General features: G+C 44.1%; 2 protein-coding genes, 1 long non-coding RNA gene and 1 other non-coding gene across 8 annotated transcripts; 1 reads left to right on the top strand and 3 right to left on the bottom strand.

The window, feature by feature from the left end:
- Window positions 1-8,655: 8,655 nt before the first annotated feature.
- On the bottom strand, window positions 8,656-8,756 carry LOC117851096 (U6 spliceosomal RNA). Its single transcript, XR_004639461.1, has one exon. It is a non-coding gene; the product is annotated as a U6 spliceosomal RNA (small nuclear RNA).
- A 17,139-nt stretch (window positions 8,757-25,895) lies between these two features.
- Window positions 25,896-30,468, bottom strand: LOC117850618 (uncharacterized). The gene is made up of 2 exons (XR_004639324.2): window positions 27,487-30,468; window positions 25,896-27,309 (listed from the first exon to the last, which is right to left on the bottom strand). It is a non-coding gene; the product is annotated as an uncharacterized lncRNA (long non-coding RNA).
- A 2,539-nt stretch (window positions 30,469-33,007) lies between these two features.
- On the top strand, window positions 33,008-45,250 carry LOC117848829 (uncharacterized). Of its 5 annotated transcripts, none has more exons than XM_034730387.2 (4): window positions 33,008-34,150; window positions 34,237-34,287; window positions 34,507-34,582; window positions 37,446-42,406. In XM_034730387.2, exons 1-4 carry the CDS (start codon window positions 33,402-33,404, stop codon window positions 37,458-37,460), a joined length of 891 nt encoding a protein of 296 aa, XP_034586278.1. In that variant the 5' UTR covers window positions 33,008-33,401; the 3' UTR covers window positions 37,461-42,406. The 5 variants fall into 5 exon arrangements, 4 of the variants coding, with proteins under 4 accessions (XP_034586278.1, XP_034586279.1, XP_034586276.1 ...); XR_004638938.2 differs by lacking the exon at window positions 37,446-42,406 and adding an exon at window positions 44,833-44,897 and having other exon boundaries at window positions 33,209-34,150; window positions 34,237-34,323; window positions 34,510-34,582; XM_034730388.2 differs by having other exon boundaries at window positions 33,214-34,150; window positions 34,510-34,582.
- Window positions 45,251-49,059: 3,809 nt separating this feature from the next.
- Window positions 49,060-50,318, bottom strand: LOC117848830 (uncharacterized). The gene has a single exon (XM_034730390.2). It carries the CDS (start codon window positions 50,008-50,010, stop codon window positions 49,393-49,395), a length of 618 nt encoding a protein of 205 aa, XP_034586281.1. The 5' UTR covers window positions 50,011-50,318; the 3' UTR covers window positions 49,060-49,392.
- Window positions 50,319-72,089: the final 21,771 nt, after the last annotated feature.

Genomic DNA, 72,089 nt, shown 5'->3' with positions numbered 1-72,089 from the left:
CGGTAGGTCCGACTGGCTCATCATTGATCGAACCATGTCTAACAAAGTTCGATTACGTCGTTCGGACACACCGTTTCTCTGAGGTGTTCCAGGCGGCGTAAGTTGTGGAACAATTCCGCAACTCTTTAGATGATTGCTAAACTCGTGGCTCAAATACTCGCCTCCACGATCAGGTCGTAAGGCCTTAATTTTCTTGCCACGCTGATTTTCAACTTCATTCTGAAATTCCTTGAACTTTTCAAAGGTTTCAGATTTGTGCCTCATCAAGTAGACATAGCCATATCTACTAAAATCATCAGTGAAAGTTATGAAGTATTGGAATCCTCCTCTAGCCGTCGTGCTCATTGGTCCGCATACATCACTATGTACGAGTTCCAACAAGTCTACTGCTCTCTCAGGAAATCCTGTGAAAGGCGTCTTGGTCATCTTGCCTAGCAAGCAAGCCTCACATGTCTCGTATGATTCAAAATCAAACGAAGTTAGAAGTCCATCAGAATGGAGCTTCTTCATGCGCTTTTCACTTATATGACCCAAACGACAATGCCACAAGTAGGTAGGACTCAAATCATTAGGCCGAGGCCTTTTAGCACTTACATTACAGACAGGTGAACCATCAAGATTTAAAACAAATAATCCATTCACAATGGGTGCAAAAGCCATAAACATATTATTCTTAGAGATCACACAACCATTGTTTTCACTCGCAAATGAATAACTATCCTCCATCAAGCATGAAGGAGATAAAATGTTTCGACTTAAACTAGGAACAAAATAACAATTATTCAACTCCATAATAAATCCTGACGGGAGGTGGAGTTGCATCGTCCCGATGGTCAAAGCAGCAACTCTTGCATTATTGCCCACGCGGAAATCAACTTCTCCTCTTTCCACACTTCTACTTCTTATCATTCCCTGCATCGAATTGCAAATATGAGCAACCGATCCGGTATCAAATACCCAAGAATTAATAATTGTATCACCGAGAAATATGTTGTCTATAACATTAACAACAAGCGTACCTGAGGTAGAAGTACTCTTACTTCCGCCATTCTTCAAGGAAGCTAGGTACTGCTTGCAGTTTCTCTTCTAGTGACCAAGTTCATGACAGTAAAAGCACTCTTTGTCTGGAGCAGGTCCAGGTCCAGCTTTAACCTTGGGCGGTGGGTTTGGCTTAGACGTTCCAGCCTTGCCCTTCTTCTTCCAAGAATTGCCCTTCTTCTTAAAGCTGGGCTTGTTCTGTATCGCCATCACATGGCTGGTACTAGCGCTTTTCTTGATGTCAGCCTCTGCTGTTTTAAGCATGCCACACAGCTCATTCAGACCCTTCTCCGCCCCATGCATATGGTAGTTCGAGATGAAGTTCCCATAGCTAGGCGGAAGAGACGAAAGAATGAAATCAGTGGCCAACTCTTGGCCCAGTGGGAAGCCTAGCTTCTCCAACCGTTGAGTGTAACCAACCATCTTGATTACGTGTGGTCCTACTGCTGCGCCTTCTGCTAGCTTGCTCTCAACAAAGGCCTTAGACACATTGAACCTTTCAGTCCTGGCCTGTGTTTGGAACATGTCTCTAAGCGCCACGATCATATCGTGCGCCTCATGGTTTGTTTCGAACTGCATCTGCAGCTCGGGTTCCATGCAAGCAAGCATAAGGCAGCTTACTTCGAGGTTAGCATCACATGCTTTCTTGTAAGCATTCTTAGCAGCAGCGGGTGCATCATCAGCAGGTTCTTCTGGTAGTGGGTTGTCTAGAACATCTTCCTTTTTCTCAGCCCTGAGAACAATTCTCAGGTTACGGATCCAATCCGAGTAGTTTGTTCCATTCAACTTGTCCTTCTCAAGGACCGAACGCAAAGCAAACGATGTGGTGGTGTTGCTAGGTGCCATTTAATCTACAACAAAAGTAATGCAAAATACACTAAGACAAACGTATCCAGGATAGAGCAAATTACATTAAACTATTTTAACAGAATCTACTCCCACTAAAATCAATATCCCTCTATTGAAACTTAGTGATTCAGGATCCACAACTAACAAGTCTACTAGTGAGCTTTAGCATCACCGCTAGCAAACTAGGTAGATCGGTAAGCAACTTTTGCTAATCATATCACATATGACTCCTGTTGTTGGGTGACATCTCTATGTCTCGGCGCCCAACCTTTATGCCCCAAGGTCCTTAACCGTTAAGATGACCTTGTTAAGCAAACCAACCATTATGCGTGTAAGTGTCCGACACAAACCCGTCTAGTCAAGGAAAACTAGTGGCACCCTAATTTCATAGACCCACCACTAATTGTACAAGACATGGGACGGTGCAAGTTTTAGTTGGGAGGGCATACTAACTTAAAATTTGCGAGGGATCGTTCTACTTCTAACATCACAGCATGCAGAAAGTAAAACATAAACAGAATAGCATTCACACAGCTTGTGACACAGTATGGCCCGTTTTCATATGGTGATCTCCATCTCCATAGAACCTGTTCACCATGGTGATCTCCATCTCCATGTTCCATGTGCGCCATCCTCCTAGTGATGAGTCCTCCAAGAACTAGAGCATGCTATTACGCCTAATAGCTAGTAAAGAATCTAGTAATGAAGATTACATAGTTGCTTGGATCATCACAGATTGGTACGCAGACCATTAAATACAATAAAGTGACAACACATATGGCTCCTGCCGTGTTGCCGTACGCGCGACACGCAGGTCACGAATGAGTTACACACATGCATCATATACACAAGGGGGGGCCATACTGATCACAAGATACATACATACATCCTGCAAAACAGAGTTAGGCGTCCTAACGTTCCAAACTTCGGAGGCCCGAAACTCCATCTTCCAAGCCAAATTTGGGAAATCTAATCTCGCCAAAAACGGCGAAGCGGTTGAATTTCATGTGTAACTTTTTCTGTAGATCAATTTTCATATAAAAATCGCCTCGATCCGAGATCGTACCGAAAAGTTACGGCTGATTTACCGAAGCATACGCATACGGCAAAAATCCCGACCCCGGCAGTAGATCACATCTACTATTGCACATCTAATGCGCCTGGCATATGACCCTGGATCTCGATTTGACCAATCATATTGATCTTCCCTCACTGCAACTGGGTTTACGTGTATCACTTAACTCCGATGGCGGAAACCGACCGGTAGGAGTATGTCGTTACACTACCATTGCAGCAAGGGCACGAGATCAGGACATAGATCAAACAGAGAACTCGCATATCTCCATATGCACACATCCCGAATCCAAAACTAAGCAGCTACGGCTCTGATACCACTGTCGGGATACGAGGTAGGCTACACTAGCGCAAATCAAAATTTCTACCGCGTATAACCAGGAAGAACTGCCGTATAAGGATCACGGGATTACCACTCGACGCACTACTGGTGCGGAAGATGTAGATATGCGTCGATGCAGTGAAGACGATCACGTAGTCGTACGTAGTCGATCACGTCCAGCAGCTCCTCAGCAGCTCGTCCACGTGCACAGCAAGATCGCCTCCGGTACCGCGGCTCGTCGTCGGCTCGTCGTGGCTCGTCGGCGGCTCGTCCAAGTGCTGCAGGCGCAACACCTCCAAGGTATCCACACGTGCAGGGAGGAAGCGTCGCAAGCCGGATTGCTAGATCCGCGAGTTGCAACAGGCGAGGGCGTGGGAGGCACGGCAGGTGTGTTTCGCCAAAAGGTGTAAACCCTAGGGCGCCCCCACCCCTCTATTTTATAGAGGTTCCTGATGGGCCTCTGGATCCGAGGCCCATTAGTACTCCTAAACCTAATCCAACTCGGATCAGATCCGAATTGGGCTTCCAGCCCCTTAAGTGTGTGACCCTATGGGTTCGGATACGTATAGACATGGCCCGAGTACTCCTACTCGGCCCAATAGTCGGTAGCGGCCTCTAGCAAGACGTGCCAACTCCTATACGCACACGAAGATCATATCAGACGAACCATCACAACATAATATACATGCTATTCCCTTTGCCTCACGATATTTGGTCTAGCTTAAAGCCGACCGCTCTTTCTCGATCCTGTGATTCGAAATCCCTTTGTAGGTTAACTCTTAACCGTACGTAGCATGGCCATGCATTTTCGGATCCGATCACTCGAGGGGACCAGAGATATCACTCTCAATCAGAGAGGGGCAAATCCCATCTTAATTGACCATGTCTCATAGCATGCTTCTTGACAAACCCGAAAGCTACCTTTATAACTACCCTGTTACGGCGTAGCGTTTGATAGCCCCTAAGTAGGTCGATCCACATCTAGAATACATGCGACAATCTCAGGTCTAAGGACAAAGCGTATATGTTGTTTAAAGAGAGAACTACTTCTCGTGTTGGGTCAGTCCTAACACATGTCTCCACATGTGTCCACATTATTAGTTCAACATCTCCATGTCCATGACTTGTGAAACACAGTTATCAACTAATACATGTGCTAGTCTAATATTCATGTGTGTCCTCACATGAACTCCGACTAGGGACAACTTTAGAATAACCATACAAGTAAAGAGTTTCACATACAATTCACATAATTGCAAATCAATTCAAGTAGCCTTTAATGGATATTCAATGAACACAATATACAAATCATGGATACAAATGGAATATCATCATCTCTATGATTGCCTCTAGGGCATACCTCCAACACGACTCTCATGCCTTAACCAAGTAAACACGTAGTGCCGTCGGATTTCATCCGATTTAACCACTTGAACAGGACCGAATAGCAAACTCACACGAAGGTGAGCGGTTCCAGAGAAAACAACAGGTCCACTGAGTTAACAATTTAACCATTTGGTTTGGCCATAAAACAACATCAGAGTTTACAAGGTTCAGAAGAAAAACAACAGAAGGTAAAACAACTAGCGGAAGCTAACTCGTCGGGGTCGGACATCCCTGGTGAGGCCAACCGGGACGTCAGCGATCCCTCTCCTTGCCGTCCGAGGAGGGATCCCACTCAACCGTCCAACCCGGAGGGAGTTGGGGCGGCCAAGTGCCAACAGAGGAGGGCTCAGTGGCAGCAACTTCACCTGAAAAAGAAGAGCCACAACAAGGCTGAGCTACTAAGCTCAACAAGACTTAACTGACAGGGAGTACGCTACTCCACCACTTCTAAACATGCAAGGCCTTTTGGCTGAGGGGTTTGTTTGCCAAAAGCGCTAGGTGTATCCCTACTTTCAAGTTTTAGCTCCGGTTCTGAGTTCTTTATCCGGTCTAAGTTTGCAACCTATTCTAGGCAACCATAGAACCAACCAAAAGGTATATATATATCATCATCAAGACCATATCATCATCAGATTCCTTTATTACTCAGGGTGACATAGCGATCAAGCAATCTCAAATTGTGAGAGGCAGACGAATCGATTCGAGTTTCTTAACCATGCATGGCGAACCTAATCTCACGACATCCACGCACCACAAGGGTCGCTTCCTGTGTCGGCCGTCCCCATCAATTCCCAGGCGCGTGTCAGGTTCAAACTTCCCTTGGCATGCAATGCTCCACAGTCCCGGTCTCTACCGTACTGTGACCGCACTTGCACCCACATGATGCACCATGGAAACCTCGTTCCAGGGATAACAGGGGTATAAGCCACGCCCAAGTTCAATCAGGTACTAGGCTTCCCCATCCCATACTAGGTATGAGATTAGTACTTTCAAACACTTGATCACGAACACCACCACTGTCGGGCCTTAGCAAGTTTCATAGACAGACGGGGCGATCAACCGACCACCAAAGAGTTACCCAAAAACCCTGCCCCGTCCATCGTCCTTATAGTTGCAACAGAAGAGGAAACAACCAACTCCTACAACTCGCGAGTGACAGGAAATCACTCGGCTTTTACCGTTTCCTATTTGAGCAAAGCATCTACTCGGTCCAACAGCTAGTGTTCAGATCAAGGGAGCTAAGTTATGTATATATGGTTCCAAACAACTCCTATACGTAAATGCACAAGCATGTTAAAGAAGGCATGCGTAAGTTTGGTAAAACACAGGGGATTCATGCATCCGGGGCTTGCCTTCGAACAAGGAGGACGGAAGCTGCTCTTTTGCTCTGGCGGCTTCGGCTTCTGGAGGCAGGAGCTCGGCTACACCTTCGTCTTCTGGCGCCGGGTGCAGCTCGTAGAAGCCGTCGGCGAGACACAGCTCTACACGAATGCAATGCATTGGTTATCATTTAGACGGTTATTTCAACAGCAACACTTGCAAGTTTGAGCCCAGAAACTTGCGGCAAGTTACAGGAGGGTGGGAAGGTTCGCTTGAGTTGGTGGAGATCAAGATATAAGGGTCGGATGGGAAGGAACTTATGATCTGACCCTTAATCTAGAGGAATAGATGTGCTAGGGGTCCTCAGACTTAACACTGAAAAGTTCTCAAGTTTTACACATACACCCTCGGTTCAAGGAAAAAGATACAGCCGAGCCCTCGGGCGAGGCGGAGAAAGGTCGGCGGAACAGACAGGTCGGGCGAGATGGAACCGGGGTCGGGCAGATAGGAGGGGTCGAACGAGACGAACAAAGGGTCGGTAGCTTACCTTCGTCTTACAGATGAAGCTTGGGGTCGGGAAAGAGCAGACTCGACGGAGAGACCAAGGCTTGGGACAGCGGCGAGGATGTCCGGTGGTACTCCGGCGGCGGCGGTGCTTCTTGTGGACCACAAGCAAGCTCTTGTGCAGCACGGGGAGCAGTGGCTGGTGGATTGGGGAAGGTGGTGTTTGAGCGGAGAGGAGAGTTCCTCAGACTTAGGCGGTGGCGCTGTGAGCACGAACAGGGAGCAAGCGGGAGGGAAGCGATGGCGAAGGGGGACTCCGGCGGGGCTCCGGCATTCCCTTTTATAGCTGCGCGGAAGAGAGAAGGGGGGAGCGGAGTGAAGGCCGGGGAAGAAGCGATGGAGTGCGCTGCCGGGGCGGCAATTGAGCGATGAGGGCGGTGGAGCAGGACTTTGGGGATGACACCGGCGGTCATTGGGCACCGATGACAGGGCGGCACAGGCGCGGGTTTGCCGGTGGTTGAGATTTGGCGGAGGCGGGCGTCATTGTGCGGTGGATCTGATGGAAGTGACCGGGGAAACGGCGCTAGAAACGAGGGCGCACAGGTGAGAAGACAGGCGGCTGCGGTCGCGCGGGCAAGCTTTGAGCAACAGATTGTCGGGGCGGAGCTCTGACAGGGCGGGAAAAGGAGCTATCGCTGCCGTGGTCTGGGTTGGCGGAGGAGGAATCGTCGCGTAGCGAGGACCGGGGCGGCGCGACTGTGGAGGGGCAACGGAAAAGACAGGCGGCATCGGGCTCTTCAGCCGGGATCTGGCGATGTGATGATGGGCGCGGGCGGCGAGTGCTGCAGAAAGGGTAGCAGAGGAGCTTCCTCTGCGATTGGGGAAGGGGGCGCGAGAATCCATCCGGTCGTGGCCGGCGATGAGGCGGAGCGGCGGGCGTCGGAGGAGTTGAGCCACGCGGCTAGGGAAGTCTGAAGCGGGCATGCAACTCGAGTGCACCTGTCGCGGGAGATCTGGGAGAAAGATCTCGTGGGTCCACCGGTCAGTCTCGGTGGTCCACGGCTCAGATTGAAGGGAGGCGTTGTGGGAGGACTTAGAAAGATCCGGCGGTAGGTTGGGGGTCGGCGGGGTCGGAACTGGGGGAAAACGGCGAGGGGTCGGATCACAGGGGGTCGAGACCGAGCTGGAGGTTGAGCACTTAGACTTGGTAAACTGAGATAGGGAATCAGGGACTCGGAGTAAGATTAACGCGAAGGATTTTAACCGAGGTCGTTACAATATGCTCAGATCCTTTCAATACAAGAGTATAAGAAGAAAAGAACACAGATTGGATTCTACGATTTCAACACTCACTTGGGGTGTAAATTGTATAAAGTAACCCCTAATCTTCATGGAAATTGCCCACCTACACCATTATAAAAATAATCCAAATTAATCGAGCTGTCATTACAAAGAAATATCCTAAAGTACATGAGTATGTGATTCTCAATTACATATTTCTGCCATTGTTAATGTGAAAATATACTAACATAAGTTATGTACATATGATGTGTGTTACCATACGAACCGTATATACATGATATGCATGCAAGAAAATAAGAAATGATGAGAATACCGATTTTCATTAATAAACATGTAATCCAAACACATATGACAGTGCAATGCAAAAGTAAAAAAATTATGAATGTGGATGAAAAAGTGTATAGAGTAATTGCTAATAATTAAAGTCTACCACAACTGGATAAAGACAAATGCGTATCTATATGAGTATTGTGTTATAATATGTAATGAATGCATATTATCGTGTTATAATATTTAACAAATAGAGAGAGCAATGTAAGCAATTTTGATTATTATCCATGAGCCCCTATTTTTTCATACTTTTGTAATACTTAATTATGTTCTTTGTGCAAGCACGGGTTGATGTACTTGTAAGAGTGATCAAAATGCCATAAAATTTCCATAGAAGCTTATGAAAATCTACATCTTAAGGCTAGATATGTTCCTTCTATGCATTCATGACGCATTGATGCAGTCATGGACTTAAGTATCAAATGAAGGTCTTAGGAACTTATTTGGAAAGATTAGTAATCTTTAAAAAGGAGATCATGCATAGGCATATGGGAAATGTATGGATATAATAGTCTATATTGAAATCTTAAAAAAAAATTGGACCATTTTTTGATTTGTGTATCATCCTTGCGCAAGGCTATGCTAATTATCTTTGTATCTTTTCAATTTTATCGGATATCTCCAAAGAGACATTAGATTATTTCGCCTCTCGGCTTATAAGTACGTATTCACGCTTCTTGCTTGGAGATGTGGTACTAAACTAGTAACCGGCTCTTCTAGGCAATATAGGTACTTGCTATGAGCTCTATTTCTTCTTATACCATGACTCTGTGCACTAATGGTTAGCAACTGAGCATCATGAATTCTAGTTAACTCTTAATAATACAACGATTAGAATGTCATTAGTATTTTTAATTGAAGCGGCATGATCTGAACATCAGTATCGTTATAACAGCAGGGCCGCCTGTTTAGTGTAGCCCAGTTTTTTTGTGGGCCGCCTGTTTTGAAGTGCGTCAAGCAGTGACATCAACCTGGCCCAATTTGAGCATGATTTTGTTACTAGCCGGCGCTTAAAAAACATTCAGCACCCCGATGTTTCAAGTTATAACTTGTTGTAATTTTCTGTCTTGTTTCCAGTCGAAAATCAACGGCACTGATCGCTTTCTATTTGTATTTTTTGTTTTGAGTTCTTGTCATTTCTGTTGTGTCTACAAATGTGTATGCTGGTCCCCACTGCGTTATTATCTGGAGTAGTAATACGGTCAGGGAGAAGGTAAATGCAAAGGATATTAGAAACCTTGATGTGAATATATATTGGCCCAACACACAAGTGGCAGAAATACATTGCTAATAAACAACATCCTGCTTGCAATACACTAGGCATGTGTTTGATTTCTGGACAAGGTGTTATGGGTTTTGTGCAAAGCTATCTGTCCCCTTGTATTGAAATCTTAAGTGGCCAAACTTTAGTGCTTGATAGGCTATTATATATAGGGGAAAACTGATTCTTTGGGAGATGTTTAATCCAGCTGTGTAAAACAAGAGAATGCAAAGGGTATCAAATGCTTTGATAAATAAGCTAGGAAGTGACAATAAACATGAAACGGGGATCTCTACTCCATCCGACCCAAATTACTATTCATTTTAGCTTTTCTAGGTGCATAGCAGTTACTACGTATCTAAATATACCGTATAACTAAATGCATAGTAACTAGAAAAGTTAAAATGAACAGTAATTTGTGACGGAGGGAGTAGTGTGAACAGATCTAAAAAATGTATAATTACATCACACTACGTAATCAGCTAGGTTTTCTAATCTAGCATGGAATAATCAAGCAAATATAATCGCACAGTTTTTGTTCGCATTACTGTATACCATCAAATTCCATGAAAGTATAATTACAGCACACTACGTATTACATTCTGTTTTATATGACAAACAAGACTACATTTAGGCCCCCTTTAAGAAGGCTCTCATAGCGGCTTCTAGAGCGGCTTCAGAATGACCTTGGTTAATCAGCCGAGTAAATCTTAAAACGAGTCCCTAATCCAGCTGACTCAGCCTTTCCTGAGCTTGAGCACCTAAGGTCCGGTTCTCAACCCCGACCCCTGGAACCCAACCCAAAAACCACCGGTTCTCTCTAAGTCCCAAAGATAGTGTTCCTTCAAAATCTTGGAGCTGTGGAAAACCAGAGATTGAGTGGTGGACCCACAACCAGATTCCCAGTTCTCTTGAGACAAACGTGCCAGAGCAGCGTGCGCCCTGCTTCAGAGCTTCCCCGCCGCGTGGCTTGATCTCTCCGACGCGCACCGCCTCGCCCAGTCGCCGGCCGCGACAGGATGGATCAGCGCACCTTCCTCCCAATCACAGTGGAAGCCCCTGCAACCCTTTCTGCCTCGCCTCGTCTCACTCGCACCCTCGTCGGCCGTGCCAAGGTGCTCTGTCGCCACCGTGGTAGAAGTTTTTCCGCTGCCGCGCCAGACCGCCTCGCATCCCGCACCCATCACCTCGCCCGGATCCCCGACCGCGCACCCTGATGCCTTCCGACTTTTCCGCCTCTCCACAGTTGCGCTGCCCACGAGCGCGCTCCACGACGATGCCGCCCTCGCCAACCACTACTCCGGCAGAGACAGCTCCTTTTTCTGCCTCGCCAGTGATGTGCCCCGGCAAGCCGCTGTTTTATGCTCGCTCGTGCCGCCGCTCGCCCTGTCACTTCGCCTGCTCGACCTCGCTTGCAGTGCCTTCCTTCCTATCACGCCAGTCAAGTTGCCGCCCACAATCCGCCGCTTGACACGACCAGACCCTGCTCGCCTCCGCCAACTGTAAATCCCGGCAAATCCGCGGCTGCGCCGGCCTTGTCTCCAGTGCCCAACGGCAAAAGACGCTGTCTCCAAAGCTCTGTTCCGCCGCCCATCGCCGCTCAATCGCCGCCAAGGCAGCGCACTCCATCCTTTTCTTCCTGATCTTCGTGCTGCTCAACTCTCTCTCTTCCGCGCAGCTATAAAGAGGAGTACCAGAGCCCCTACCGGACTTTCCTTCGCCATAGCTGTTTTGCCGCCCCATACTCTGCTCGCACTTGAGCACTGCCGCTTGAGCTCTTGAGAAGTTCCCCTCTCCGCTAAAACCCGCTTCTCCCCAACCCACCAACCGCCGGAGCACCGTCGAACCTCACCGCCGCCCAAGCCTTAGCGCCTTATACTTTCTGCCCAAGTCAATTCCTTCCTGACCCCAAGACTTCACCAGTAGGCCTAAAGGTAAACTGCCGACCCTGTCTGGTTTGCCCGACCCCTTTTCCATCTCGCCCGACCCTGTCTGTTTCGCCGACCCTTATCCACTTCGCCTGAGGGCTCGGCTGTATCTTTTCTTTGACCCGAGGGTATCTATGTAAAACTTCGGGGCCTTCTCTGTGTTAAGTCTGAGGACCCCGGTACAGTTATTCCTTAAGTTTAAGGGTCAGACCATAAGTTTATCCCCATCCGACCCTTTTATCCTATTCTCCCCCAACTAAAGTTGGACTCCCCCACCTTTCCTGTAGCTTTGCTACAAATCCTAGGCTAAAGCTTGCAAGTGTTGTTGAAATAACTGTCTAAGCGCTAACTCCTGCATTGCAAGTATTTGAAAGTACTAATCTCATACCCATTATGGGATGGGGAAGCCTAGTACCTGATTGAACCTGGACGTGAGTGGTTCGATCCACTGTCTCTAGAACGAAGTTCCCCTGCGGCCGCATGTGGTGGCAAGTGTGGTCACGGAACGGCAGAGGCCGGGTCTGTGGAACCTTGCACCAAGGGAAGTGGGCCCGACACGGGTTAGGGAATTGATGGGGACGGCCGACACAGGAAGCGACCTTCGGTGGTGCGCTGATGTCGTGAGGTTAGGTTCGCCATGCATGGTTAAGGAACTTGAATCGATTCGTCTGCCTCTCATAGTTTGAGACTGCTTGATCGCTATGCTACACTGAGTAAAGAAGGAATCTGATGATGACATGGGCTTGATGTTGAGTTTATGCACATAATGTTGGATCTATGCTTGTTTAGTATAAGTTGCCAATGTAGACTGGTTAATGAACTTAGAATTCAAGCTAAAACCTTGAAAGTAAGGACCTAACATAGTTTCTTTTGACAAACAAAACCCCTCCACCAAAGATCCTTGCATGTCTAGAAGTGGTGGAGCAATTTTTCCCACCGGTCGATTAAGTCTTGTTGAGCTTAGAAGCTCAGCCTTGTTGTGGCATCTCTTTTCAGGTGAAGTTGAAACTTCCGAGCTTGCTGCTGTTGGCACTTGGCCGCCCCAGCTTCCTCCTGGGTGGACGGTCGAGTGGGATCCTTCCTCGTACGGCGGGGAGTGGGATCATTGATGTCCTGTTTAGCCTCACCAGGGACATTCGACCCCGGCGCTAGCTTCCGCTATGTTTTGTCTTCCGTTGTTTTTCGAACCTTGTAAAACTCTGATTTCAAACCAGTGTGTAATGAATTGTTGAACTAATTGTACATCTATTGTATTCTCTAGAACCACTCACCTTCGTGTGAGCTGTGCTAACTCGGTCCTGTTAGGTGGTTAAATTGGATGAAATCCGACGGATCGTCGAGTTAACTTGATTAAGGCATGAGATTCGCGTGTCAAGCGACTTAACCATGCTTTAGTTGAGTTAATCTGAGGTGTTCCGCCACAGCTGGTACCAGAGCTGGTTTAGCAGGACAGAGAACACAATGGGTCCTAAAACACGTACTTTTTTAATAAAATTTGCAAGAAAAATGTTGAAAAATCTCGTACGATCGTTAAGGATGACCTTAGTACGAGAGGCCCTAGGGGATTTTTGGGTTATTTTAGGTAGATACTACTTATTGGTTATTTTGCTAACCCCCAACACTTTGCCACGTGTATCATACGTGTGCCGAGTTCCGCATCACGAGCATGCGAGGGTTGATAGGGAGTTCTATTCAAAGGACCCTATCATCGCGGTTGATTCGTCCACGTTTATCATACGTGCGCAGGTTCCGTATGTTAATTCATGCGAAGGGTGGTATGGTTCGATTCCAACGAGCCTATCATCATGGTTGTTCGCCCACGTCTATTATACGTGCGCTAATTCCGCATCCCGAGTATGTGAAGGGTTATATGGTTCCATTCAAAGGGGACCTATTTCCATGGTTGTTGTGCTGTCCATGCAGCGTTAAACGCATGGGTGCCGTTTCTATAGTGAACGGTAATGCTTGGGGACGCTTTCGTGAGTGCTGGCATGAAAGGTTCATGAGGTTGTGTTTTTCTGCAGGTACACTAACTGCGTTCGCTAGGAAAACGATGCTGGAAACCGACTAGCTACTATAGGGAGCGACGTACTTGTTGCCTTGCCACCGGCACTAACCGCGTAAGACCAAAGTTTTTAGCAGTTGTTTTGGTTGAGAGGACGAGGTAGGTCGTGCATGCGTCATGAACTAAAATCTGTGAAACCACCTCCCTACAACAACCTTGTCTTGGTAAAAGCTTTTCTTCGCTCTAAGGATTTCTAGTTACCCTTCTCAGCTTGCGCCCTGGTCAAAAATCCGAGTGCTTTCCTCTACCCAATCTGTTCTCTTTTGGGGTTCTATCTCACGCTTGTTTCGGTTCTTGGTTCCAGATGGCTGCTCCCGAACATGTGTTTTGCGGCGCTAATGGCACTTCCCACTCCACGTGCCTACACTTCGAGGGTTTTCCTGCTATTTTGTGGGATACCTTGAGGTGGTTTGGGTACCAGTCACCGCCTCTTTACGTGGGATGGGAGTAATAGGAGCACGGAGTGCAGCGGTGCAATGTGCAAGTGGTTGTACCTCCACCCCCTGTACAGCCCGAGTGGCCCCAGCTCGAGGTCTCGACCTACGGTCACGCCCTTGAGGACACCTGGGAGTCGGCTGCCCCACAGGCACTCACCCAGTTTTGCCGGCTACACCCGTTTGAGGTCCTTTTGGATCCGATCGGTTTGTTTCCCGCCAGGGATCAGCTGGACCCAGCTTGGCTTGACTACGTCAACAACATGGAGGTGTTGGCAGCCTCCCACTCATTGGTCACCCTCTCTACCGCAACCAGGTGCATGTCAGCTTTGTACCGGCTAATTGAGCTTCAAGGCCGGGCTATGGCTGTCTTGGCTCGGATAGCCGTAGACACCCAGGAGCATTTCAACGCCGCCAAGAGAGACTTGGTGGAACGGTTGTATCAGCTCATCCAGAGGAGCATACAGGTCAATGACATGCAGGCCAGGATTTCCAAGCTTGAAGAAGAAGTGACGGACATGGAGCATGACATGATTTAGCTTGCCAAAGAAAAGATGGAGGCTGAGATGGAGCTCGCGGTTGCTAATGCACACTTGGACGAGCACCACGCCGAGCTCGATGCCATCCATGCCTTGGAAATACAGCTGTACGAGCAAGAAGACCCTACGGAGGTAGTGGGAGCGTCCAGTATGGACATTGAAGATGGCGACGCCCCTTCTCCGACGCATAGTGTTCCCTCAGTGGGCAACCTAGATAACTTTTAGGTTGAAGACTGTAGGGAGCTAATCTTTTGTTGTACTCCTCGGCAACCTAAGTTTTGGATAGCGATGTAATAGGTTAGCCTTGAGTTGAGTGTTCCTCCTGTGTTAAAGAACCAGTCATATAATGATCTTGGTAAAAATCAGTTCCTTTTGGGACTTGCTTGGGATGCCAAAGTTATGTGAATTTTTGCGCTGTGACCACACGCAGGTTTCCGTTCCTTTGGGTCTGTCCAAAGCTTGGCCGACCCCGGGTCACAAGGTCGGATGCGCCCGACCCCTCGCGGCAGGTCTCCGCCTCGCCCGACCCCTTGTTGCATGGTTTCATTTTGCCAACCCGAGCACTTAAGGTCGGATATAGTGGAACCCATGGGATACGGTTTTGGCTTGCCCGAGGTTGTGTGCAGGACCGAGCTAGTTGCTAACTAGGATGGCAAGAAGAGGTGTACATCTCCTTAATGAAAAATGTTGTTGTGTTGCACTATTGGCAAGAGTCACATTTAAGGATTTAACACCTACGTTCCCGCATGATTGGGATACTTCTGAGATTATGGAATTAATGGAACGTTGACTCTTGCAGATGGCGCACCGTACCCGATCCGGCTCTATGCCCAGTGGTAGTGAGTAGAGGCAGGACCTTCCCCCGCCTCCGCCCCCACCTTCACTGGAAGCCATCTTGGCGGCTCAAACGGAGCTGCTAAGGCACATTGTCCCAAGGGCAATAGTAGCAGCCCCATGGAGGGAGGGCTCATTAGCAACCTCCGGTTGCTCGTTATGAAGACTTTTTGAGCACGCAGCCCCCGACCTTCCACAAGATAGAGGACCCTCTCGACGCCGACGCATGGATTCGCACGATCGAATCAAAATTCAAACTCCTCACCGCCCCGTGCCCCGACCAGAACAAGGCCCGGTTCGCAGCTCAACAACTGCGTGGTTCCGCCTGGCTTTGGTGGGACCACTATCACGCCATATTGCCGGCCGACCATATTGTCAGCTGGAATGAGTTCAAGACTGCTTTCAGAGGGCACCACATTCCAGAAGGTCTCCTAGAGTGTAAACTCAATGAGTTCATGACCCTTACCCAGGGAAGCCGCGACGTTCTACACTACGCACAAGCTTTCAACGACCTGTGCCGCTACGCAGGCTATCACGCGGATACCGACGAGAAGAAGAGGGATAGGTTCCGTAGAGGCTTAAGCCTGGAACTCAAGGAGAGGTTGAACCCTATCAAGGTGGATACCTATAATGAGTTGGTGAATCTGGCCATCTCCCAGGAAGACTGCATGCAGGCCCTCAAGGCCGACCAGAAGCGGAAGGCCTCAGTGGCATTACCGAGCCCGCCCGCTCGAAGATTCAAAATGGTTCCCCCTCAGGTGCCCCACAGGCCATAGCAATCGGGACGATGGATTGCTCGTCCTCCACCACCAGCGGCACCTCGTTTCCCCGGTTTCCACCCGTAGGCGCCCCGGCCGACCTTATCACCGCCGCCGCGCCCTGTGAATGGTAACCGCTGTTTCACCTGTGGCAATGAAGGGCACTTTGCCAAGGACTGCCCCAGAAACAAGAATCAGCGGCCCGGCCAAAACCCCACAGCCAACAGTGGAAGAAGGCCCAAGGTGCAGGTTCGCCAGGGTCGGCTCAACTACACCAGCCTAACCGAGCTCCCCGAAGGTGCGCCAGTAATGACGGGTACCTTCCTTGTCCATAATCAAACTGTTGTTGTTTTGTTTGACTCAGGAGCATCCCATAGCTTCATCGGGAAAAAGACTGGTGAGAGATGTAAGCTGAGCGTTGGTCACACAAAAGGGTCATATGTGATCTCCACCCCGGGAGGGAAAATAGCCTCAGACAAGATAGTTAACCTTGTGCCTATCCAGTTAGGCCAGACTCTTTTTAGGGAGAATCTCATCATCCTTGACCTAGAAGGAATAGATATCATCTTGGGGATGGATTGGATGACCTGACACCAGGTGGTTCTAGACATAGCTGCCCGAGCTCTCCACATCAACTCACCCTTGCATGGCAACTCTACCCTACACTTGACCCACCCTGAATATGCAAATCCTTGTGCGTACCCTGTAACAGAAGCCCGGATAGAAGACCTTCCTGTTGTCCGCGAGTACCCCGATGTGTTTCCAGATGACTTGCCCGGCATGCCGCCAGATAGAGATATCGAGTTCGCCATTGAACTACAGCCAGGCACCGCCCCGATATCGAAGAGACCCTATCGGATGCCACCCGCCGAGCTGGCCGAGTTGAAAACCCAATTGCATGATCTATTGGAGAAAGGTTTTATCCGACCCAGTACTTCACCCTGGGGTTGCCCCGCCCTGTTTGTGAAGAAGAAGGATGAAAGTCTACGCATGTGTGTGGACTACCAACCACTCAATGCGGTGACTATCAAGAACAAGTATCCCCTTCCCCGCATTGATGTTTTGTTTGACCAATTAGCCGGAGCTAGAGTGTTCTCCAAGATTGATCTTCATTCCGGTTACCACCAAATCAAGATCAGACCCTGTGACGTTCCCAAAACTGCTTTCTCCACAAGATATGGACTCTACGAGTACCTGGTTATGTCTTTTGGACTCACCAATGCACCTGCTTATTTCATGTATCTCATGAATTCAGTGTTTATGCCCGAGCTGGACAAGTTCGTGGTGGTGTTCATTGATGATGTCCTGGTGTACTCGAAGGGCGAAGAAGAACATGCCGAGCATCTTCATGTGGTTCTTCAACGGTTGAGAGATCATCAGCTTTATGCCAAGTTCTCCAAGTGTGAATTCTGGTTGGAGAGTGTCAAGTTCTTGGGACACACCATCTCTTGGAATGGCATAGCGGTTGACCCCAGCAAGGTATAGGAGGTTATGGACTGGAAGCCACCCACTTCAGTTCACCAGATCCGAAGTTTCCTTGGACTAGCAGGCTACTATCGGCGTTTCATCCTGGATTTCTCCAAGATAGCTAAGCCGATGACTGAGCTGCTGAAGAAGGAAGTCAAGTTTGTGTGGAGCAACAAGTGTGAAGAAGCCTTCCACACCTTGAAACACCTGCTGACTTCAACCCCGGTTCTAGCTCAACACTACCCTTCCAGGCCGTTTGACGTATACTGCGACGCCTCTGGCACTGGACTTGGGTGTGTTCTTATGCAAGACAACCGAGTCATTGCCTATGCCTCACGGGCATTGCGACCGCATGAGCTGAACTATCCGACCCATGATCTTGAGTTGGCAGCATGATTCATGCCTTAAAGATATGGAGAAACTATCTGATGGGCACCCACTGCAACATCTACACCGATCATAAGAGCCTCAAGTACATCTTCACTCAAGCCAACCTCAACATGCGCCAAAGAAGATGGTTGGAGTTGATAAAGGATTATGATTTGGAAGTACATTATCACCCCGGCAAAGCCAACGTGATGGCGGATGCTCTTAGCCGCAAGACCCATTGCAATTGCTTGTCGGCAACCAACTTCACAGAGACCCTATGTCAGGAGATGGAAAAACTTAGTTTGGAGATTGTTTCCCATGGAACCCTTGGCCATATCTCCCTTGAGTCTGTTTTGGAAGACCAAATTGGGTCAGCACAGTTAGAGGATGAGGAAATAAGGTGAATCAAAAGGAAGATTTCATGGAAGGATGAAGGGTACAAGCAATTCCGACAGAATGAGAATGGAAGAGTGTACTATGGAAACTGACTTGTTGTACCATCCGACCCCACTCTTAAGAAGCAAATCCTAGATGAAGCCCATCCCTCCAAGTTCTCAATCCATCCTGGCAGCAATAAGATGTATCATGATCTCCGTCAAACTTTTTGGTGGAATGGAATGAAGCCAGAAATTGCACGCTATGTCTCGGAATGTGACACCTGCCAACGTGTCAAGGCCAACCATTTGAAGGTAGCAGGTACCCTGCAACCGCTACCTATTCCATCCTGGAAATGGGAAGACATTGGCATGGACTTCATTGTTGGACTGCCCCCATACATCGCAGTGACATGACTCCCTTTGGGTTATCGTGGATCGCCTTACCAAGTCTGCCCACTTTCTTCCTGTTCACACCACCAACCCAGCCAAGAAATATGCAGAGTTGTATCTTGACTGCATTATTTCTCTGCACAGTGTGCCTAGGACGATCATATCTGATCAAGGAGTTCAGTTTGTAGCGCAATTTTAGGAACAGCTACAAGCATCACTTGGCACCAAACTCATTCATAGCTTTACCTATCATCCTCAAACCGGGTCAGACCGAAAGAGTAAATCAGATCCTTGAAGATATGCTACGAGCTTGGGTCATCCATTATTACAAGAATTGGGATAAGTGCTTACCCTTGGCAGAGTTTTCCTATAACAATAGCTACCAGACTATCTTGAAGATGGCACCGTTTGAAGCCCTATATGATCGGAAATGTCGGACGCCGTTGAGTTGGTCACAAGTTGGAGAGAGACAGACCTATGGTCCTGATTTAGTAGTAGAAGAAGAAGAGCAAGTTAAGATCATTTATGCAAACCTCAAGGTAGCCCAATCTCGACAAAAGAGTTACTCCGATAGGAGAAGGATACCCCTGCAGTTTGACATTAGTGATTATGTGTATCTTCGCGTCTCCCCGACCAAAGGAGTGCAACGGTTTGGAGTTAAAGGGAAATTGGATCCCCGATACGTTGGTCCTTATGAGATTGTGGAAACTTGTGGACCCGTTGCTTACCAGATCCAGCTACCAGAACAGCTTTCGGCCATTCATGATGTTTTCCATGTATCCCAACTGAAGAAATGTGTCCAAGTCCCAACTGAGGTCTTGGAGCAGGAGCAACTTCAAATCGAGCCCGACCTAACTTACACCGAGTACCCAGCCAAGGTCCTCGACTGTAAAGAAAGACACACCCGACGGCAAACTGTGAAAATGTACAAGATACTATGGAGCAACCACACGGAGGAAGAAGCAACCTGGGAAACAGAGGAGTATCTGAACAAGCATTTCTGAGGTTTTCTTTTCAACCAAGAAGGTAAGGACCGCACACCCCCACTGGTTGCCCTTACACCTGAATCTCGGGACGAGATTCTTTTTAAGGGGGGTAGGCTGTAACGACCTTGGTTAATCAGCCGAGTTAATCTTAAGACGAGTCCCTAATCTAGCTGACTCAGCCTTTCCTGAGCTTGAGCGCCTAAGGTCCGGTTCTCAGCCCCGACCCCTGAAACCCAACCCAAAAACCGCCGGTTCTCTCTAAGTCCCAAAGACAGTGTTTCTTCAAAATCTTGGAGCTGTGGAGAACCAGAGACTGAGTGGTGGACCCACAACCAGATTCCCAGTTCTCTCGAGACAAATGCGCCAGAGCAGCGTGCGCCCCGCTTCAGAGCTTCCCCACCGCGTGGCTCGATCTCTCCGACGCGCGCCGCCTCGCCCAGTCGTCGGCCGCAACAGGATGGATCAGCGCGCCTTCCTCCCAATCGCAGCGGAAGCCCCTGCAACCCTTTTTGCCTCACCTCATCTCGCTCGCACCCTCGCCGGCCGCGCCAAGGCGCCCCGTCGCCACCGTGGCAGAAGTTTTGCCACTGCCGCGCCAGACCGCCTCGCGTCCCACACCCATCACCTTGCTCGGATCCCCGGCCGCACGCCCCGATGCCTTCCAGCTTTTCCGCCTCTCCACAGTTGCGCTGCCCACGAGCACGCTCCACGACGATGTCACCCTCGCCAACCACTACTCCGGCAGAGACAGCTCCTTTTTCCGCCTCGCCAGTGATGTACCCCGGCAAGCCGCTGTTTTGCGCTCACTCATGCCGCCACTCGCCCTGCCACTTCGCCTGCTACGACCTCACTTGTAGTGCCTTCCTGTCACGCCAGTCAAGTCGCCACCCACAATCCGCCGCTTGACACGACCAGACCCTGCTCGCCTCCGCCAACTCTAAATCCCAGCAAACTGCGCCTGCGCCGGCCTTCTCTCCAGTGCCCAATGGCCAAAGACCTTGTCTCCAAAGCTCTGTTCCGCCGCCCAATGCCGCTCAATCGCCGCCAAGGCAGCGCACTCCATCCCTTTCTTCCCTATCTTCGTGCTGCTCAACTCTCTCTCTTCCGCGCAGCTATAAAGAGGAGTACCAGAGCCTCTACCGGACCTTTCTTCGCCATCGCTGTTTCGCCACCCCATACTCTGCTCGCACTTGAGCACTGCCGCTTGAGCTCTTGAGAAGCTCCCCTCTCCGCTCAAACCCGCTTCTCCCCAACCCACCAACCGCCGGAGCACCGTCGAACCTCGCCGCCGCTCAAGCCTTAGCGCCTTATACTTTCCGCCCAAGTCTGTTCCTTCCTGACCCGAAGACTTCACCAGGAGGCCTAAAGGTAAACTGCCGACCCTGTCTAGTTCGCCCGACCCCTTTTCCGTCTCGCCCGACCGTGTCTATTTCGCCGACCCTTGTCCACTTCGCCCGAGGGCTTAGCTGTATCTTTTCTTTGACCCGAGGGTATCTGTGTAAAATTTCGGGGCCTTCTCTGTGTTAAGTCTGAGGACCCCGGTACAATTATTCCTTAAGTTTAAGGGTGAGACCATAAGTTTATCCCCATCCGACCCTTTTATGCTGTTCTCCCCCAACTAAAGTTGGACTCCCCCACCTTTCCTGTAGCTTTGCTACAAGTCCTAGGCTAAAGCTTGCAAGTGTTGTTGAAATAACCGTCTAAGCGCTAACTCGTGCATTGCATTCGTGTAGAGCTACATCTCGCCGACGGCACCTACGAACTGCATCCGGCGCCAGAAGACGGAGCAGTAGCTGAGCTGCTGACCGCAGGAGCTGAAGCAGAACCCGCCGAGGACCAGTTTGCCTCCACCCCGCTTGAAGGCAAGCCCCGGAGCATGAACCCAACTTTCTAAACTTGCACATGCCTTCCTTCTTATGTATGTGCATTTACGTATAAGAGTTGTTTGAATGACTTAGTTTCTTTGATCTGAACACTAGTCTGTTGGGTCCGAGTAGTTGCAATGCTTAATAGAACTCGGTAAAAGTCGAGTGATTTCCTGTCACTCGTGAGTTATAGGAGTTGGTTGTTCTCCTTCTGGTTACAACTATAAGGACGATGGACGGGGCAGGGTTTTGGTGAACTCTTTTGGTGGTTGGCTGATCACCCCGTCTGTTTACTTGAATCTGTTTAAGGCCCGACAGTGGTGGTGTTCGTGATCAAGTATTTGAAAGTACTAATCTCATACCCATTATGGGATGGGGAAGCCTAGTACCTGATTGAACCTGGACGTGAGCGGTTCGATCCACTGTCTCTTGAACGAAGTTCCCCTGCGGCCGCATGTGGTGGCAAGTGTGGTCACGGAACAGTAGAGACCGGGTCTGTGGAACCTTGCACCAAGGGAAGTGGGCCCGACACGGGTTAGGGAATTGATGGGGACGGCCGACACAGGAAGCGACCCTCGGTGGTGCGCTGATGTCGTGAGGTTAGGTTCGCCATGCATGGTTAAGGAACTCGAATCGATTCGTCTGCCTCTCACAGTTTGAGACTGCTTGATCGCTATGCTACACTGAGTAAAGAAGGAATCTGATGATGACATGGGCTTGATGTTTAGTTTATGCACATAATGTTGGATCTATGCTTGTTTAGTATAAGTTGCTAATGTAGACTGGTTAATGAACTTAGAATCCGAGCTAAAACCTTGAAACGAAGGACCTAACATAGTTGCTTTTGGCAAACAAAACCCCTCCGCCAAAGAGCCTTGCATGTCTAGAAGTGGTGGAGTAGTTTTTCCCACCAGTCGGTTAAGTCTTGGTGAGCTTAGAAGCTCAGCCTTGTTGTGACATCTCTTTTCAGGTGAAGTTAAAACTTTCGAGCTTGCTGTTGTTGGCACTTGGCCGCCCCAGTTTCCTCCTGGGTGGACGGTCGAGTGGGATCCTTCCTCGGACGGCGGGGAGTGGGATCATTGATGTCCTGTTTGGCCTCACCAGGGACATCCGACCCCGGCGCTAGCTTCCGCTATGTTTTGTCTTCCGTTATTTTTCGAACCTTGTAAAACTCTGATTTCAAACCAGTGTGTAATGAATTGTTGAACTAATTACGGATCTGTTGTATTCTCTGGAACCACTCACCTTCGTGTGAGCTATGCTAACTCGGTCCTGTTAGGTGGTTAAATCAGATGAAATCCGACAGATCGTCGAGTTAACTTGATTAAGGTATGAGATTCGCGTGTCAAGCGACTTAACCATGCTTTAGTTGAGTTAATCCGAGGTGTTCCGCCACACTCTCCCAAACGGTAACGTGCAAAACGACTTCTCCCTCGGAGCCCCGGAAATCCCGCTGAGAGGAGCCAGGGGATGCAGTGGGAGCCGAAAAAAGCGGCTCCCCACGGCTCCTCCTCATCCGCGGTTCCGAAGTTCCAAGGTTGCCCCTAATGTGGGCGAGGAGGGAGTTGAGGTCGACGATGGCTGCGGCGAGGCGCGGCGGCGGAGGGCGATGACGGCGCGGCGAGGTGGCTATCTGGGGGCGAGGTGGGGAGGTGGCAGCGCAGGTCACTGGCACCGCAGGAGTTAAGGGCGCCAACGACGGAGGCGCGTGGAGGTGAGGGAGTTGGGGGCACCAGTGATGAAGGCGCCGGGAGGTGGGGAAGTTGGGGGCGCCAGCGACTGAGGGGAGGTGGCCAGCGGGCGGAGGATGACAGCGGCGTGAGCGGGGGCGAGGCGGGGGGACAGGAACAGGGAAGAGAGGAGAACCGGAGAGAATGGATAAGGGAAGAGGGAAAGCGAGAAATAAAAGGAGAGAAAAAAGAATAGGAAGGAAAAAAGGAAAAAGAAAAGAAAAAAAGATAAGGGTATTATGGTTATTTCATATTTCTATCCATTTTAAACAACCATGAGAAGCCGTTTTACCAAACGTTTTTTCAACCGATCAGCCAAAGTCAAAAAAAAAAGCTAATCCACCAAAGAAATCACAGCCGAAGTAGTTTCAGCCACAACCACGGCCCTGCCAAACGAGCCATTAATTCGAATTCGATTGACATGATCTGTTAACAACATTACATGGCTTACATGTACCCATATTAATTACGCACACGCTGCGGACACAAACTTTTTATTTGAAAAGAAGCCAAGCATTGGTAACATCCAATCAAATTTGAAATCAATCCATGAATGTCTACATCACGCAGGTCCATTCTTGTGCGTCCCTGTTTATATATAGAGTATCTCGCTGCATATATGCAAGGAACAAATATTCCCTGGATTCATACTGGAATTTAATACGGCAGCTAGCTCGTTCCAATCCGTGGTCCTGATGCCGTACACTTCACCAAACATCAAGGTCTTGTCGGTGAGAATTTAAAAACTAATTAAGTTGAAGCATAGAGTATCTGCACAAGGCCTTGTTTCTGTTAATTGTTGTTGGATGGTGCGTCCACATAGAAAATTTTTGATCAATTTTAAATTATATGGGTAGGCCCAGCCTCAGTGCATTGAAATGAATTATATTGTGTACACTTTGGCATAGAACCAAACAAAAATGTACAAACAAAAAACAAATACAAAACTGGGAAACCCAATGTCCTTTTTCCTTTATTTTTTTACATGTACATAAGAAAATATGTTGTGTACGCGTACACAAGAAATTTACGTTTTCCAAATTCCAAATTTGAAGATAAACATAAAAATGCTATGATTTTTTGTTGCGATATTTTATATACGGTGATATAAATGGAACCGGAGGCACATGTATCGCCACAGAATGGCTAACGTAAAGTGTTTAATGTACATTCCGTCAATGTGGAATCTTTGTATTATCGTACAAATTGGTATCTCCATTCAATCTGTTCCTGGAAAGCTCATAAATGGGCTTTTAAATTCCCATACGAATAACAATGGGTTTGTGTATCCCATACTAATTGGTACATATCAAAACATAGAAAAGCCAAAACGACTTGTAATTCGGGACGGAGGGAGTACAGATTATGTATTTTGTATCCCTTTCATCTCCTTTGCATTTTGTCATATCCCTTTCATCTCATATACATTCTTCATTACAATATATATTCTTAGCTAACGCCAATTTTGATAGAAGCTCACAGGAAAGTATTTGTGTCACTAGCACGTGACCTTAAGTGTGAATAAAATTAAGGCAAATGCTCAGAAGACGATTGAACAATGTAGCTAATTAAGTTTATGGAGATGGGGAGCTTTCCACACACATCCCAATCACGTATACATCACTTTCTCCGGCCGGCCTCATGTGCATTACACATTTTGTACTTTGCATATCAGCCTTGCCATCACATGATGCCTCAGAATTAGGCGCCATCCATCTAGAAACGTCACAGGCCTCACATTTTGAGAGAGGGGTATTCTCTGGAGCTAGAAAAGTACACTCATGGACCCCTTCCGACTGATTCTTCTCTATCAACTGCCGCTTTTGGTTGGAGCTAGCTCTAATTCTGCATATCTACTACTTCTGATCATCATACATCGGTGTTGCTGTTGCTTCCTTGTTAGGTGAAGGCGATGATGCTCTCATCCAAGTGGCGTTTGGTCGATCGGCGACGCAATATCTAGCTAGATCTTAATAGATGGATTTCCAATTGCTATCGTTCCACGAAATTTCAGCAGAATTATAATTGCGCTGTATAAATGTGTTGTCCCCCTTTCATCAGCAGATTAGATTTTGGGCCTGCGAGATATGTCCTACTCCCAGTTGGAGGTACCGGGGTATTGCTTTTCTTTTCCGAACCAGGCTTAACTCCATTTCCATTTCACAATGGAAACATTCAGGCAGTTTTACAAGGGGGGTTGCATGAGTTACTCTGGATATAGGACAGCCCTAAATATTTGGAAAATCTAGTAACTTGGTTCAAATCCCCTAACATCAGAACAAGCACAAAATATTTCTGATTTAACTAACCCTAGGATGTGTCCTGTAAGAAAACAGCGAGGATATCCTCTTCACAATCGTCATGGAATCCCTACATCTTTCCAATCTTATTTAGTAACTAATCGAATGGATATAAAACATCATATTACCTTGACATCATAAAGTTACATGTTTAACACAATATAACAGTTAACCACCACAAAGTTGACAAAAGTTTGCACTACTGTAGTGAAGAAACAATGCGCCTAAACTATTTGCTTCCAAGTTGATTGTGTAACCTACAGAGCAGAGCAGCTCCTTAGTTTTAAGAGGAGATATGGGATCATAATTTGTTGAGGGTGGAGCACTATTTAAATCTTTGATGGTAGGAGGGGACCAATTATAAATACAATTGACAGTGGAGATTAATCAAGTATTTCCACACAACTAGTGCTTTTTATAGTATAATATGACAAAAGTTTCAACTTATGATGCTGTAAACACTGAAGTTTCTTTTTTAAAAAAACACATCCTTACTTGTTATGTTTTATGTATTTTGACATGAATCTATGGAAGTTTAAAAAATTGACTCCATGGCTAAATTTGTGAATCTGCTGAAATTGTTCCACATTATTACAAGCATTCCCTTAGAAAATCATGATAACCATATACTGATAAGCAATGTTACAAGAACAAAATGTTTTCCCTGCATACATAAAAAATTGCAATCTCTGGAGAAATCAAGTGAAATAAAAATAATAATAATAATAATAATAGAGAAAAAGAAGTTGGTAGAAGATATCTGGAAGGAAAAGACTAAGCCGTTCAGGATGGTTGTCGCTAATAAGACAGTTAAACCAACAAGAACAAGCTACAAAACCATAATGTACAGTAACTTATTACCTTTGACAAGATGGAACAAACAGTTCCATGATATTGTACAGCAGTTGCTGACGCTGAAAGCTTGTTTGGATACACTGCGGTTAGACCAGTTCTCCTCTGATTGGCAGGGAAATTAGTACATTCTCCTCGCCAATCCCAAGGGATTGGCTCCAGTCCGCACCTATCCAACAGGCCCTATTTGTTTGGAGATGCAACAACTCCAATTCCCTAGTTTATTATCACGGGAGTTTCAGACCTTTGTCCTGGAGTCTGGCCTCATATAGGGTGACTAACTTTTAGACCAGAAAAAACAGAGGAACACGACCCATACAGCCTAATGTGTGAAAAAACGGAGAGAAACAACACATAGACAACAAGGAAACCGCAGCAAGTGCACGATAAAATTATGCTCGAGCTGACCTAACGATGTTGCAATGTGGCACACAAGAAGTGCCTTGAAGGAGCATCTGATAGTGTTCCAGTAGCAGGTCAGCGTCATGGAAAGGGATGGAAAGGGAGTGCAAAGGGGCAGTAGGAGGTCAGCATCACCGGAAAGGGAGGTGCAAGCTATTACTAACAAGTCAAGGCACCAGCCGGGGGCATGCAGGCATAATGAACCGGAGTGCAGAGTATCTGCAACAGTGACACGTCAGAGAGGGAAAGGCAGGCTTGGGCATGCAGAATAAGGTCTGACAGCGAGATGAACAGGTGACACACTTGGAGGTGCCTTTAAGCATGTCCAACCACCACTAAAACATGAACAGAATTGGTACTTAAGCCGCCATCGGAGGGTATCAAGGTGCATTTGCACCCAGGATCTCACACCGACAGATGGTACAATGTGGTTCGGCGTTAATTTAAGGCAGAAAACATTCCGATCCTGCAACTTAGAATAGCAAGGACATGAAAGCAAGATATAACAAAAATTTAGAGGCAATTACAAGTTGATCACCTTTTATGCGAAAAGAAACACCATTGGTTGAGGCTTGCAGCTGCTATAATGCGAAGAAAAACTGTTGCATCTCCCTGATAAGTAGACTCCTGCTGCCAAGAGGTATCAGACATACTGTTAAGAGTGTAGTATGTGAAGCACAGGACAAATGATTATAGTGTTCAGTTAGAAATAGTATGTGCTTAAACCATGGGCTAACTCAGACAGATGGTAAAAGAAAAATAGCCCATGGTATATCCTTGAGAATACAGTTCATGCTATGTTACCTTTTCTTTTCAAGGAATTGCTGTGCTACCTTGAGATCAGCAACTGCACCGAGCCTCCCCTCCTGTTTAGTCAAAAAAAACAAAAAGGAAAACGAGCAACTACACTGCAAATTTAATCAACCAAATACACTGCTGCTTAGAACATTTCAGAAACGGAAGGAAAGGACATGCAAAATAACAGAAGAAAAAAAATACACAGATGTAAATGGTGGTGCATCCTCAAACAAAATTGAAGACGGTTCTGTACAGGGTTTTCAAAACTAAACAACACTACTAGGATTTAAATACTACTCCATGCAGCCTCGCACAAACTAGTTTCAGATCAGTTTCTGTACGACAACCTCATTTGCAAGAGTTTCATTCGAGTTAAGGGGGATGACATAATTTGCGAAAAACTTTTCATCAACTAGTCTCTTATGATTCTTGTTAGGTTGTTTTTCAATTATCTACATATAAATAGGCCACTAAAAGTAAAAATTTACGCAGGGTTACTTTCATATTTCCTCCCCATGTACGAAGATGATACTTAAGATCACCAAAAGCAATAATGAAATGACTAACCTAGTTGTTAAACCAATTATGATCCGACATAAATCGCTCTGCTCTAAATCAATTTTTCTTCTGAGAAATAAATGCCAGTAACCTTTTCAGCAAAGAAAAGGTAGGTAAACTAAGCTACCCAAGGTATCTTAGGAACCAGTAGATACATGAAATCCATGGTATGATTATTGCTGGCATGTTCGTGACAAGCAGGTCTAATAGGAATGGACTGTGTGTAAAGGAAATGACAACATTGACAGGATAGGGTCCTGCATGCGAGGTTCAGAAAAATAAGAAATAGTTCCATTATGCTGAAAGGTTTTTTCCCCTGTTGCTAATTCCTTCCTTTCAAAGTTTCGGTAAGACGGCCTGTCAGACTGTTCCTAGTGGATGAACAGTAGCACAACCTCTCCAAATTTCATTTATCAGGATAAATGTTGTTGGGAGAAAAATTTGCTGATAAATACATGCTTGAACAGTTCTGGTTTCCTACCTGAGAAAAGGAAAGGTTTCACGGTTCTCTGTCACTGAAAGTTTGATACATTGCCGGCACCTAACAAAACTTAGTGCTCAATATATCACATTGCATGATGCACGGTCTAGCAGAAACTAGAAAGAAAAAGACTGGAAATGATAAACGATGCCAATGCCTATCAACAGTACCAAACAGACATCAAAGGAGCACCATTTACAGGCAATGAGTATCTGTCATCCAACTGAAAGCACTGAAAGGTATCTTTTACGAATTCTATGCCATTTAAGCATCCCAGTAATGATTTACTCCACTCCACTCCATGGGTCAATACGTTAATACATGAAATAAGTTGCAACCTAAAAGGCCCTGGGAGACTGAAGAACTGTACAGCTATCAAAAACTATTGTAGTGACTGACTGACTCAAACTAATGACAGAAGTCTGAACATTCAGAATACAGAAGTCATAAAGCAACTGCCTGTAATCCTGTTTGTCATTACAATGAGAAAAAAGCAGCAAAGTTACAGAGTTTACAAATATTTTAAGCCTTTGCTAGTAGAAAACCAATAAGGTACACAATAAGACAAAAATCAGTCAGAAAAGCCAAAACGACATTGACAGCACCAAAAGGTCAGTTTGAAAGAATAACCCAAGAACCGACAACCCAAGGAAAAAAAGGGGTTAGTCCAAAGAGACTTTGAACCAAATGGTCGGAAACACACAACTACTGCAACTAGATGAAACAGAATCTCAGTATCATTAATGACACTTTTATTTACTGATGTCGTCATCAATCAATACTCAAGATGGAGCTGCTGATCCAATTGCAGAAAAACTGAAGACAAAAGTAAGATAATCAGAAATTCATTCTCTAAAAGCTGAATGACCATGCACCTAAATTGCTTGGATGAGTTAAAATAATGTAGCCATTACTGTTAAAGAAACTGAAACTGGAATTCTCTCATTCCGACATTCAAATCAGGACATGGACAAAGAAAGGGCGTGATACTCAGTCTCAACTTCACAAACATAGAAGGCTACAAGCACACAAAATACAACAAAGGCAAGAATATATATTGATTATAGTGCTATAAACTCTACGGTAGCAAAACAGTAAGAAATTAAAATAGCCATTTCTTCCTGAATTTGCTGGTTATCAGCCTGATGCAACAAATGTGTGCGGAATTCAGCTCTGAGGCCGAAATTGACTGCCAATTCTACCATACTGTCTTGTAGACAGTGGACTCCTTCATGACATGCACTAGTTATGGTTGACAATTCTCTCCCCTGTTTCCACACACGCAACCTTGCTCGTTGACATCAAAACCAGAGCTGAAATTAACCGCTAATACGCATTAGCAGGGCAAATAAAAGACACACACCAAGTGCAATGTGCCTGTAGAGATACCCAATCTATGTGCGGGGCTTATTATAAATTCCTCCTCAGCATGTGAAACAATGATTGAAGAAATGATTCCATACTAATCATTACTCTGCATTTTCTACGGTATAACAACACTTTTATTTCGACGAACCAACGCAGGATACGGTGCCATTCCAATCAGACTGACAAAGTCATGGGATCGAATCTGGCCCCATTCCTTTAGCCTAAAAAAGAGAGAGTTTGGCGCTTTGTTCTACAGATCAGGTCGCTTTGTCTCCCGATTCCTACTCAACACACAATATACAACATATTTCCCAATATCACGAGGCTAATTAACATTTCATAGCAAGAAAGATCGGAGCTTTTCACCTGCACAGACCGAACGGTTCCGGCGGCTCAGAATGCCCCCCCAATAATTCAGGGATGGCGGCCTGCGGTCGCGGAGCTCCAGAGGTTGCAGGGGTTCAGAGGGCAGTTGGGGAAGGGATGGGCGGGGATCGCGCCGCGGCTGCCCGCCGGCGGGTCCCCGTCAGGTAGCGCTGTGGGCGTGTCGGTGCTCGGATAGCTTTGGGGGAGCGGACAGTACGGTGAAATAAAACGCAGCAGTGTTCTTCTAGACCTTTTTTCTTTTCCTATTTTTTTATTTCTTTTAGTTGCACAAGTCAACGGTAAGAATTTGCCGTTAAAGGCAACGGGTGGCAGATTTGAATTCCGGTAGTGGTAGAACGAGAGATTTAAGGGAGTTCATCCAAACTGAGTCTGAGACTACTCAACTGTGTTCTTTTAGTTAACTTGAACGTTTAGGTGCACAAATTAAAACTTTGATCTTTGATGCATTAAAGTATGGGTAATAGTTTAAATTGAACTTCGGCTCAACTTTCAAGTTTAGAAAGTTTGATTTTGATAATTAAAAGGTTCAATTTTGTGTTTGGATTGAATTTGAAATTATTTGAGCTTTCCTTTTGGATTAAGCCTAACTTACCGTGGGCTTCACTCTAAATTTAAACCAGAGCAGTACGTACAATAACCCTATAGCTCGACATTTCATGATACTAAAAATTATCGAACTAAAATAAAATATACCAGTAAAATTCATAAGCGGTCCCTACACTTTAGAAACTATTCGAACATTTCAATAGCAAAGGTTAATCCATGGTGGATTATTTCATTATTTGTACTCAGAAGCCATCTCATTCAGAATTTCTCTCCACTTTCACTAATTCCAGTGAATCAAATTAACATTTGGGTCATAGAAACATTTGTATCCTCTCTCTGTCTGTCTGAAAAACAACTTGGAATTAAACCATCCACATGCGTTTGTGTGTCCACATGGCAACCATTCAAGGTGAAACAACACAATTAAGGGTGTTTCTTGATGCAGTACTCGATCGAGCGTAACGCCAACCGGCCGGGTGAAGTATTGAAATCGAGGAATATCATAACGCATGCACGTAGACAATATATGAGCTAGACTGTACTTTGATGCGGATTCAGCTCTGACATAGTTGGTGAAATTGACGTGACAGGGACGTCACGGCGGACTTGCGCACGTACCTCCACTACTGCAGGCAGCAGGCAGCCTCAACTAGCTCCCTCAATGCAAGTACATCATGTGGAGCTCATACATGCTCACAGACGCATCGAATGCTTCAGGCAACTTGTAGCTCACTAGAACGTTGATTATTTATACCTAATTATTTTCTCTCGGAGTAATTTGTTTTCACTCCATCAGATTGCAAATGCAAATCACTTTTATGCAAAATTAATTGAACTAAAAATTTGTCTGATCAATCATTAAATATTAACAAAATTTTCTTCATATTGGCGGCTGATTAAGTCCAGTGACAGGCTAAAAATTTGCTGAGGATGCATGCATACTCTCCCCATCCCAAATTATGGGTCATTTTGATATTTCTAACTTTTTTTTTCCTATGCAACTAAATATACAACATATCTGGATATAAGTAAAACATATGAATTTAGAAATGTCAAAATGATCTACAATTAGTAACGAAAGGAGAACTATCTATAGTAATAACAAAAACGGTGGCACATTAATCAGACAAGACAGTAATTCTCTTGATCACCATGCATGGTTATTATAAACTAAGATGGGTCGAACATCTCGATCGATTGATGAGCAATCAACCTTTGTTCTGCTATCTAAACTGTCGCCGATGGATGGATGGAGCTAATGGCTTAGCTATCCACGCATCCGTGGACAGTGGGAGGGACAGGGAGGTGCTGCAAGGGAAGCAAGGAATATTGTGCGGGCTCCACCAGACGGATCGGAGCACCCGTACCCTGAGGTGACATGGCACGAGCACGTACGGGGGAGGGTTGAGCGCGCGAGCTCGCAGTGACATCTAACCTCACGAACCAAACAGTATCTAATTTCGGTTTCCGCCTTATTTAGCATTTACCTTGAATTAATTGTGTATATATTAAGCTTTTGGTGCAGAAGTTTGGGACGATTACCTCGCAATCTTCGAGAGACAGAGCTCGCTACCTATAAGTAAACACATCGCCTACAACTAAAATAATAGTATGATTAATTTTAAAAATAAATTAATAAAAGTATGAGTACCCGTGCTAAGCTTATTTAGACATGAATATGATATAGATACGTTTCATCACAAGAAATCTAACAAGTTAATCTACGGTCAGTTGGCTAGATTAAAAATTCTTCATTGACATCAAGCTTGTCAAGCTAGATTATTCACCAACTTCCATGGTAGTATTGTATACTTATGAAGAAAAAAAAATACTAGCTTAATTAAATTTCTTAGAATTGACAAACCTTGGCTTTAAAATGACTCCAACACTAGAATTAATTCTTGGTGAATATATGAGGTAAAAAATTTAATGCCTCCTAACAACTCATTTGCTTTTACCTTAGTTACAGTTGATTTATATGAATCTTTAGTTATCTAAGTCCTCCTAATACCACATGGTTTTAAGTGAATTGGCCTCAGAGTGGAGCTCACAATTTGCATCGAGCTACAGCTTTCTCCTGTGGCGCCTCCGTCGCTACTTACAGCTCGTGCGTTTCCATCCATATATAATAAAAATAACAACAAGAGGACAAGAGCACCTGCAAGGCTCGGAAAGGTTAAGCCGTAGTGACACACAAGCAGTCCACCCCAAACTAAGCTGCTGGCTCAGCTAACCGTAAACTAGTCAGCGTCATACACGCGCTAGTGAGTGCATGGCATGTGATGACCTCAGCACGGAGCGCCTGCTTTTCCACACAGGAAAAGAAAAGAATTGCGCATGTCTCGTAGTGCATCCACCCGTCCATCCCACAAAGATCAAAGTTGGGCACTGTGCGGACGCCCATGACAGCTTACCTTCTCTCTACTCCTCCCCTCCAGCGGCACAAGCACTCGCATTTCTTAGCTTGTAGTTGTAGAGAGGGAGAGACTAGAGAGAGTAGAGAGAGAGAGAGACTAGAGAGAGAAAGAGAAGTGTAGTGTAATGTAGCGTGTATGTACATTGGCCGTGCTGTCTACCTTATATGAAAGGCACCCCTGCCCCCTTGAACATTCTTCTCCTCCTCCTCCTCCTCTTCTTGCACCTCCTCCCTCCTGCGCTCGCTCTCCCATGGTGTCGGCCGCGGCGCGGCGCAACGCCACCAGAGAGGAGGAGGCATGAGAGGATGGTGACGCTGCTCCGGCCGCACCGCCACGCCCATGGGCCGGCCGCCGTCAGCGTTCGCCTCAGCAGAAGCCACAGCCGCCACCAATTGCCGTCGTCGCCGCCCTGTGGTCCTCGCCGTAGCAGCGCCCTGAGGCCCATGGCACAGGACCCCTCCCACCCGCACCGGCAGAGCAGCAAGGACACCGCCGCGCCACCGCCGCCGCCGCAGGAGCAGCCCGAGCAGCCGGAGATAGCGCCGCCGCGGCCGCCGTCGCAGCCCCCGCGCGACGTCGTCCAGGAAGCCAGTAGCAGCAGCAGCAGCACCGGCAGCGACGCCGGCTCCTCCTGGCTGCAGCTCGGGATCGGCCCGTCCTCGACGTCGCCGCCGCCGCCGCCGTCCTCGCGGCGGAAACGACAAAGAACCGATGAGGCGGGTCCCTCGACGTCCGTACATCCGGGAGCCGCGCCCCCGACGCTCCCGCCGCCGCCGCAGCTGCGGCTCTCTCTACAGCCGGGGCCTTCGTCCTCGGCCCCGGCAGCGGCGGTGGGGGCAGTGGTGGCGGCGGCGCCGCCACCGCCCGCCCACGAGGCCGGCACGTGGTTCCTGCTCCGGGCGGCGCAGAACCAGTGAGTACGACATGCCCGCGCCCCGCGAGCGACTTTTCCGGGCAATGTGGGTGGTTAGCTCATGCTGTTGCCGCTGATCCATGCAGGAGGAGGGAGCCGCCATTGCCGCAGATTCCGAGGAGCTACTTGAGGGTTAGGTTAGCATCTCAACTCGATCTCCTCTAGATCTCCATGTGCGTTTCCCCTGCACCACCTACCTGGATCCCTCCCTCCCTCTACCTCTTTTAATTAGAATTAGCGAGGAGCCGACGACGACTTTGCTTAATTCCTTTTGTGTTAATTTAAGTTCTGATTGTTCCTTTGATTAATCTGTGCTGATCATGCCACATTGACCTGCCGTGTGTGTTGATGGGCAGCAGAGACGGGAGGATGACAGTTAGAGTAGTGATGAGGTACCTGGTTAACAAGCTGGGGCTTGACGACGATTCACAGGTATGGCATGCATGTCGCATCCCCATGTTGCTATGTTTTTGTTTTGGTTGCTCTACTTATTTTATTTTCCCCTTCTTTGACTTCTATATATGCATGCATATATGTTTTTGTTTGTGCAAGGTGTGATTTGCTCTTGCTTTTTTTTTGGGGGGGGGGGGGGGGGGGGGGGGCTTTGAACAAACCTCCACTAGCCACTAGGACATTTTGGAGGATCACATAACAAAAGTTCTAGGTTTGTCAATTGAGATGGTCTCAGTGCGAGTAAACTTTAATTTTGTTCGATTAAGATGAGAAGCGAAAAAATTCAACCGATAAGCTGTCACACGATCAAATTTTAAGCGGAAGATGAAAAAACGCTAGAAATATAGCAACGGATAGGCTTCCTTGTGAAATTCTCCACAACATTTGGACCACCGCACGCGTGCATGAACTATGGGGTGAGCCTGTCAGTGAGTATTAGGAAGAAACTTCTTAAGGAAAAAGACTTGTCGAAGAAAATTCTCATTTCTTCCAACCATTCTAAAATTTCTCTATTTATAAATATAAAGAAATTTCCTCCGCAAAGAAATAATTGCATTTTTAGCCATTGAATACAGTTTGAGAAATATATGCTTACTTTAAAAAAGCCACTAGAGAACAAGTTTGGAGGAGGATGAAGTGACAGGTAGGAGGGCACAAACAAGGGCCGGGGACAGGATGTTACTACGAATCACCTGCCCATTGGTAGCCACCATATATGCATCTGAATCTAACCTAGCTGCTTGCTACCATCTAGCCTCTTGCTTTCTCTTTCCCTTCTCCATTGTAGAGAGAGGGGTGGTGTGTGAGCGAGTGCCTTTACCTGCAGCGCCAAATATTGGTAGGTGAAAGGAGCTTTAGAGCTACGGACAGTAGTTTAGATGTCGAGGTTCCCATCCCATAGGTCTTTGTTGTTGTTGTGACAAATGGTGTAGGTGAGGGGTGTGCGTCTCACCTGTTACATCAGGGGGGAGGGCGCCCTCCCGGGCCGGACCCCATGATTAAGGGCTCTATATTCTCTCTCTACACCTCCCTATCTCTCTCTACCTCTCTCCATCTTCTCTCCCATCAAACTAAGCTTAATGCATGCTTTTGTGGCTGCCTGGTTTGGTTTGGTTTCTCTCTCCTCCCTCTAGAGATCTTTGGACATTCATGCATATATGGACCTCAACCAATAGGAAATACACACTATACCATATTTTCACAGGTCCATGTATACATGGTTCAGCTGGTGAAAGTTTAATTTTGTATATATATAGTTGCCAGCTGTTTTGCATCGTCACCTATCTTTAGGTTTACACATATATGCATTGTCCGAGCATGATGGAAGCTTAACTTGCTCACAAATTTTACCTGAAATGGAAGGGCCCAAGAAGCCCTGTCCTTGAAGGAAATTAGTACTTGAGGAAGTGTGAGAGTGGTGTTGAGTTTACTTGAAGATATTACTGCTATCCACCCAAAGAGGAAAAAAGGGGCCATGTCTCACCTAATCCAGTGAAAGTCATGCACCATCCTATGCAGTATGCACCACAATGTGTAGTGCTTTTGCATGCCTGTGGAATATATGCATGCCCCTGCCATGACCAAGAAGCAAGCCTCTCTCTATATAAGCATATACACACACACACAGTCTCTGTGAGTGGGGGAAGGTGTCATCATCATAATGGTGCTCTGGATCCTTGCTGCAACCATGCCGGCCAGGCCTGTGGTTGTGGACCTGCCATGCTACCTGCAGGCAAATATATACAAACAGTAGCTATCTTCCAATTCCAATCTCAGGAAGGGGTGATAGCTCTAACAACCTAGCACCCCCTCTGATATTTCTTTTCTCTCCCCATTGAATGAGCTAGTAAAATTAGGTGCAATTAGGTTAATAATCTGTTTAGATTATGTGGAAATTAATTACCACCTGTATTTTTTTTCTTCCAGAAAGAGAGAAGTTAATTTATTGATTACTCAGGGACATTACTCCTGGAAACCACTAGCTTAATAACACCAAGGAGAACCTGCGCCACACCACAGTATGAGTCTAGGGCACATAGGTATTTCGATCTGTGAAAACTATATGTGGCAATTCTTCTTTCTGAATATATATCTCCTGGTAACTGAAAATCCCCGCCCATAAATAACAAACAACACTTTAATTTGAAAGGTGCCAAGGTGATTATCATTTTTGTAAATATATCTAGTCAAATAAAGCTGGCACAGGTCAATATGCCCAAGCTAACAGTTGCTGCAAAAAACTGGAGACTGTCGGTGCTGCATGGGTGGTTGTTAGTTGAAGTAGTAGCAGTGGCATCAGGGAACAATTTGCGGAGCATCACCTCAGCACAACAATATGGAGCCAATTGCATGCAAAAGACAAAAAAAACGTCACATACCAAGACATCGAGTTTCTAGAAAGTATTTGCTACATACATCAACCTGAAAAATACGATATTTGAATCCTTTAATTTGAAAGGCCGGGCATGCGTACATGTGGTTTTCGCGATCATTAATTCTAAATGGAAGGAAAACGGAAATGGCACAATTACTGAAATAAATGTACTGAATGAAAGATTGTGCTTGATGGTCTACTAATAAAAAGTGCGATGAGATAAACCACCATGTATATTATGGGAATTCACGTGTCTATAGTACGTGAGAGGTTAATTCAATCCGATCATCATAGTGCTGGAGGAATCCAAACTGGTGCTTTCTGGACCGATTTCTGTAAAAGAGGGTCAAGTGATTCCTTAGCCCTACATTGTACTGGCCTTCGCTTTCTAGGAAATAAAGTAGGTGGATGCATGTAGAGCACTCGGCCAGCATCCTAAATTTAGTTTTCTGTTTCAAAATTTTACAGGCTATGTGCGTGTAGGATTTAAATTTGAAGGGAGCGTGAAGGAGAACTCAAGAGATGGCAATGTCTTTGTCTAACACTTAGTTAAAAAAATTCATTTAATTTGTTGAGTTTAAATGCTTTTTGATGTTTATCGACGTCAATAATGCATGCATGGGCATGCATATGAGTAGAAAAAATGAAGCGGAGTAGTAGCCATGCCTCTTAATTGTAAACTATGCATATTATGAAAATTTGATATTTTAAATTCTTCATTTAGTGGATAGTTGTTGGTTTTGCTCTAAAAAATTCATAAAGGAAAACATCATTTATATATATATCATTTTGATATAATATGCTGAAACTAGTTGTTCTATGTTTAAGATTTGTGAGATCTAATACACAATAACACTAATAATCACTATGTTCAAACTAACAAATGCATAAACTCACAACTTTTTATATACAAACTCCAACCAAAGCAAGTAATTGATTTTTAGAATGATTGTGCCATGCTATTGTAGTTTTCACCTAAGTGTCGTAGATGTTTTGTTTAGGCTTATCTTAAGAAATATTTCGTAAGATTGCATCTAAAAAGACAAGTTGCATTAGAGACCAGAGACCATTCCTATCTCCAAGACCTTGTATAATTTATAATTTTTCATATCCTTAACATATATGTTACCTCACCTTCGACTTGCATTAAACTAAAATTACATTGAAATAGGACTCTACTACACTTGTACTTTGTATGTCGTCCTTTCATCTTATTACATATTAAAACCTTATGTGTAATGTCAAAATACAACTTTCAGTTAGGTGACAAGCTGCTCCAAATTTTATTTTGTTCAGTCAGTATCTTGGATCTTCCTACGTACACTGCCACTACACTCTAAATTTAGTCTATCTAGAGCGGTAGGTGAGCCATGCATGTATAGAGCCTCGATTTATTTTTTCCGTTTAGACATCATCCTTCTAGTAGCTAGGCGGCTCGTTCAACTTTGTCTTTCTTTCATCTCTCTTTTTCACCTCCTCTTTCATAACACTTTCTGCTTTCTTTTGTTAAATATTGGCCTTGGCTTTTTCTGGGCTCTGTTGTGTGTAGCCGTGTAGGTATGTGTGCATGCATTTTATGGCATAGTTTTGTCTGTGCTAGTGCAGTTGTTACCCTAGTAGTATATGTATACCTACATATGCTTTGGAAAGCATCGCGCGGGAAAAAAATTTGACGATGCACCAGCCGTTCTATCCTAGCCTTAAAGTTAAGCTGCAGATTGAAAAAATGAAGGATTCATCATTTGTAATCTAACACTTTACGCACTTTTTCATGGTGCCTTTTCTACTTTCATCCAACTAAGAAGCCAGTTTAATCTGAACTCAAAGGCAATTAATAAATAATAAGCTGAGCAATAGGTCCTTTCGAAAAAAGTACTACGCTGCTTGCACAACAGTTCTGTAATTTAATAAGCTAGGGCAACCATGCATGCAGATGAAAATTATATTTCATTTTTCTGCTCAGCACGCAGGGTGTGACTGCGTGCATGCCTAACCATTTTAAAGTGAATGAAATGACAATAACTTCCTTATTTTTTTTCCTTCACACATGAAAATAACTTGAAAATTTATCAAAATATGATATGATTTTTTAGTATTAAAATACGGATTATCCTTTATATATCTGGCCAAATAAATATTGAGGATGCAATAATGTTAGAGACTCTCATATTAATACACTTTGTAGGATCGAATAGTGCTGCTGGATAAACTGAAAATATCGTCATGAAACTAACAGTGAACAAAAGGAGGTCGATCGTAGGCTCACCCCACTATAGCTCATCTTTTAGCCGTTCAGGTGTCCTCTAGTAGCCCCTTTGCATGCAGTAGTGTCGCTTCCACGCCTTTCCCTACCAAAACCAAGCTTTTGCCTTATTAAGTCCTTTTTAACCTCCTCTACAATTTCACCTCTCCAAATTAAAGTTAATAGAGATTAATTCAAATTAAAGCTGGCGAGTGAAACTGCGCTAGGCACCTCAAAATTTCAACTTTTTCAAACTTGTACTCAATTCAATTACAGACTTATTTTTAGCATTTGCATGCATTCGCAATAGCTAGCTAGCGGCCGGGGAGTGATCGAGTTAGTTGCCACGCACTGATCGCCGCTGCTAGCAGCTGGCTGCACTACTACCCAGCAGGCACACAATGCAACAGCACAGCACAGCGTGACAGCAGGCTCGATGGGCGTCGTCGTTGGAGCTTTCAGGAATGGGGACGTGAGACCTAACAGGCGCGCGCTTTCAGCTCGCTCTCGATGGCTTCCGTGTGTGCCCGCGCGCGCGCCAGCTGATGATGTGCATGGCTACGTGACCTCGCACCACGTCCACTGCATGCCTGCGTGTGCTTGAGCTTGATGGCTCAATAATTCAGGTTTGCCATGCGTTGGGTTCCGACGTCCCCGTCCATGCATGCATGCGTACGTGCTTGGGATTGATCCATCCATCCATCCATCCATCGATATGCATCCATCCATCCATGCATCATCATGCATGTGCATGCATGGAGATCTCCATCGACGCAGAGGTCATGCGTGCATGGAATAATTGGGTATATTATTATATCCTTTTCAAGCGATCCCACTACAATAAACGCACGTCGTCTATGCACGCGTACGTGGCTCTCCTACTCCTTCGCCACGTGTGGTTTTCCAAGTAAAAGTAGTTGCGATAGACGGAAAAAATCTGTGGAGACCCACGTGTGCGGTTGTCGCTTTAGTTCAGATGATGAATACGTACATGTATGCTAGGCATTGTTTGGCACACGTTTCGTGTATCCGTATACGCTTCACTGTCGAGAGGGCGTGGATGGGTACGTGTGCGTTCCACGTGTACTAGCATAAAAGATATGTTTTGGGTTCCGTGACGTGTAGTGCCAATACGAAGCTTGTTGGTACGGTCCCCATTCGTAGTAGGGCAATATTCCTGCGAGATGGACTGCTACTCTTCGTTCCTCAGGAAATATGAAGGAAAATAGCATGGCCTCAGCATTTTGTTTTCAGTATGCTGTGTAAGATACGATCGAATGACGTGCTCTACATTAGTGGATTCAAATTGCTAGGCATTTTAACGCTGTGTTTCCCCTATTTTTATCTTTTTTCAGAATTCTGCATTTTGAAGGGAGACCTTAGTTAACTAGAGCTCTCTAGGACCTGACCTACATATAAGCACATACTATAGCTGTTAGATTGGGATGGCCACAACTGTCACCCGCACAAGACAATGCATGGTCCAAACTCCAAAGTGCTTTTAATAACTGACGAGACCAGACAATATACGAACAGTGTTCTCAATATTAATGCATAGATCAGCAATACCTTCAAATTAGACCTCGGCTCAATCACTGCAAAAACCCTGTGATACCTTCAGTTGCGAAACTGGTACACTTGAAATTTCCAAACAGTCATCTAGCTAGCTAGTCGAATGAATACAACTATATGTGATGCAAATAATGGATTGCAAAACTAAGCGAACAAGAAATGTGTTTGATTTTGTCTTCCTTTATGGAATGTAAACATTCCAAACAACTCAATTCTCTCTCTCTTGGACAGACAATCATGTGGACAAACTATATATACAGTACATAATAAATTACAATACAGTATCGGTACATATATACATACGTCCCTATCTAGCTGCCAATCATGATACACCAGGAGGATTGTCCACACACCAATCGCAGAGCGTTGTACCGGGACCTGACGGGATCATCACGATCTCTGGTACTCCCTACATGTTTGGTGATGATTAGACGATGGATGAAAGAGTTCCATCGCGTCGTCGCCATCCTCGTAATCACGTCCAGGATACCGGTTGTTGCGCTTGTGTATTCCCATGGATCCCCACCGACACAACCAATCATCATTTTCTCGCCACTGTACATGGGACACTATGGCCTCTGACCGACAACCATTACATGACTGTCACATCATGAATTTCGATCAAATGTTCTTTTTAAAAAATTTTGGAGAAGCACTGCATTGACATTTATGCCTTAGAGCTGGTATTTATTTCTATACATATTTGCAAAGTCCATCAAAACTGTGTAATACTAAATATATATGATATATAAACTTATACTCTTCAATACACAAGAATTGTACATACCTGGCTTAGATGGTGGTACAGCACAAGGTTTCCAATCAGTGTGGAAAGTGGTACTCCCTTGCACGACTACTCGAGCTTCATTTTTTTTTTCCTTTTGAGTGCACTCGTGTTATAAGAGGAAAAGTTAGGACCATGCATGCATTTTCTTCAAACACGAGCTTGAAAAATATGTTCACTGCCCACTGAGATTGCATAATGCAAAACTCCATGTAAACCCTGCAGCTTCATATACATTTTGGTCCACCACTACACACACATACACGGTGCCTTTTGTATTCTACTAACCCAACATCCCAATCTAGTTTAGCCCAGCATTACCTGACAGGATATCTATCATTGCCCCCACTTTCTATGGTGCTCGTCTTCGTATAACCGGCCATCACTTTTATTGACTCAATGGCAGCTAGCTGTTGTACAGTATAGGCGACATTTTCTCGAATGGCAAAAAGAAGAAGTTTATAAATATCGTAGGCACTTTCTGCTGCAGCCAATATGATCCATGCAAAGACTCTGTTTTTTGCTTTTTTTTGTTTATGAAACTAGTTATGCTTATAAACTTGATTGGTCTAATTAAACATTACTGATTTTTGGTAAAGAATTCTAGGAGGCTGCGTTCATTTTCTTTTGGTAGGTCAATGAAATGATTAGTGATGAGTTGAATTCTGATGGTGCATCTGCTAGATTCTGCTCCTCTCTTCCCCCGGTTACCTATGTCCTTTTGTGTCCATTTCAGATAGGCCTAAAAGAAAGTATAACATTACATAAATACGGGAAAAATCCACCATTTGTCAAACAAGATTTAAGAAATACCAAACCTATAAACTACAACATCTGTCTGACTGTACCTGCTTTAGTTCCATGCAGGATTCACAAATCCAATGGAGAAGTGTGTGTTATATACTGTAGATATAAGAATTTCCTAGTCAATAACAGAGGACGTTTGCTATTAATTCAGGACTTCTGCTGTAGGGTGCACAAATCCTAAAATTATAGGACAACTGGAAATGTCGTATATGTTTAAAGCAAATTCATTCAGTTTATTGGCAAATTTTACTACACTTGAGAGGGGACTATAGTCCTATAGATTGCATGCAATCAATCTTCTAAAGTTTTCGTTTAAAAATCTTCTAAAGTTTTACTGACAAATGTATATTGAACTTCTCCAAAGTCCTAGACCAAATGTAGCATCTGGTTACTTATCTTGCACAACAACCACTAGCAATCTTCATAAACATTGTTTTCACCACATCATTATAAAATGCAGCTAAGCACGCATGTGACATTGACTTCACTGCCACTGTGGGCTCTTGTGAGCAGTAACATGCATGTATCTAGACCTTCCAAGAGAGGCCAACCACCCTAAGGTAGTTAGGTCTAGGTGTAGCCTAGCATTCAACCAACCACTGAGTGCCAAGTGTCCACACAAAAATACGTGAAAAATATGCTTTACATCCTAACCACTAGGCATGTCGTGTCCTTTGCTCCTTTGTTTGTTTCCTCAAGAACTGTGGCCCACAATGCTCACATCAGTCCAGATCTACGCATGCTAGCTCACAACCAGCAGATGCTTGGCAGTTAGCTGCTGATCACCACATGCCCCGGTGTCATAACTCTAAATTTAGCACCATAGTTTTTTGGTGGAAATAAGAAAAAAATTTGATAATTCTAATCAGTTCCTTAACATTCCAGCCAAGTGTTAGTTTAAGCCTTCCCAAGTAACACGTGAACACCCAACAGAAACGCGATAATGATTAGCACGATAAACGATAACATATAATGCCACGTTAGGTGGACACATGTGTTTCACTTACTTGACAGACATCGCAATCCCAACAGTAGTTTCCTCAATCTTTTGCATGTTGTATAATAATTTTGCTCTTTTTTTTGGTGCCTTTCCAACCTGAAAAGAGGGGAGAAAAAAAGGGTGGGGTCAACATTAGGCAGCATCTGGAGAATCACATTGGAGGGCCCCATCTTGCAGCTGCAATAAATAGTATTTCTTTCTGCGGGCCCTTTTCTAATGATTGTTCTCCAGCCATTTTCTCCGGTGAAACCACGCCGTCAGACTGCTGCAGCCACTGGATTTTTATTTTTTTTAAAATTTTGGGAGGCCTTGTATTGCATTGCAGCTACTGGATCTGGACAGCTGCTTGCTTTTACACCACCTCGTGTGACTAGCAAGTTAGTCGCTTCATTGTTAGGTGTGGCATCAAGGGTTCTAGGTTTATGATCCCAGTGGGTTGAACTGTCACTGTTAGTATATATGGTATAACACTTAATCAGGAACTTACAAACTGGACCTAATCCTGATTTGGTGGGACTTCATTAGTGTCAACCTCCCCTCCTGGCAAACTTCTATTAGTTTTGACAGAGGTTAGGAGTATATCTAGACCTGGAGGAATCCCTTCCCTGAAATACCCCATTAGAAACTTAATTGCAAAGATACCTAGAAAAAAAAGGACAATTACAATTTTCAAATTTTCTGGAAGGTCCCTTTGACCTCACATGCAGAAGGGGAGGGATGTCCTATACCCTGTTTGCAGCAGAGTTATAAGAAGGGTGTTGATGTTATGGTAATGAGTGGAGACATGTAATGCAGTTCAACGGCAACACCGAAGTGACTTATGCAGTTTTATGATAACCATCACACTCTGATAAAGCACTAGCAGAGCTTCGTTCAATAGCAAGGGAATGTCACTGTAGACTATTCATTCAATTATGGAAACCTGAACATTTTCCCTTGTGACAGAATAAGCTCTGAAAAATGAGGTTTCTAGACTTGTACTAAAACTGTCCCTGAGTTTAGCTTTGCAGATAATATAGTGAAAAACTATGATGCAGCACCTTTTTTTCTTATATAAGAAAAGTTCACATGTATTACATCATTAGATGGTCTGAAGAATCAATTTGGTAATTAGATTTCAGATCTTGCTGTGGATGATATTTCAACCACTCAAACCCCTCAAAGGAATACAAAGAACCCATGCAATAGAAAGCAATAAATTGGAATGTGTCAATTATGTGTCCCGATTCAGCATATAATGCGAACAATGAACTGCCAATATTTGTTTGACCAAAAATACATAAAATAGTAAAACCACTAGGACAAAAAAAGAAGTGTATTTTAGTATTTCCCTCATGCATAAATGATAATTTACAGTGTGGTCATAACCTTTGCTTCAACAAGCATAATGATAGCAAGAATGCTTGCCAGTAAAAAAACTCTTTAACATGTATCTTTTTATGTAATGCAGTTAGAGATTACCTGTCGAGGGCAGCGCCTTCTGCCGACGATGACCCTACAACAGGTCCGCGACACCATTTGGCGCCCCGTGCCGGCTGAGGCCGCAGCGGTTTTGCCGGCCCCTGGCTCACCAAGCACAAACCAGATCATGACACTGCATTATGGCAGAAGCTAGCACCTGGAGAACGGAGCATCAACAGACAAACAACTTTTCACACTGTAATTAGTTTTCACTGCACACAGGCACTGATCCCCTTTTTTCCCCTCCCCTAACATCTAATCCTCACCAAAGAACTCACTGAGAAAGAATAGTAGAACACCAAGGATAGTAGATTATAGGTAACACCAAAATGTAACTGTACTTCAAAACCCTGAGAAATAATTCTTTCATATTTATTTAGTTCAAAGATTTATTTTGTTCCAAGTGCTTTGCCTTCTATGCTGGCATGCAGAATCCAAGCATTTGGAAGTGTTTCATCTAGGTTCCTACTAAGATTTTGAGATATTTTTAACTTAGAGAAACTAATGATGGGAAAAACAAATGTTCATGACTTAAACAATCATACCTACAGAGCACCACGAAAATACAGATGAAAAAAGAGCACACGGTGACCAAATGATGCTGCAATGTAGCACAATGGAAGCACCATGAAGCAGCATCCCGTAGTGTTCAGGTAGCATGTCAAGATCAATGAAAGAGAGTCCATACGCGAAGTCGGGGAAGTAGGAAGTCAACATCAAGGACAAGGAAATGCAAACAATTGCTCACAAGTCAAGATACAAAAGAGAGGAATGCAAGCAAGCATAACCAAGAATACATTAGTGTATCTATGACAGCTACCCAGGATGAGAGAAAATGAAAACAAAAATAGAAATGCAAAACAGGAAATCCTGAAAATGAAATGAATAGACAGAACACTCACAGGGACTTAAAGTACATTCGGTGCACACTGTACTCTGGATCATGAACATAATCAATAATACCAAATCCCATCAGCAAAGGTCTCACCGACAGATGATATATACTTAAAAACATGAGGTAACTGATGGTAGAAAACATGGTTAAGAATCTCCAATGTAGCATGCCAGGAATGAACAAGACAAAGTTGAAGCAGGTGGGGTTGGTCCCTTCAACACAAGACAAGGCACCAATACCAGCAGTATCAACAGCCACAGTGCACACCGACACTTGATGAAAAGAAAAGGATCACACAACTGATCAAAGGGCCAACATTAAATCGACTGGCTACTTGCTAAAAGTTACTTGTCTGTTCCGGCAAGACACTTAAAAGTAGCCATCAACACAAGCATAGAAAATTGATAAATACATCAAGAACATCATAGGAAGCAACAAAGCAGATTGATTTGACATCATATCTGCATGGTTTGTGCCATATAGGAAAAAGGAGACAAAACTATTCATTAAAGCATTTACCATGCCATATGTGCATAACGTATAGTAGGCAGCGTCTAACTCAGATGAACAAAATTAAATAGTTAGCATAAAATTTTCTTCGTTATTTAATAACATATCTGCGGTTATGCTAATAAATTTGAAGACAAAACTTTCCTGGAACAGTGAGATAAAAAAACAAATATTTGCACAAGCACATATTCCAGCATATCATTAGAGCAGATGGTTGCTCATCTTTATAGAGAAAACAATACAATCATAAAAACAGCATTAACAATATCAAATAACAGGTAACAAACATAATGGAACCTTTCACACCCCACCACCTGAGGACACTGACAATAGTACAAAACACTTAATAAAAATATGTCATGATAATTTATACTTAACAACTTACATAAGCACTGATATAGTACAACACAACAACCTGATTGACTTAATATATAAAACTGAACTAATGCACAGGTTCAAGGAGTTAGTTGGGTTAAAGATAGTATAGTAAATTGTCTACCTCATATTAGTACTATGTGGTGACATCGCTAGAAAAAATTAATACTAAAATGATTCCCTCTTTACACATGTCAGGACAAAGCCCAACATGCAGGTTCCCTGTATCATATCAGGAGCCAGCCCAATATAATTATGCCACTTGTCATATACCATGCAATACTTTTTCTTTACACAATTATTTTGTTCCTTAAATCCTTTCAAGTTCCCATGCCATATATGTTCTCAACTGGGCCTAAACCTGACACAAGAATATGGCACAAGGATACCTGCAATTGGAACTAGACTCAGACATGTCAAATCTGCATTGCAACATTGGACCTGAAAATCTATTATTCTTAGGCCAGGAAAGAATAAACAACAGTTGAGGATTTTTATGGAGTAGCTCTCAATCAAATACAACAAAATATACCCTCTAGCAAAATTTTATACCAAAATGCCATCATTTTTTGTTCTTTTTCATCAAAAATGATTATGAGAAAAGGACCTACTGAAATGCTCCACATCTTACTGCTTCGTACAAGGGCACCTATGATCCTATGATACCAACTGCAATCCACCTGAAGCTTTCATTTGCCTTAACATACATCTTTACCTATGTTTTTTGCCTTCACCCAAACCTAGTTCTATGCACGTTGTAGATTTGCATCACACAACACTTGCAAACTGGACCCCCGTTCTGCTACTTTGTTAGGCCCATGGACACATTTTCCTGAATAAACCCCACATATAGTTAAAAAAAACACATGTAACTGCATCTCATCTGACCCCAGAACATAAAAATAACTAGAAATCCAAAGAAGGTCAATAACTCTTTCATTGCTATAGACTAGCAACAAGCTAGCAGAAACATGTAGCCTTACATATATCTTGCATTTTGACTTTGCTATTTGTCTTTTTTGAACTATGTTATATTTGAAGGGAAAGCTCTAGGCCCATTGATGTATTCCTTTCCCTTCTTGTTTGTTTCTTTTCATTCATTCTCTGGCATAAGTACACATTGTGGTTTCCCAGTTGAACTTGAAATGACATGTCATTTTTTTTTCACTCAGGTTCTCAAAGTTGTTGAAAAAACATTCAATCATGGGCACCTGCACAAAAATTTATTACTGCCAGAATACACTGAAAAAGGATATTAACAACTCAGGATTGGAAAGTTTCAGAATGGGGAAAATACAAAGAGAAGGCCTGTGCGTACACAACAGTAGTGTGGCAAAAGACGATAGCCTAAAAACCAAAATAAAAATAACTATCAACTTGGAACAGGAAAGAAAGCCAATCCTCTGAACAACTCATGCATAATATACGTGATGAACAGGAACAACAACTTATCAATCACTCAACTAGGATCAAGGAAAATGGGATAACAGAAAAAATTAAAAAATATTAAACTAAATGTTCGCTTATTGGAAAGCTTATGTATGTCGTAATTTGTCATTTGAACATTATTAGGTTCAATTCATGTTCTGTTGGGGCATAGCTATGTCACAAGTTCACCAATTTTCAATACACTGCACATTTAAAATCATATATAAACATTAGTTCTCGAGAAGCTTAACCTAAATGCCCTAAAAATATTTGGACAGATTCTAACATGTATGAAATACTTTCAAGTACCCATACAAGTTCTATTGCGATCGTTTGAGCACTATAATAAAGAAACATTTGCTCTAAAAGATCCCACAATAAACATTAATGGACATCAAGTGAAAAGCCAATAAGAAATTCAAAATCTCGTACGTACTATTCATGACAGTCCAATTTATGACTAAACAGAGGTGCACAGTTGCATGAAATATGTTATTAATTTTAAGTGCACTGTGTCATGGGTTGCATACCCTGAAGCAACTAATCAGGCATAAACACTACATTGAGATACTCTCACCAGTATCCAATAAGTTGGCCATTAAGGAAAGTTGAATATTCTCTGCACTGCGGTAGTGAAAACAATCTTTCCATGAAGGCTAGTAGTTCTATTACAAGGAGGTCGAACAGCAAAGGATCGACAACATTGAAACTTTGCCTTTTTTTTTCAGCAGAAGGTCAGCTAAGCAAAATCCACACAACATAATCCAAGTTCCATTTTGGGACGATACCAATATCAAGACATGGAATTTTGGGACGAGCAATGCAGCACGGACAAACTCCCTACTTATGACTTTTCAAGGCGATCCTCACCTACAAGCGGAACTGAAGTTCATGACACAATGCATGGATGTGGCATGTTAACATTGAGGCATGTCGAACCTCCACTATCCTGATCCATTTGCATCAAGAAAAACATTGAGAAATCACCAGATGTATCGAAACATGAGGTCAGCAAAGCAACCCAGCATTACCATTTCATCCTTTCATATTTACAGCCTACGACACAGCACCTAGCATTTCCATGAAAACACTATACAACACCAAAAGCATTAGAGTTAGCATTCTGTTTCACCTTATCCACATTTACGCACTACACGCCCGAGCCTCGAACCGACCATGCTACCATTTCTGGAGCTAAGCAAAAGATGAAACCTTGCCATTTTTACACTTTGGACACCTGCTACTCCTACGCCCCGCGCATCCCAAGTCCCCTAGCAAGGCGAGGCCGCCGAACCAGCTAGCTAGCACGCCCACAGCAGGAAGGGGGGCAGGCAGAACGTTTCACCTCCGTGCCGGCGGAGGCGGGGTGAGCCTCTGGATGGCGCAGAAGAGCTTGCGGCGCGCCCCGACGGCGCCGATGCCCATGTCCCGGAGGTCGTCCATGGTGAGGCAGGGCAGCACCGCGGCGTCCACCTCGTGCGCCTGGAACGCCGCCGCGTAGCGGCCCATCCCCATCCCCCACAGCCACCCCGCCACATCGGCCACCTCCTCCCCCGCCTCCTCGTACTCCTCCGTCTCCGTCTCCGTGTCCGTCCCCTCCGCCCTTCCGTTTGCCTTCCCCGCCGCCGCTGGCCCCGCCGGAACCCTCGGCTTGCGGGGGAAGGCGGCGGCGAGGACGAGGTCGTCGCCGCTGTCGGCGGGGGGTTTTGGGAGGGTTTGGGGCGGGTCAGCAGAGGGGATTTGGTGGTGGTTGGTGTGCTGGTGCGGTTGCTGGAGGTGCAGGGGTATGCGGGACCTGGTGGCGGGGACGATGGGGACGCGGCGCGGGTGCGGGAGGTGGGAGGGGGGCGGGACGGAGCCCGCGAGGCGGACGTTGGGGACGCGCCGCCGCTTGCCGGCGTCCGACGACGGCGGCGGCGAGGGGCGGTGGTCGTGGGGCCCGCCGGCGTGGTCGTCCATGGGTGGAAGGAATGTCGGGGGTCAAAGGGGAGGGATGGATAGGGACAGGGACAGGTGGCTTGTCATCTTCTTCGCTTCCCTTTCACAGTTTCACACTTTCACTAGAGTCGTCTAGCAGAAGTCTAGCACTGTCTACAGTTTCTTTCTTTTCTTTGTTTCTTTTTTTTGTGTCTACAGTAATTTGCTTGAATGGCTTTGGTGCCATTTTGCAAATTTGAGCCCCACCGACTTTGCTGGAGTTACCATAGGAAAACTCAATTTTAGAGCAACTTTGAGGAATTGGCTATGTCAAATTTTCTTCCTGTCACTATGTTTTGGTTCCCCCAACGGAATCATACTGCTTCCTATCCATGAAATCCATTTCATGAATAATATAAAAATGCAGTCTCTTTTTTAAAATATATGATAGATAAAAATATTAGTTTATTTTTAAACTAATTAGCTTGTTCTAGATGTCATACATTTATACATTTAAAGATGGAGGTAATAGTTGTTACGGTTTAAAGTTTTAAGTACATACCAAATGTTGTCATGCCAACATTGCATATTGCAAAAATCCTTAGTAAGCCCTTTTGGTCGGGCTCCGGCTCCAGTATTGCAGCGGTACTGTAGCACTCCGGGAGCCAAAACCAGTGGAACCACAATTTGTGGCTCCACAAGCTCCTTGTGGGTTTGTACGAGGGAGGAAGAGGTGAGATAAAAATAGTGTGAACAGTGCCGCTACAGTGTAGATAAGGGGTTGGAATTCAATTTTACGCAACCGACAAATCTAGGTCAAGATATCTCATTGGAACCCAGTCCTGGTCACCGGCATGTCCTCATGGACTCGGTCTAGGTCAATGTTGGAGCATCTGATCGGCACAACACTCTTTTTTCGTAGGTACCGGCATGTCCTCACGGACTCCTTCTAGGTCAATGTTGGAGCTGATCACAACACTCGTTTTTCGCAGGTTTGTACAGAGCCTTGTTGCCTTCTCGAAAAGCAGCAAGAGTCTAGCCTGTGTTTGAGGCATCCATCATTATGGGCTTGATGAAGATAGCTGTGTCATCTACGTACATAGAGACCCTGAACCACGCAGCCTGCCCTCCTATTCCTATTTGACTTAGGAGGCCCAATTCAGTTGCCCAGTTGAGAAGGTGGTGAAGGGGTCAATCGCCAGGATGAATAGCATGGGGGAGAAAGGGTCACCCTGCCTCAAGCCACGGCCATGGATTATTGGCTCGAGCAGAGTTCCGTTAAGCAGCACCCTAGGTGATGTGGTGAGGGATGCCGCAATCTGTGCTGCATTAAGGATATTAAGTAGTCCCATCGAACGGAGTCAAAAGCTTTCGATATGCCAACTTTCATGAGCAATGCTAGTGTCTTGTTTCTGTGGAATCTGCAAGCTATGTTCTGGACGTAGAGGAAGTTGACGTGGATGCTTCTTATTTTTATGAATGCACTTTGGCATGGCGAGATGAGGGAGTGTAGAAAGGGGACCAGTCGAACAGTGAGAATCATGCTTATAATCTTGGCGAAGGCATAAATAAGACTGATTGGCCGGAAGTCTTGAATACCCCATGCGCCTTCCTTTTTGGGGATGAGCATTATGTTGGCTGAATTGAGGAGGTTAAGGTCATTGCATCGTATATTGTAGAAGGAGTTTACCGTAGACACTATATCCCCTTGATTATGACCCAGCATTTTTTGAAGAAGAGGCCTGTGAACTGTCAGGGCCTGGAGCCTTGTCTTGCGGCAGTTGGGAGATGGCTTGTTGAATTTCCTCTTCCGTGATCGGGAGGTCCAGGGCGGATAGGTCTACAGCCAGGAAGGGCAGGCCGCTCCAGTTGATGTCACCTGTCCTCGCATCCGGGCAGCTCATTGTTTCGGCGAAGTGCTCGGTGACTACCTCTTCCTTGTCCTCGTGGTTTTCAACCCAGCCATTTGCTTTTTGTAGGCGCTGGATGAAGCTTTTTTGTCGGCATGCATTTGCTTTTAGATGGAAAAATTTTGTGTTCGCGTCTCCTTCCTTTAGGTTAGTGATGCGGGAGCATTGTTTCTTCCTAGCTCTTTTAATGACAGCCCATCCTAGGAGCTTCTTCTTCAGTTTGGCGCGGAGGGTGAATTTAGCGTCAGATAGTTCTCTGAATTCTTGTGTAGAGTCGAGGCGCAGGATGACCTCCTGAGCCATGTAGAATTTCTCCTTGGCGTCGGAAATGAGAGATTGACTCTAGGAGCGAAGCGCCAATGCAGAGTCGTGCCTGCCAATAGTCTTCCATCACCGTAGAGTCGCGACGCCGCCGTTGTCACCATGGAGGCGGCAGCGTAAGTGACGGCGGAAGGGATCAGCTGCCAGCGATGGGGCGCGAGGGGCGGTGGTCGTGGGGCCTGCTGGCATGGTCATCCATGGGTGGAAGGAATGTCGGGGGTCAAAGGGATAGATAGGGACAGGGACAGGTGGCTTGTCATCTTCTTTGCTTCCCTTTCGCAGTTTCACACTTTCACTAGAGTGGTCTAGCAGAAGTCTAGCACTATCTACAGTTTATTTCTTTTCTTTGTTTCTTTTTTTAGTGTCTACAATAATTTGCTTGAAGGGCTTTGGTGCCATTTTGCAAATTTGAGCCCCACCGACTTTGCTGGAGTTACTATGGGAAAACTCAATTTTAGAGAATTTTAGAGCAACTTTGAGGAATAGTGGATGTGCACGTGCGGCACGCACGTGATATAAAAAGAATTGCATACAAAACCATGTATAATGTTACTATATTATTACAAAAATTGAAACTGAAAGAACATATAACTAACAATCTAAATTCAAATATTTATTAAAAAATAAATAAACTACATTGATCAATTGACACTCCCACATGGACGAGTATTATTTTCTTCGAACACCTTCATATCCTGATGATTGCCGTTAATCATATGCTCATATACATCCTCCATAGAAGGTTTTTCCAAGATTGGATGTGAACGTTTTCCTAGGTTCCTTACACGGTAAGAGTGGGCGTCAATAGCTTTTTTATGTCATCACGTGCACTAGCGTAAACTCGTAGCCCTTCTCTGATTCCTGCACGGTCATGAAATGAAAACTATATATCAGTGGAATATCTATCATTTAAAAAATAAATAAATCATGATATTACCTTCCATCGATGATTCCTACGGGCATGTTTCCTTATAAAAAAATAATGGTACCATGTGAATAAGCGTCCAAAGACTCTGTGGGTGTACATGGGAGAAAAAGTCAATTTTGTTTTATTATGATAAAATTTAAACAATGAACTCATACTTCTATCCCGATTGACAAGAACCCTAGTAGCCATTACAAACTTATTCTTCATCTCTACTTCAATGAATTCTGCACTATGCCCCTGTCTGTAGGTAGTTAGAACTCCTCGGAGGAATGTGATGTAACAGCTACACAGGGAAAGTGATATAATATTGCAACCAATGAAGAAAATGCATAATCAATTGCATGAAGTTTAGATAGGAAGCCCTTTCAAGCAAATTTCGTGAGTACCAAATGGATGGTAGTCCCAAGGGCCAACTGAAGCAACAATTGCAAAGACGTCTACCTCGGTGTCATGAAGTTCTGACATAGCATCTGCTAGATCCACTAATGAGGCAGATGAGATCATCATCGTCGTCTTCGTTGGGCAAAGAGTACAATCTGAATATGTGGATCTGTGATTGCAATTATCACGAGTTTATATAAAGGCTCACGCTCACACCAGGCCTTCAGAATTGTGTTTGGAAGGAAACTGAAGTGGAATCGTCATAATCTCTATGTTCCAATTACGGTTAAATATGACAAAGCAAAGTCATATTTAACCATGCAATTGGATCAGGAAGGCTTTAGATGGAAGCAAATGATTTTGGTTTGAATAGTGCACCATACTTACATGCAATCCGATCCATCATTTCGTCAATATGGCAACCAATTCAAACATTACCAAACATTAATATATGGCAACCAATTCATGAACCACTGTGACATTCTTGTTTGTACCAGCATGTGTGTTTGAATTAGATTCCTTACATATGTAAAGCTTGATTAATGATCAGAATGAAACCGTGCGATCTGAAAACAACCCTGTGATTCCTTACATAATATTTGATTCCTTATTATATATATTGGTCCCACGTGCACCTACAGCGCAATTTGATTTGTGTCCTATTTAATTTGTGAATGAGTTTGACACACAATCATTTATAGGATTGGCCTGTGATCATCTGATGGGACACACAATCATTGCCGGCTGTGATGATCCCGATGCTGATTGTGGCATGATCGCCCTCGTTGCTAGCGTCACCAAAAAAATGTTCCGTGCACCCCTTGGTTTGCATCCATATTTCCATATTCATGTTGTATTAATTCAAACATGACATGCATTTTAATATAATTCAAAAATAGCATTATAATTATTTATATTTAGAGCAACCGAAATTAAAACTTAGTTTATGTGAACTTGAGTTGCCGTCCAATTTATATACTTAATCAGGTCACCACATTTGCTGTGAGAAATTGTTTATACCTATTGATATCATTTTGATGGACCACCAAACGGAGGAATGCTAGTATACTTTAGCAAAGATGGTTTATAATGTAGATGTGTTATACAAAATTATAGAATAAGACATGCTCTTATTTAAATAAATGTGTAACTAAATAAAACTAACTTTGTGTCCCCCAAACAGATCTCCCTTTGGATGAAGTAATTTGTAGTCCGTTGGACCAACAAATGCTACCACCGCTACTACATCCACCTTAGTCCCATGAGGTAGAGCCATCGTAGTCACCAGATTCATGAAATTAGCAGAATTGTTCTGAATAAATATATAACAGATGTTGATGTAGTGGATGTGCACGTGCGTGAGTAATCAGGTTTACAATAGTCAAAGAAGAAAGATCAATTAAATATCAGATGAAATACAACATGAGTGTTTAGGCACTACCATGATTTGGAAGCTAATAAGAAAATTCTATGGGAAGATTAGGCAGCCAGAGCAACGGGAAAACAACACAACTGCAACAATATGTTAAACTAATCTGAAAATAACAGTCCTTAAAATGGCTTCTACCTTTATAATCTACGTCTATGAGTATATATATAAACATATAAAAACTAAACTGAATAATTGATTGACGCACGGAGCACTTCTCACCATCCTGGATTCACGCGCGAGAGAAGCAATGAATGGACGGCACAACTTTCAGCGCTTTGGCACTCAAAAAACAACAGGTATAAGTGGGCTAGCAAGTGCCTCAATAGCATAGGACTCGCATATATATAATCAGGTATAAGGTTTATAATTGGTAATAAAACAATTATCCATTGCTGCCTGGATTTTTGCCTGCTGGCCAGCACGTCTTCTTTCTTTTCCACGGTTGCACTTGCCAAGTTTGCTAGCACGCCATATTGCTCATACCTAATTGTCGCAAAATGTTATATTCTTTTCCTTCTTTGCATGCATGCGAATCCATCTCTAAGTGCTGTGTATGATTTTGTGTTGGCCGCAATATGTTAGTTAATTTCCTTTATTTATTTGATTTACTTGATGTGTCTCATGCATGCTTTCCTTCTTAACACGTGCAGCTGCTAAAAAGGCATCAGATCTTGGATATAATACCGACTTATATATGGTTATTAATCTCAAAAAGGAAACATCATTTTTAGGGAAAAAATAAAGCAAATTGTCCATTCCAATTATCCAAATCATGACACGACACACAGAATTAGCCAAAATCGATGAAATAGTTAAAAATGAAATTCAACAAAACATGTAGAGTATAGCCATTCACGGTTACATGTTCCATAAACAATGCTTAATACATGGAAGTAATTCTGCTTGACGTCCATAGACGTTCCGACTAAAGATAGACAACCTATTTACAAAGAAGATTGGAATTAATACAATATATCATAACCTTTGGTGGAGATTACGTGGTGTCGTCGTAGCCGGGACCTCCACCATTCTCACTCGAGCTGTCCACACAATGGCGTTTGCTAGGTGGTCCGCTGTCATCATCTTCACCGTCATCGCTGCCATCATCTTCGTTATCGTCTTTGCTGTCATCGCTGTTGTCGTTGCCGTCGTCGCTGTCATTGTCCACACCTTCGCTGATGTCTTCGTCACTATTGCCGCCGTAGAATTCGTCGGCTTAGGACCCACGCTCACCATCAGATGACATTGCGACAAAGTCCTTCTCCTCCTCATCATCTAAGACAACCTACGGAAGCTTGGGAGGCCACAGCCCTAAAGGATCAATCAGGGAATCTGGCGGGGTTGACATTGTTGTCATACGTGTGAGGCTCTACACCTCCTACACTGCAAAGAAAATTGCAGTTCAGGAATGGAACTATCGAGGAGGAAACGCCATGGTTATGCATTGGCGTAGTAGTGCGATGGCATATTTATTAATGGTGAAATAGCGCGACCGATCTAGAGATGTTGCGTCGTTTTGTTCCAACAATTCGCCAATACTCAGTGGTCCTTTCGTAGCTTCTGGCAACTACACAATATAGTTCTTTCTGAACACGTGCAGCTGCTAAAAAGGCATCAGATCTTGGATATAATATTGATTATATATGGTTATTAATCTCAAAAAGTAAACATCATTTTTAGGGCCAAAATAAAGCAAATTGTCCTTTCCAATAATTCAAATCATGACATGGCACACAGAATTAGCCAAAATTGATGAAATAGTTAAAAAAGAAATTCAACAAAACGCGCAGAGTAGAGCCAAACTAATGGAAATTCAAGAATTAATATATTATCCAACAATCCCTAATCAACTATATCATCCGTGGCTTCAGTGTCGCTGCTCTCCTCATGGCTCTCTTCATCGGAGCTACCTGGTTTGTCCACGTTATCCTTGCTATTGGAACCTTGGTTCTCGCTGCGAGGCTGCTCATGCACTGCTCCAGCCATCTCTTGAACACCATCTTAATCTAGACACCTTCTCTTCTTACGTGGCTTGTCCTCATCTTCCTCTTTATCGTCTTCTTCATTGTAGTCGTCCTCCTCCTCTTCGTCCTCATCTTCTGCTTGATAGTCCTAAATCTTCTTCTGCCTCATCATTGTCCCAGTCATCGTCGTGCTCATCCTCCTCCTCCTCTTGTGGTGCGGTCGTGTGATCCTCTTCTTCTTCGCACTCCTCTAGTTTAGAATCAGTGTCCTGTTCTTCATCCTCTTCTGGAACCCATTCACCATCCTCTACTTCATCTGTTGGTTCTGCCTCAGTGCTTTCTTCTTCATGATACTCTACATCAGTGGGAACGTTGCTGCCGTGCGTGGGAGGCTCAAGTGGCTCTTCGATGCTCCTCTTAGGGGGAGAAGGCGGTTTGTCAGCCGGCTCCATTGAAAGTTTGTGTCTGATGGGAAAAATAAACTTGTTGTGATTAGGACGTATACAAATCTTAAATATAGTTTCCTCATAACCATTTTTAGCTGACTATCGAAATTGATTGATTAATTTCCTTTGCATTGTAATATGATAGATTGATTAGTTTCCTACCATACAATTGATTGATTGATTACGAAACTAGTTAAAGAATTAGTGATTTACTTTCAATAAATGAAGTAATATGCCGACTATTAGTTTCCATACAACATATAATTGGTGATTTACTTTCACTTACCTTGTTTATTACTTGACTAACACAGACTTGTGTGAATAAAATTACATGATCTTAGAGTGTAAAGTTCCTTTTAAGTAGTACTTAAAATTGTATGCAGCAAGATAAGAGGTATAGATTGATTGCTGCCACGATTATTGATCAACTACATGCGATCCTGCTTAATTAGCAAAGTTGCCTAGCATGCATGATCAGGTGATGGTGGATAAGTACTTGAACTTATGAGCAACGAGATATGAGACATAGACTGAATGCTGCCATGACTATTGGTCAATTACATCCTATTTATAATTAGCAAAATTTCATTGCATGCAAGATCAAGGAGGCATTATGCATGTGTCAGAGTTACACATGCGATACCACGTCCAATTATTCATAGATAGATCACTATTATTTGAATATGTTTCATCAATGACGCAGTACAAAAGCTCAATTCCGGGAGAGAAAAATAATTGTATTATTGATAGATAGATGGATCAACAAATATCCAAGTTCATCGACGAGTAATTGGCTATGCTGGGAAAATAAACAGCTACAGTTGTGCATGGCTACCCTTCCTGGTAGTAGAAACAAATAATATTACATCTAGATGTATTTCTCGACATTTGTGGCCCTTATGGAGCAAACAGCTACTCTTACATCAAACAGCTACTCTTACATCTTCTGGTATGTTATCTGTGCTCTCATTAAAATTGCATTTCAGGACTTCAATAAGAAGCCACTTCCTAAGGAGTCTTGAATCCTTTCAATGAGGAAAAAACAAAATTAGCTATTAGCACTCAGGAAATTAAGTAGAGATGGAGATTGATTGATAAGGAAATGTCAATACTAACCACATTGAGCAAACCATGAATCCGTTCACCATCCCACATGTTCATGAGCTCAATTACTAAAAACCAAGTCAGGCACCTAGGCAAGTTAAGAGAAACATTTAAATTTAAACTTCTCTAAAAAATGATTTATTCATCTTATGAGATAAAGTTGTATGGTTACCTATCAAATGTTTTGGGAACAAGGCACGGAAATATATGGTTCCAATCGTAAATGTCGCCATTCCAAGAGGGATCTATTTCATCCATGGCACGATCATATGTTCTAGCAATCTTCTGTATTCTAGGAAGATAGTAGTAGGATGGATGATTATACGCAAGATTGTGATGAATTGGAGAAGGGTAAATTATAGCTATCATTCTAGCATGTTTGTCGAATGCAAATATGTCGAAACTTTCGCATACATAGTAAGGCACCACAACCTACATTGGTTGATGTTAACATAAAATGTGTTCCATTCAACATTAGCTGATACACAGGTTGAGTTCAACTTACCAGCCGACATTCAGAAAATGAAACTCTACTGCGAGGCCAATCATCAAAGAACTTTGCAAGGGACTTAGGATCATGCTTGACACAATTACGAGGATGGCGTCTATAACCACAAATGTACTGTAGAGAGGCAGAATTATAAAACAAAACAATTTCAAATAAATAATATGAGCATGCAAATCAATATTATTATTAGAAGATAACTTACAGAAAACATCAAGTCCATAAAGTGACTCTTTGGTTCCCTCAGCACCGTAGACATATCACATGCAAGCATGCGCACTGCTAGGTTGAACACATCAATGTCCATAGATCTATTGACATCAAGTGTGTCTTGGAGGTTTTTCAAACTTAAGCTTATAGGATAAGGATCTAAACTCCGAACCCATTCTTTCCTGTTAAAAGATAATTGACACTCAGCTGGGACAATTGTGTTAGATTTTCAAAGACAAATTTAGTGGTGTCAAATGTATGGTCATCTGTGATGCCGTCATCCGGTAATTCCTTTGCAGTGTTAAGTGTTGAATCACAGAGAATGGCAGCGAGCTTCAATCTGAAGTTTGTCATGTCACTCTGCATAGTAGTATATATCTTGTAATTTACTTTTACTATAGTATAAATTATAGCTAGTATATATACAGCAAATTTTTTCATAATATTTACCTGCGTAAAAGTGTCAGATAGCTTCTCACCCGTCCAGTATTCCATAAAGTTTAATAGAAACAAACCACATGACACCCTACATGCAAAAATAGAGTACCTAAGTATAGATAAAAAATTTGAAATGATGCACATTTTTATTTTTATTTTTATTTTTTTTAAAACTATAAAAACGTACCCATCAGTCAGCATCCTTTGATAGAATTGCTCAACAACAAGCCACGAAGAAACTTGCAAGTCAGGCCACTAGTGGTCTGTATTATCCCTAACTCCTAACGCTGCATCAATTTGTAACTGCAGGCCGTCCAACTGTGATTTCAAAGAAATGATCAGATATCTTATAAATGCACTTTATTAAAGTGCTAGTAGAATTTAATACTTACAACATGACATAGGTCGTCACAGCTCATTGGTCCCAATGAGTCGAGGACTTGTATTTCACGTCTTTTGCGGTTAACCACAGCAAGGTACCAATGCATTTCTTCGATATTAATTGGAAGAAACACCTGATGCAATCAAATAGCTCGCATGACATGTCACATGTAAAAAGTATGCAAGTATTGAACGCACCTTCGAAAAAATTTACAGCAAAAAATTACCAAGTCATGTGCGACGTATTTCATCACCCTTTCAACGATGGAGTCCTCTTTAATATTTGGTTTCATTTTTTCCTTGTTCTTACCATCACGTTGGAGAAGGACAACAATCAAAGTATTCTCTAGGTAGCCCTGATTAGGTTTATGTAGGTGTTTATAACCTGCAATATAAATACATCTATTGTTTATAAGTACTATATATTATATAGTAGATAAAAGTGTGCATCAAAGAAATTATACATGTATAAAGTACTCACGTCTCCATTCACATAAGCATTACGTCTTAGAAGGCATTTGAAAGTTTTGTAATTAACAAAAATGTCATCCACCCTCACTACAACATGCTCTTCTCGGCAGCCACCAATTGATTTAATAATGGATTCATCTTCCTCGTCACATGTATTAGATGGAAAAGGAAACACGCAACAGTGACAACAGAGGTGAAATACAAAATAATTTTTTATTTAAAATAGTCACTTAACAAGTACCTTGGGGTTGCACTTCCCTCTCGTGGACCTTCTTTGGTTTGTTATGACGGGATACTTTGGGATCTTCCAATTCCATGTCAACAGGATTCTCCAATGCATCAATGCTATTAATGAGGTCCAGAAGGTTATTACCATCTTCGGACTCCAACACGTCATCTTCAGCTTTGATCTCATGGTTGGTAGCGATGGCATCTGATGCATCCACGCGTATGGTGGCCTCTAGATTTTCACGGGTAATAATGTCCTTCGCATCAACCGTGTCGTCTCCACAGGGCACCACATCATCATCTAGTGTCTCAATCTCTCTCTACAACGTGGCAAACAAAATCACATCCATCATAGTATAGCAACCACTGAACAATCACATTAAAGACTAAAACTGAAATGGCATTGTACCTAGCTTTGGATGATAGTGGATCCATCTGATGGGACCACGTCGAGTATAGTTTCATGTTTTTCTTCATCGGCAACAATGTAATTACCATCTGGTGCGACAAAGTCGAGAGTGTTTTCTTGCTTTTCTTCATCGGGAACAATGCCAACACTTGAGCCACTGCCTTGCAGGCAAGAAACAATGTTAGCATGTGATGTCACCGTCTCTACCTGCTTCCATGGGAGTAGAAATTGAGATGAAATATGTATAAAACCTACCGAGTAATCATAACAGCATATATGTATAGATATAGATGAAATATATATGTACTGGGCATTGGGTGATAGTAGACCCATCTGACTTGAACATGTCGATGGTGGTTTCTTCCGGATCCTCATTGGCAAGCCCTCCTTCACCTAACCCCGTGTTCTGCTCGGAAGGAACATCGATATCATCTGATGCAGCAACATATCCCTGCATTATATTATATTAGCAAAAATCAAGAAAGCCTATAACATAAAGAAAATCACAAGCACAAGAAGTTTTCATCATCAACTTAAAGTGATCCAATTCTGCAGCATTTGGAGAGTAAAGGAACATGAACCTCCATTTGTGAGATGCGCTAATAGGAGACATCAAAGAGCAAACTGCAGGTACACGTCTGGGTGGCCTGCGCGAGGAAAAAGAGAGAACGGTTGCAAAGTGCTATGTGGAGGGAATATATAGGAAAGTCGTGTCCGCTTTATAGAAGGAAAGAAATAACAAAATTGGATATGCTGGAGGTCAGGCAAAGTGATTATAATGGAGATAAATTACCATGCACAAATTAAATACTATATAAGGAAATGTGAAGTATAGAAAATTGATAATCATAATCAGGGGAAAAAAATCATGGGGGTAGAAGAGAATAATCGCTGATACCTATCACTGAAACTTTGCCATATATCAGGACTGTCCGCCACATTCTCTGCCATATATCTAAGACCTACACCTCAAATTAGGAAAGGATGATTGAATCTCCCACCCGACAAATCCGCCTCATGTTTCCTTTTTTTCAAGGTGTGTACACACATTTATTTGAGTACTTGTCAGCGCTATCTGCTTGTGTATTCTCCTAGTTCTCCTAGCCCAAAGAAACCAACACAAAAGCTTCTCCACCATCTCTGCCTTGGCAGCACCTTTGAGAACTCTATCATGCCGTTCTCCATCATGCTTGCAATGCCAACTGTCCAATGGTGCGGCTTGCCTACCGAGATATGGGGCGAGATCATCAGCCGCATTGACGTGTTGGTTGTCATGAGCTTCTCTTCGACCTGCAAGTCACTGGAGTCGGTTTGCAAGACCCTCGGAGCTACCATTCTGAAGTCAGGGAGTGCAATACTAGTCACATCTCAACTTGATCAAGATGGCTGGGGGGTTGAGGACGACCTGAAAACAGGCAAGTTTGGTTTACATTATGTCTCCAATACATTGTCCTTTTGCTGTGTGAATGAGGGGTTGCAACGTAGGATCTGGTTAGGTGGCAAGGGTGATTGGCTAGTTTCTACAAATCCAAGCCTCGACGTGGAGCTCCTGAAGCCAATAACCAAGAACTAAGGTTCCACTACCATCCTTTGGTAATAATCTGCATGGTATAGAACTGCAATCATACAGGGAACTTAGTGTAATATTTCCTCCATTTGCACGTGATATCCGACGAGTTGTCCTTTCCCGGACACCATCCCACGCGGATGGCTATGAGGCCATCGCACTTTTCTCTGATGGATTATTGACATACATAGCAGAAGGTGAAAATGTTTGGAGGGTGTTGAAGAATCCAACTGACCATGATGACAACGCCTACAATTATTATCTAGAGGTTTCCTTGGATGTCATAGTTTACCATGGATGGGTGATTGCTATTGAAGAGGATGGTGACATATTTGCATGGCACATGAGCGGTCCGGACTTTGACACCAGTGCAGGTGCCAAAGCCGAAACCTACTCCAAGTGAGGAGGAAGTTGAACATGTGTTCTACCTTGCCATCTCCCCTTCTGATCAGCTAATATTGGCATGCCTGTATGGTCATGATTTTGGACACAATAGCAAACCGAGCAGAATGGTGTGGAATGAACATGATAGGTTTGAGCAACTGGATAGCATTTCCATGTTTGAATTTGACGATGCAAATGTGACATGGAGAAGGATTTCATCCATTGGGAAGGACCAGTCATTATTCCTTGGGCTAAACTACCCCTTTTTCGTCACTTCAACTAACTTGAAGGGTAATAGCGTCTATGTGGCCGATGTGGGGAACTATGATGTTGGCATATGCAGCTTGGGTAAAGAAGGGCAAGTCTCCATTACTAAACAAGATTTTCCAGTTGATGAGAAGGCACATTTGCTCAAAGGATGGACCATTCGCACCCTAATGTGGTTCCGTCCTACTGCTCATGCGAAAGCAAAGAATTGGTTTATATTTATAGTATAGATTTTGTTACTTTGCTCATTCTTTACTCCATTGTAATGCTTTGTGATTGATTTAAAAGATAATTTAAGTTCACAAGTGATTTTGAATGATTGATTCATCGCTATAATATAATACTGGTCTACACGTTAATTTAAAACACAATTTACATCCATAATCAATTAGATCTTAATAAATATAATAAATAAAACTGCCACTGCAATGCTGGCTGTGTGATCTTATCTAAACAATCAATCAACCTTTTACCCTCCCTACTATATTTATTGTATGTTTCCAAATGCATCTCCACAAATTAGGCTGGTTATCCGTGTGATCAGGTTATTAGGTTGTAAATACGAAACTAAGGATAGTATGAAAGGAAAAAGGAAGGTGTGAACACAATCAACGAGGGCGCCATACAAGAAGATGAATCGATGTCGATTCATTTCACCACACACCGTGATCCATTCCATGTATATAATAACTACCTTACAATAAACCATGGGCCAGTGTTTAATCGACGGACATAGACACATAAACGACAACCCATTATAACCATTACAAACTCGAAAGGTAAAATATTATTATGGCCCATGTCGATGGCCTAGCCCATTATATGTCCTAGATTGTTTAACAACCTTCTACCCTAGTATAGAAGGAGACCAACCGTTCACCTCCTAGAAGCCGTCGTCGATTCCTCTTTCCACATTGTAGCATTCTTGTGGATCTACCGAGGATATGCACAAGCAGCGCTATCTAGCAAGGATGCCTTCGATCGAGGTAACTCAGCAACTTCACAATGCACTTCATCCCTTTCTGTGCTCTCCATTAGCTAGGATCCAAATCTTTTAACCTTTGTTTGTCCACAGAATGGACAAACAACACCACATCCGCCATGCCGAAAAACTTGCGCTGGCCATCGGAACCATCTTCCAAGGAGGAAGAACATTTGCTTCCCGGCGAACAGGTCAGCACCGATGAGAACCCAAGCGACTCTATTCCACCATGGTCACCTCTATGGACGGACGATGAATGGGAGGAAAAGCCCCCATTGGAGACCGACAGTGACATCAGCGTAGCTCTTGCCCTGATGGAGATGGACCCCTCCATCACACCAAATGAAGAAGGGAAGACGGATACAAATGAAGGGGAAGGCGAGGGATATGAAGCTGACATCAAGGACTACGAGCACCGACCGCGCAAAAGAATCAAGACTTGCTCGAGTCCATCTACTTGGGACACCTCCGGCCCATCAACCAACAATGACAGCATCCCCGACACTCCTCCTAGCTTTTCCAGATGCGATCATGTGTTTAGTGCAAGAGAGGAACCACACAACAAGCCTGGAGACACCACTGAGTCTCCAATCAACCTCGACGAATCTGATGATGAAAAATAAGACACATAGTGTGCGCATCATGTCTTTTTCAATTCCTTACATGCAGTGTTATCAGATATTATATCTATATTTTCCTTGGTGTATGTAATTATCATATCATGCAATTAATATATTATAGAATTGATGAAATCACCATATGTAAATTATCTTGGCATGCTTCTATGATTATTTAATGTGGGGATATAAACCGTTAAAAAAGTATGCAAAGCAGCCATCAAAAAAATTAAAAAATTTCATTCCTTATTTCATACTCGTCAACTTAACACTACGGACCTAATCAAGGTCTACTCCACAACTGCATACATTTTCATACTCGTCAATGACATGTTTCATATGATTGCCATTTATCATGTACTTGTACACATCAGCTATGGAACGTGGAACACACACTCTCCCTAAGCCTGCATCTAGTGCCCTGATCTCGATGACGCGTACGGCAACAACAATTTTGATGCCATCGTGAGCCATGACGTCCGTACGAAGTCTAGCTCTAACATCTGAATAAGAAGTCGCAAGATAAGCAAATCTACGATGCCCAAATACACACACACACACACTATACAGAAATAACAATTATGCAGCACCTTCGAGGCTGGGAATGCATGGGTATGCGCTATTATCAATCAGGGTAATTGATGTGTTCTGGCACTCTTCGAAGGAAGCTGCAAGATCTCAGAGTTCAAAATGGATCACAGATCTACACGTGAGCTCCTGAAATTTACACAAACTCTTGATGAGATCATGTATTTGCATACGCACCTCTATCTCGATTTACACGAAGTCTTGTTGCAACCATAAATCATTGCTTAGTTTGGCACCAATGAGTTTTCTATGGCCGTCTGAATGAAGTCAGGTATGATGCGTAGAAATCCAATGCGACTGCAACACACACAAGGGTTTGAAATGACATAGAAATGCATAATTTAACTGTTAATTAAGCACAATGGAATAAACAAACCTCGAATCTTTCAAGTAGATCTCCGTTGTGCAGTATGGTTCAAAGGACCAAATTGGTGGCACCGGGCCAACAGAAGCAACTACCGCGAACAAACTTACCTTGGATCCATGCTCCATTGCAAGGGCTTCCTACATAGTCAAGAAACTGACGCATGAAACCATCGTGTCCTTCACAAAATTTGTCTCCATCTCAACCGTTAGTCTGTACTCCTACGCGTGGAAATGGAGACAAATTCAGTGTCACGTGTCATGCAGTAGAAATTCGGTGTATATATACCTGATGCCGCTTACCTCCAAGTACCTGATATTGAAAGGTGATTTTTTGGCCAATTTGTTTCCAAAAGTTAATGGATCCAATATTAGGGGATTAATATTGAATTAGGAAAGCTAGAATCAGAGGGTCCGACAAGGAATACTGAATTACCGGGTGTATAATACCGTTCATAAATAATCAATAATCAATATATTGATTTCCAATTACATACCATTATCATACCTAAAATAGTTAGTACACTCACATGGAAAGGACAGTGTTGGGTGCAGAAAATCTTGTGTAACCAGTACAGCCAATTGACGCCAACACCGTGATTGGTGCGCCTACATCGCACAGGATGACAGGTCCTGGGCTAGTGTTTTTCTTTGATAAACCATGGGCCAATGTTTAATCAACGGACTTAGACACATAAACAACAGCCCATTATAACCACAAACTTGAAAGGTAAAATATTATTACGGCCCATGTCGATGGCCTAGACCGTTATATGTCCTAGATTGTTCAACAATCTTCTAACCTAGCATAGAAGGGGACCCGGAGGTGGTTCTTATTATGTCATTGAGAAAATTGACTTTGCTTGTTAACTAAATATTTCACAATGATTGCAAACAACTGAATTGATATAAGCATGAACAAAAAATTCCTGTATGCACAACTGTTACCCTGAAACCAAAAAAAATCAATCAAACATGAGGTGAAGCTTAACAGATCACAAAGACACACAAGGTAGTCGTTTCCTGCATTGACAGAGACACTACCTGTACCATAATAAGCTGATCATCACGTAGATAGAAGCATGCAAACCTGCATGAACAATACCTACAGTTACAACAATGCACATTGGAATTGGAACATAAATAATTTTTAATTTTTAAAAATAATTTTTAATTTTTAAAAATAATTTTTAATTTTTAAAAATAATTTTTTATTTTTTAAAATAACACACCTTAAGTCTCCAATACATCTCTATATACAATATTCTTTGTGCCTTTTCCAGTGGGGGTCCATATCTTTGTTCTTTCTAGCAAGAACCCACGTCGTCTCAAGAGAACCACCTCTAAATAGTGCAACGTACAGCTATCCATGTGCAAAGACAGGCTTGGGGAGGTAGATACCAACATTGGGTATTGTCTAGCCCTACGCTTTGTTAATGGTCATGGCGAAGCTCAAGCGGATGGGAAACTGCTTGCGCTTGAACTTGAAGGGAAGAGATAGATCTTCTGAAGGTGACATTGGTATCCTTGGTATGAATACCCTCTTTCCTGCATGCTGTCCATTGACAATCTCAGCATCAATACAATTTTTTTGGAATCCTCTAACGATCAGTCGGGTGCCATTACAGAGGCCATTGTGAGGATCTAGATTACGTAGTAGGATAACAGGACAATTCTTCTTTATCGTCAGCTCGTGTGGAGGCAACCCGTTTGGTGTTATTGAATTCAGAAAATCAAGGGGATAATTATTCCGTGTGTCATCCTCTATCGAAGCAAAGCTGTAATAAACCTGCTTAGTACCTGGAAACCTATAAATCATCAGTGCATTGACCGCATCAACGTGCTCATTCCTAGTTGAAAGGATAGCACGCTCGCGCATGTAGGATGCTGATCATACAAATATCTTCTGAAGGGCTATCAATAAAAATGTCATCAGGCAATAGCACATACTCATCGCCAAATGTTTCCTCAGTGCCGTTACCGATGCTCAATAGATAATCTGCAAACCACGTGTTGGACTGTGCTCTCATGTTTTGGGTTAGCCGGATGTGTCGAACACTTTCCCATATGCATGACTTGAGCAAAGTAGCAACAGTTATCTGTGCTCTTGTACCATGGGCCACGATAGGAAGAACCTATCTGAAATGGCCTCCAAACAACATGACCTTACTGCCAAATGGTCGCGTGCAGTCCATTATATCTTGCAATGACCTATCTAGCACCACACGCACTGTCTCTTGGTCACCATGACCTCATCCCAAATAATGAGAGATGCTCTCCAAAGCAATTCGGCTATACCACTTTGCTTTGTAAAACTACACATAGTGCTATTGTCCAACTTGATTGGAATCTTGAACCTAGAGTGGGTAGTGTGTCCACCAAGCATGATGGATGATGCTATACCAGAGGTTGCCATAGCAACGGCGATAAGGCCCATGGAGCGGACCTTTGAAAGCAATGCATTATATAGATATATCTTACCGGTGCTGCCAGGACCATCCACAAAAAAGCCCTGCCCTTGCTCTTCATAACCTGGTCAAATATCTCCTCCAAACCTGCCCTCTGCTCTACATTTAGTGTATCTATAATCACCAGGTGTTCCTCTTCGTAACCGAGATTCTGCTCCTCAGTGAGTTCTCTGTAGTGGTCTCTAGTACGTAGGTCTTCTGCACACAAGGAAAATATGGAATGTTATAGGAAAAATTTAGACAAATGACTTGCGTGAAATTATAACAATCTAACCTGACTCATTCAGCTCTGGAAGACCATAGTGTCTAATATCTTTTCCCATGGATTTTAGATGAAATGATATATCACGTAGTACTAATTGCTCTACGATAGTGTTGTTGTCATTAGTATGACGGAAATCCTCAGCCAATGATTCATAATGCTTGTCCCAAAGATGGCGTATGTTTGCGCATTTGCAGAAAACCATAATAGTGGCAAAAAGCTTGCGGAGAGAGGAAGGAAACCTGACCATGGCACATGCAGTCAGACTGTCATCTAATGACTTATCTGTCGACCATACATCTATGGGCCCACCGGGAGGTTTGGACAGTCCTAAATATGGGGCTGTACACCAAGACGTGTCAGACATGGAGACTATAGTGTGGGATGGCGTGGTCTACGTGGAGGACAAGAACTAGTCGAGGACTAGGAAACTACTCGTAGCAATTAGAGTAGGACTCTCTAGTTGAATCTGACTAGTATTCTTGTAAACAACTGACTTGTAACCCTGCCCCTGGCAATATAAGGTGAGGTAGGGATCCCCTCCAAACAAGTTCAATCAATACAACACAACCAACACACAGGACATTGGGTATTACGTGACATAAGCGGCTCAAACCTGTCTAAATTGTGTGTTCGAGTTCACCTTCGAGTTCCTGATCTTAGCAAGCCCCATGCATAAATCACTACTTCGGGTATCCCCTTGGTAGGTTGGCAGGTCTAAACCCCGACAGCTGGTGCGCTAGGTAGGGGCTCTCGCTAAAGAGCCACTGGCGAACTCGATGGCTCAAGTCATCATGAAGCCCACTACCGCGTTCGAAGCAGACGCGACATTCATCTTCGACTCCTGAGTTTGCATTGCAGATGGTGCTAAAAACTTCCAGCGCCACATCATGCCGGCCCTAGAGGAGAAGCAGTACGACATCAACCTTCATCACCAAGCTTTGAATGATTTCGTTGTTTTCAACCTTTTTCGAGGCTCAAGGGATGAATCCGAGTACAACTCGACTTCTCCCACCAGTCAGACTAGCTCCCACGAGATGGCACTTAAGCCATCGTGTGAATCGGTCTACGATACAAGTCGATTCCCATTCGGACTCCAAAACCGAGTACTGTCTAACAAGACACCCTATCTAGATTACAATTCAACTCAGATTCGATTGAGAACCTTGATTACTACTTGGAGCCGGACAAAGAGACTCCTTTATCAGGTCCACAGCAGGGCCTGGTAATCACATCTACTCCACAAGGCATATTCGTCTACTGGCCCAACATGAAGCCACCTGCTCTCGCCAAGGACGACGAGTCACGCCTTGTCGCCTACCTTGACACCATCCCATACCAGGAGGGCACACCTCTCTCTCCTATCTATGGAGAAGATGGCCCCACAGAGATCATCACGTCAAACTCGGGTAGTTTTTATCCGGAACGGGAACTACTCACCATCGTCGCCCCTCAAGACGGCGATGGCAAAAAACCACCAGAAAGGCAGCCACGATGTGAGGCCATCAAGACGACATGTTGGTGGATGAGCTCACCACCAACATGGAAGAAGAAGAAACCGAAAGTCAAAGGAATCGACGGCGAGTAAGAAACGCGGCACGAGCAAATCGTCACCACCGCCTTGCAGTTGACCTACCCATCATGAACTTAGACCATGCATTTGAAGTAGTTCAATCAAGTCACCATCACACTCCTCTCGCCACCATTGCATCCATTGACCTGATTACTTGGGTAATGCCACAAACCAAGTACACCAGGCAACTGGCTCTATTGGCGGAGCATGCGTACGAGCAACTCGATCGATAGAGCCTGATACACTCAGTTCAACGCATCTCATCCTATCACAGCAGTAGCGGCAGACATCCAAGTCGAAATGAGAGTGCTAGGGTTAGTCGCAATGAGTGCTAGAAATAGGGTTACCAGAATCGAGAACCCTAGAGCAAGTCAGCACAAGGCAGAGAGTAGTCGGGCGGAACCCTCGGGAGGCCATGGCCATCGTGGGCCCCATCTAGAGCCTGAACCTCCAGCACGCGACCTTCGTTAGAAACTCGACAAGAATCACGATGCTCATGTAATCATTGAAGGGTGACGCTGCAAGTGTGAACAAGAAGTCGAGTACTTGGGAGAAGATTCTAACAGGTTCCCCGCCTTCTCAAAATGAGTACACAAGACAGTTCTACCCGACAAGTTCAAATCTCGGGGCATCACCAGATACGAGGGCAAGTAGGACCCAGTCCAATGGCTGCGGTGCTACTTGTTGTCAGTTCAGGCGGCGGGAGGAAACGATGACACCAAACTCATATACTTCCCCATCTGTATGGAGGCAAGACACTCACATGGCTCAAGTCCTTAGATGAGAACTCCATCGACACATGGAGTCAAGTCAAGGCGGTGTTCACAAAAAAATTCGTAGGGGCAATGCAGTGTCCAGGCAATAGGATCAACTTATCTCAAGTCAAACAGCAACAAGGTGAGACCTTGTGCAGCTATCTATGCTATTTTTTTGACAAGAAGGCCACTATCATGGACATCACGAAGCGGGACGCCATAAATTGCTTCTAGAACGGTCTTTATGACCGCCGGATGTTCCAGGATTTTGGCAGGAGATGCCTGGGAGATATCAAGTCTCTTAAGATCATGATACAAGCCTGGGCGGATGAAGAAGATAAAGAGATCGAGCGGTTCGAATCTAGTCGTAACAGAGACCATAATAGCAACAACCAAAGCAATGGCCAACGCAACGTAAGAACCGTAATGATCGACCCAATAATGACAACCGAGGCAACTACTCGGGTGGTCAAAATCGCAAAAGGAAGCTAGACAATACTATCACGATGATATTCCAGTCCTCCAAGAAAAGCAGCGGAAATCAAGAAAAGACTTCGTTCAAGGAGCTCCTAAAAAAGTAGTACCCATGTCACCCACACTCTAAGGACTTTGTGATGGATTGCTATAGCCTTTGCAGGGTCATGAAAGATCTGCCAGAACCTTCTGGAGCAAAGGACAAGGGCAAGGCCAAAGAAGATGATGATGATGGCGACAACGGCAAATTTAAGAACCCGTCCAACAACGTCACCGTCATTTCGGGCGGCACACCGGGTACTACTACCAAGCGGTCCCAGAAACTCGTCCTCCGAGAGATCATGTCTATTGAACTAGCAACACCTACATTCTTCAAATGGTTCAAGGTGCTAATCATCTTCTCAAGGAAGGATCAATGGACTAGTTTCTCAGACCCTGGACGCTATCCTCTCATCCTAGATCCAATAGTCGCAGGCTCTTGACTCACCAAGGTCCTCATCGATGGCAGTAGTGATCTCAACGCACTCTTTGCTAAGACTTTGAGGAAGATGGGCCTAGATGTTACAGATATGCTCACCCTGGCAAACTCTCCATTCTACAGGATTGTCCCAGGCAACGCGGATGTACCCCTTGGTCAGGTGGTCTTACCAGTTACCTTCGGGACCAAGGTTCACTACCAAACTGAGTACATCC

The sequence above is a fragment of the Setaria viridis genome, chromosome 3 (assembly GCF_005286985.2).
Source record: "Setaria viridis chromosome 3, Setaria_viridis_v4.0, whole genome shotgun sequence".
NCBI lineage: Eukaryota > Viridiplantae > Streptophyta > Magnoliopsida > Poales > Poaceae > Setaria > Setaria viridis.
The sequence above is the reverse complement of the archived record's forward strand: the minus strand, read 5'-3'. Positions and strand labels throughout refer to the sequence as shown.

Bases quoted from the DNA above. Each gene is read 5' to 3' on its own strand.
- LOC117848829 (XM_034730385.2), top strand. From the start codon at position 33,402: ATGAAAGGCACCCCTGCCCCCTTGAACATTCTTCTCCTCCTCCTCCTC. The intron at 34,288-34,506 runs GTTAGCATCTCA...GTTGATGGGCAG, and splicing joins AGGAGCTACTTGAGGGTTAG to CAGAGACGGGAGGATGACAG. The intron at 34,583-44,832 runs GTATGGCATGCA...TATGTAATGCAG, and splicing joins GGCTTGACGACGATTCACAG to TTAGAGATTACCTGTCGAGG.
- LOC117848830 (XM_034730390.2), bottom strand. From the start codon at position 50,010: ATGGACGACCACGCCGGCGGGCCCCACGACCACCGCCCCTCGCCGCCG.